Source organism: Nelumbo lutea, chromosome 7, assembly GCF_056320005.1.
Source record: "Nelumbo lutea isolate HS-2025 chromosome 7, American lotus-T2T, whole genome shotgun sequence".
NCBI classification, from domain to species: domain Eukaryota; kingdom Viridiplantae; phylum Streptophyta; class Magnoliopsida; order Proteales; family Nelumbonaceae; genus Nelumbo; species Nelumbo lutea.
The window spans coordinates 59,241,708-59,313,796 of record NC_142690.1 but is presented as its reverse complement, the minus strand read 5'-3'; the positions used below and the strand labels follow the sequence as shown (position 1 = coordinate 59,313,796).

The 72,089-nt window shown below is 39.0% G+C and overlaps 1 protein-coding gene across 1 annotated transcript; it reads left to right on the top strand.

Annotated features, from left to right (window-relative positions):
* The first annotated feature begins 41,408 nt into the window (after nucleotides 1–41,408).
* LOC148846585 (uncharacterized) lies at nucleotides 41,409–71,732 on the top strand. Its single transcript, XM_088955645.1, has 3 exons — nucleotides 41,409–41,659; nucleotides 44,473–44,576; nucleotides 71,224–71,732. Exons 2-3 carry the CDS (start codon nucleotides 44,480–44,482, stop codon nucleotides 71,445–71,447), a joined length of 321 nt encoding a protein of 106 aa, XP_088811771.1. The 5' UTR covers nucleotides 41,409–41,659; nucleotides 44,473–44,479; the 3' UTR covers nucleotides 71,448–71,732.
* The last annotated feature ends 357 nt before the right edge of the window (nucleotides 71,733–72,089 follow it).

Genomic DNA, 72,089 nt, shown 5'->3' with positions numbered 1-72,089 from the left:
ACAGAGAAAGATTGGAAGTAGGGAGATTATTTTCACGGGTTAGGATGCTAGGTAGGGCAAAGAGTCCAAGGCAAAGGGTGCTCGAGTTGCTAAGTGAGTTTCAATACGACGAGGATCTCTATTTATGGAGGAGATCCTGAGATGCTAAAAGGTAGGAGATAGAGATGCTCGTCTCCCATTTGGAAAGGGAATATTTTGTTTGTTGTCAATCGTTGGGCGCACCACTAGGCTTCACCACGTGTTCGTGGGGATCTTCCTGAGGATCAGGTTTCCTTTCACTCAGGAGCCCTTACTACTCATGTGTGCTACTACCTCTTGTGTGTCATACTTAATTGATGTGGTGCTCGTGACGTCATCGCCTGGCGGGTGATATCTTGTTAGTCACACGTGGCGCTTTGCCACATTTGTTCCTTTGGAGTTACGCACGTAGGTGTCATTTGGGCGCGATTCTTTAATGGACCATGGGTTTATCACATGTCCGAACAAGTGTGGGGCCCTATCACGGGTTTGACAATGGTTTCCTTTGGCTTGGGTTGCGAGTGGGCTCGTCGAGGGTGTGCAATGAATCGTGGGTTTATAGCGGTTATGTGATGTGCGTTGTGAGTTCACCGTAAGACCTGTGGTGCATCGCGGGTTCATTGCAGTAGGAAAATTGACTATTGGTTGTTCACATGCAACCTCGTGGTGTTGATTTAGTGTTTGATGTTCTCTGATGGTCTGAATGAACACTATATACCGATAGGAAGGATCTCCTTTCATATGAGGTGGCCATTTAACGTACTCTATCATCTTGATCTGCATCAATATTTTTCCCCTTCTTCATGTTTAGTTCGGCGTAGTTATGGTTCTAGAAAGGGGGGGGGGGGAATGCGAGAACGTTGTCCCAAGGATCCGCTGCCTCCATACAAAAACCTGCTTCTCCTCCTCGACAACCTGCTACAACGGTTGCGGTTGGACCTGCTTCTTCTTGGAAACTTTCTCTTGCCCCGTAGTTTGCTACTATCTGACTCATCTTCCAACCTCTTTCATTTTTTGCTTAGCTCCAACTGGGATCTAATTGCTTCCTCGGCCTTTGTGAAATTGGCTGCTTGGTTGAGGAACTCCTCCATGGAGGTCGACCTCCTAGCACTAATCAGGGTACTGAACGCCATTGACTGCTGCAGTGAGCTAGACGACTGGGTCGAGGTTGGGAATTTGAAGTCGCTCCAGGTTGAACCATTCGATGTAGTCTTGGAGCTTCTCCTCGGGTCACTAGACAACGTTGAACAGGTAGGTTGTAGACTTCGAGCATCACTTGTTTGTGGCAAAATGGGTAGTGAACAGGTCGGTGAACTAGTTCCAACGCTTAATGAAGCTCGCAACCAATCCTGAATACCATATCTTTGTTGTACCCTAGAAAATGTTTGGGAAGGCCATGTTGAGGCTTGCGTTGTCTGCCTTGTGTTGCTGCATCAGGGCCTGGAAGCTGTCAAGTTGGTTGACCGGGTCAGTTGTCCCTTCGTAGGATTCCAAGCTAGGGGCCTTGAAGTCTTTTGGCCATAGGGCCATGATGATCTCGACAGCCAATACCGAAGTTTGGGACACTGATTGGGCTGACGAGGTTCCTTCCTTCTCTTCTTTCTTTTTCGCCTCCTCATAGTCATTTGGAGCGAGATGAATCCTTCTTGCAATGCAGCGTGTATGTTTACAGTGCCTTTTCTGGGACCCTCTGTCGAGCTGGTGGCCCCGACCCCAATTGGTGATGTGGCCCAACTCAGTTTCTCTACCAGGACCTGGTTCTAGTCGTCAAAGCGACGAGGTGGGTCAGGCATCGAGTTATGATTCTAGCTGTCGGACTATTGGTTCTGGTTCTAGCTGACATTCTACCCGGTGGAAAGACCTCGCAAGTATTGTTGTTGTTGTTGCATCCTTTCTAGGGCGGCAAAGCATCATTCCCATGTCCTCATGTACAGATTTATTCCTCGGACATACTACACCAACTTGTTGAACTGGTGCACATTGATCCCAACAAGAATCGCTGAGGGCTCGAGTGGAGGGAGAGGCACGTTCATGTTGGGCAGAGGGAAGTTAGGTTCTTGAATGGCAAGGACACCCGGTAAGATCAAGGGGATAGAAAACTGCCTGATAGTCACAAAGGGGATCTCTAGGTGTATTACGAGTTGGTCCTACACCCTTGTGACTAAGTTATTGTTGACGGGAGTGTTGTTGGATGATGCCATTAAAGATATGCTTAAGAAGTAGGTGTGAGAATATGACTTTTTGTATTGTAATTCCCATAGATGACGCCAGATGATGTACGATGTGGTGCTCCCTGTTGGTGGGCAGCTTAGACATCAGATTGAGTAGGTCGCCTGGTTGAGCTGCAAGAGAGAGATCAGAGTGTCCGGGTAAACCTGGGGTGGGCACTCTGATGCATAAGTTAGTGAACTAGAGATGTGATTGCAAGAGTGCAAGTGTGCTAGAGTGCTTGAGAGCTAAATCATACGTACCTTTTGAGGTTGGAGGTGAGGCCTTTATATAGGTGGGTTGCCGTAAGCCTCATGAAACATGTCCGAGATCTCCGACCTGTCTGATCTGGAGGTGGTTTCATACATGGAGGTGGAATTTGTGTAAGCGAATAAGGCTTATTCAGTTGGGCCCAAAGCGGGTATGGTGATAACCGGCTCTTCCGATGTGGCATCATGATCCTAGGGAAGTTAGGAATGATAACCCATTTAAGGAGGAGGTCACCTAGCAGGTCACTAGTTGAACTTAGGTCAGGATGGTAGAAGTAGGTCACCTTTCATGCCAACCTAATGTCTTGTCGGGGCTAGGGTAGTTCGGTGGGAGCAAGTTGCCTCTTACACCGACTTGAGGTCCCGCCTAGCTGTTCGTAATTTGGTCTACTTGGGTGGTGCCGAGGTGTCATCAAGTTGTTCTATGATGCCACGTGTCATGATGTCATTGGAGGGCCAAATTACCCCTCATCAATACTATATTTACATGCATTAATGGTTTACACATACTATATCAAAAAGAGATAATAGTTGTAAAACTTGCTACTTTATAAACTGGATAAGCCAGCCATCTTCATCATTCTTGTAGAAATTGTTGACTTGGCTTTGGGAATCAGAAAGTATGGAGAGAGACTTTAGTCTCAACCGGTGAGCATATTGTATGCCGTGAAGGAGAGCCCACCATTCAGTTTGGAGAGGGTTTGTTGCTGCAGCTCTGTTACTTCCTATGAATACTGTACCTTCATTTGTTGAGAATATTGCAACTCTTGTTCCTGCCAATGAACAATTTATATTCTCTTGAGGCATTTATATGTGAGTGTATAATGCTTGGGTGAGAGTCTTGAACAGATGTGCTCAAAGGTAAGAAGTAGTGCATATCTTCTAGTAGTTGAAGTGGATTCAGTACAAACTTATTATGCAGAGCTGAATTCATCACATTCCAGATTAGTCTAAAACGGATAAAAAAAAATTAGCCGTAAAGAGCTGCCTTTCATCCTTATTTATTACATTCAGCTTTGATTCAGTCCACTCAGATATAAATTCATGATGCACTTTATTCTGAAGTCTACTAGAATTGATGCCCAAAGAAGCTGAGATCCAAAGAGCACGAGAATGGTTACATTCAAAGAGAACATGTTGCCATGTCTCCATATTCATGTGACGCGGAGAACATTTCTTTTCTTCCTCATCAAGGAAATGTAGTCCGTCTTTTGTTTTAATGCCATTCCCCCAAGATTTCCACATAAAGGTTTGGAATCTCATAGGAACTTTACACTTCCATATGTGACTCCACTTTCTTTGCTGTCCAGAAGATGATGCTTGTGTAGCCATGAAGAATTTGTACCCTGATTTTACATCATATTCCCCAGATTTGGAGGAATTCCACAAGAGCTTGTCTGATGGGAGATTATGCAAAATCAATGTTTGTAGAATGTACAATCTGTAGTTTTCTGTAAATAAAGATGCAATTTTCTGTACCTCCCATGTACTGGAATCGGAAATTAGGTCTTCGATAGTCATGCCAATATTCTGGTTCTAAGCTTCTCTTTGAAATTCAGGAGTTCCATTTGGAAGAGACAGAACCCAAGGATCTGATATATGTATATTGAGGAGCCATCTTTTATTTGCCAAATAGTTTTTGCTTTTATTTTGTCCCATAAAGATAATAATTATTTCCACCATTTAGAGTCTATCTGTCTTTTTTAAGGAGAATAGGGATTTATTCCTGAAATACTTTTTCTTTTATTGCTTTCCTCCATAAACCATGTTCTCCAGTAAACAACCTCCAAATTTGTTTGGAAAATAGAGCTTGGTTGAACTCTTTCATCCCCCTAAAACCTAGGCCATCCATACTTTTTGGTTTACATAGTTGATTCCATGCTATTGTAATGAACAGATCTGTTATTAATAAAGTCATTCCACCAGAAATTCCTCTGCGTTTGCTCTACCTTTTGTAGAGTGGAGTTTGGGAGGATAGGCGCTCCCATGATGTATGTAGGCATGGCTTGGAGTGTAGACTTTATTATAGTGGTCCTGCCCACCTGGGAAAGCATTTTTTTCTTTTCATAGACCTAGCCTTGAGCTCTTTTTTTCTAAAATATATGACTGATTATTTCGACTATCATTTCCAAGGTTAAGATGTACTCCCAGGTATTTCTCCACTTGTTTCAGTTGTTTCATGTGAAGAAGTGACAGAAACATTCTCTTTTTTCTTATGTGAACCACAGAGTTAAAGTGAACACCGGATTTTGTTTTGTTTATTTTTTTACCAAGACATCTCCTCAAATTGCTTCAGTACATTCAGCATCATTTGAACTTGACTGATGTCTGCTTTGCAAATCAGTAGGCAATTATCTGCAAATAAAAGGTGTGTAATTTGTGATCCACCCCTACTGAGTTTTATGCCTTGAATTCTGTTACTTGATTCAGCTTTTGAGAGTAAACATGTTAGGATTTGCATCCCGATTATGAACAAATAAGGGGATAATGGATCCCCTTGCCTTAAACCATTTATGAGGGAGAAGATTTCTTTTTGTGTTCCATTTATTTTAACTAAGAATCTTGGAGTTTCTATACACCATTTGATCATCCCACACCATTTCTCAAGAAAACCTATCTCCTTAATAATTTGGAGAATTAAATCTCCTCATTCTATCATATGGATTGGACATATCAATTTTCAAAAGAACCCACCCTTTCCTTTTTTTTTTTTTTTGCTTTTCCATTTTATGTACAATATCTTGAGTTAGAATGACATTGTCCACACAATGTCGTCCTTTTACGAATGTTACTTGATTTGGAGCAATGAGTCTGTCTAAGTATTTTTGCATTCTAAACACCAGACATTTGGACAAAATCTTATGTATTACATTGCAAACACTAATTAGCATAAATTGATTAACTGCTTTTGGGATCTCCACTTTTGGAATATATACCAAGTTCGTAGAATTTATTTCTGGGGGAAATTGGACAGTCTCAAAAAATTATCGAACCAATCTACAAACATTATGTTTGAGTAAACTCTCGTATCTCTGGTAGAAAAATGGAGTGAATCCATCTAGACCTAGGGCTGAATGAGCCCTCATGGATTTTACAACTATCTCAACTTCCTCTTCTGAAGGTGGACTCAAGAATTCTTGTACTTCTTCCTCCGAAAGTTTTACAAAGATCAAGTTGTGTATTGGAGGAGTTTTCGAGTAATCAGATTTACTAACATTCTTAGCTTGATTTTTGAAAGCTTCTACAACTTCAAGGGACATCATATCCCCTCCAGAGGATTTCAGGAACTCGAGAGCATTTCTTCTTATATTAAAATTGGTGATTTGATGAACATACCTAGTGTTACGATCACCTTCTTGGAGCCACAATTCCCAGGACTACACTTTCCACAACATTTCTTCTCTCATCAACCATTTCTCATATTCTCTCCTAACTTGTAATTTCATCCGTTAAGAGCTTGAGGTCCCTTCCTCCTCTATTTTGACTAGTTGGAGCTCTATTTGTCTCTGTTTCGATTCAATTTTCCCGAATCTTAGGGAATCCCAAGCTTTGAGGTCGTGTTTGCACTGTCGAAGCTTAGTTGGGATTGTTTCAGAATCTGGTGGAAAATACCATTGTGTTTCTAAAATTTCCTTGCACTCTTCTTCTTCTACTCACATAGGTAAAAAGTGAAATTGTTTAGGACCTGAGATAGTTTGGGGGTTTGTGTCTAAGACCAACAATGCATGGTCTGAATAAATAGTTTGGAGGGAGGTAATACGGGCTGAAAGGAATTGAGAGTGCCATTGCGGTGTTGCCATTCCGGATCCAGCTTTTCTTTTACCCTTTTTGGACCCAATTTTTTATTGGACCATGTAAACTTCGACCCAATTAGTTCAATCTCTAGGAGAGAGTAATCAGCTATCAAAGCATTTAGTGAGTTGGACATTCTCGTGGTCACCACTCTAGAAGCACTGTATTCAGCTAGGTGGATTATGCCATTCAAATCTCCAAATAACAACCAATTATTGGTACTCTTCATCTCCTCATTTAGTATATTCCAACATTGGGGTGGGTCTTTTGTGTTTCACAGGGCGACCATAGGCTAAGCAAATGTCCCATGTAGGATATGTTTGGGTGAGATTCGTATGCAAAACAATCCATCTTTCAGAAATTTCTATGCAATGTTTGGGTGAGATTTGTATGCAATGTTCGCTCAAACCCTCAGAGAATGCTGGGCATCAAAACTAACACCACAAGATTGTATGTGAACAACCCATAGTCAATCCTCTTGTTGCGATGAACCCACAACACACTAAAGCCCTGCGATGAACTCACAATGCATATTGTAAAACCGCAATAAACTCGTGGTTCACCAAGTCCACTCGGTGCCTGGACCAAAAGAGACCACAATCAAACCCATCCAAGGGCCCCAAGCCTACCCAAACGTGCGATGAACTCATGCCTACCCAAACATGCAATTAACCCATGCCTACCCAAACATGCGATGAACCCACGCCTGCGAGCCCATTCACGACCCGAGCCAAGAAACTCGGGTTGAGCCTATGGCGAGGCCCACACATGCCTAAACCCGTAGTAGACCCACAACCCATCAAGAGGGCGTGGCAAAACACCATGTGGAATCAACAAGATACTGCCCGTCGGGTGGTGACGTCATTAAACGCCACGTTAATTAAAATAAAGTGCATGAGAGGTAGTAATGCACGCAAGTAATGAGGGATCTTGAGGAGAAGGAAAGTCGATCCTCGAGAAAATCCTCATGAGACATGTGGTGAAACCCTAGTGGTGCACTTAATGATTGACAATAAATCAAATATTCCCTTTCCCGATAGAATACAAGCACCTTTATCTCTTATCTTTTAGGATCTCGGGATCTCCCCCCATAAATAAAGATCATCCTCATATTGAAATTCATTCGATACTTGGCATTTGGCATCTAGTACCTAAACACTCTCTCATTTTGATCCCTTGCCCCAACATCCTTAGCCCCAAAAAATCACACTCAGAGGCCTCTCTCTGTCTTTCAAAGAAATCGTTTCCACCCAAGCCTTACCCCCACCTACATGTAGAAAGGGAGATAAGCTTTCCAACAACAGTAAAGACCCCAGATCGACCTTGGGCTGGGAAATAGCAGTTTTGGGTATAACCTAGTACTTTCCCTAGGTGTAAGGTACACATGGAACTGAAAATGGAAAGCTGTAAGGAAGCGACAAAGTATATTCAACATTTACTGAAAGGAAGATTTTTTCCTAATTTCAAGTCACAAGGGAAGCGATCAAAAAGCATGCAAGAATGATGTAGAACCTCCATCACGAGGTTCTTATTAACTTTATTGAAGGAAGTCAGATGGAAATATTCTAGAGAGAAGGTGCCGAATGGATGGCCCCGGCTCTATAAATCGAGTTGGTTAATGGTAGGCCCATGGATTAACTCTGGAGATGGCACTGTGGAGAAACTTTACACCTAAAAAGTGTGGCTCCAGCTGCATTTAATGCCCAGATCAATTGTAGAAGACACGAGAGTCAACGCATTGGGATTAATGGCTGATTGACTTGGAGCCGAGGTCCTTACTGCAAGTGAATGAAAATATTTGGAGATAATAGCAGTCGATGGTACTATAACGCGCATTCCCTTAACAAGCCAAGAAAGCAATGGAGTGGATGAAAACTCAGTAGTAAACATGTATACCTGCTTCCTAGAAATGTTTACAAAATGGGAGGAGATATTGGCTCTAGCTCAATCCTTACTGATAAATTAGAGTGGCTCTTCAATTGATGATTCAGAATTTCCAGGGATGGGACTAGAGGAGCTAGATGGAGACCTGACACTGCTATCACTACTACCAGTAAATTCTTTTGATGACCTACAATTCCCTCCTAAGGTACAACACACGAACCCATGTTCTTATAATAGACAAAAACTCAAATAATGGAATCAGAACTCGGAATACAACAATTGCGTTCTAACGGAGTCCTGAACTACTCCTTACAGCATGTCCATCCGCACATCAGGAATATCTCCTGTACTTGTAAATTATTATTCATGAGAGATATTTCCAATGCACGGTATGATATGGTTGTGAAGTCGGTGTGATGATTGTTACGTAAGAAGCAAATCCCAATTGGTTCTAATGTCATATAGCTATTAGAAGGGTTTTTTCATTCATCTTAGATCTTTTGATATGTTAAAAGCTTTTGAACAATCTATTAAGAAATACTTTTCCAGATTTAATTGTGGGCATACCACTACAAGAAAAGTGGTTTTTAGCGGCATTAAAAACGTTTTAGTGTTGTTTATCCGATTTTTAGTGGCACTTAAATAAATGTCAATAAAACTTACTTTCAATGGCATTTATCCAAATTTTAGGGTTATATGAGAAACCTTAAATTCAAGATTAGATATAGTGCAATTAGTCAAACCAAGCTGAACTACCACAATTCTTGACTTGGTTCAATTAAAATATTTTTAATTTTTTATATTCTATTTCAAGTTTAATTCAAACTCTAATTTTTTGTTTGAGCTCGATTTAATTAAATATTTGATAAATTCAAGTTTTAACTCAAAACGTTAAAAAACCTAATACATTTTTATATTCTTATATTCTGTAATATATATATATATATATATATATATATATATATATATATATATATATATATAACATACATACACACACACACACACACACATATATATATATATATTGGCCACTTAATGGCATTTATCCAAACAATTTTCTCAATTCCTAATTAATCTTTTTCCCTTATTATTTTTTGCTTCACGCGACTACAATACTAGAGGGGGTAATCCGTCCCCTAAACATGGTTTGATATCATGTCTCCACTACAAATAGCCAATGAGCATACCAATTGATCCAAGTTGGCTACTTGATGGCCTTTTTATAGCACACCTCCCATGTACACCAAGCCTCCTATACTATTTTTGTTAACACTAGTATAAGGGCGCACGCTATTAGTAAAGGTATAAGTATTAATCTTATGGTAAGAATAAGAATTAAAAAGCTCATTTTTGGTAGGAAGAAACCTTGAGATAAGATACTCTCATTTGAGTTTTGTGACATTCACCAAAACCAAGGCAAATATTCATGTTATATAGTAAGCATATAATAGATAAATTGACCATCTTTTCTTCAACATCTTCCTTGGACACGATACCATTGAGAGTTACTTTGATATCTTGGTTGACTAGAGAATGACCTCATACTAAGTAATGAGCAATTAGACCTATATATCATTTTGTGTTTTAGATTTACTATTTAAATGATTATTTAATTTGAATTTCTTATTTTAAAAATAAAATTGGCTTAATCTGCAATAGATAACCTATTTCATATAAAGGAACGGGACCCACACCATTGAAAATTTTATACCGAGTCTTCTGTTTGAATTGGGAAATTGAATCAAACACATTAATACGAGTCCCATGTCATTTTAAGTGGGTTTTTTTTTTTTTTTTTTTTTTTTTTATGGGTACCCATATGTTTGAATAAGTTTGCACTTCTTTCTTACTTGAAATTGAAAGTGGTGTTAACTATTCTCACTTTTTTTTAGAGTGGGTAAACATGAGTTTAAAGAAAAATGCTTTAATTTGAGAATAGGTAGACTTTTGTTTGGCATAGAGAACAATCCACTTCTTAGATGCTCTTTGGTCTAAGGGTTTTGTTTTAAACAACCCGTAACACACACCCACCAAGTTCGATTAATCTAGACTCTAGTGCCCGAGTGGGAGGGCTAAAGATGTTGGTGAAAATTCTAGAGAGCTCAAATCAGTTATTGGGTAGCCATTTTTGGGTTGTGTGCTTTCAACCTATTTAGATAGCTCATAGTTATCTGAAGGGCATCAAAGCAACTAAACAAGCTTAGATGAATGTTCAACTCAATACATAGTGGAGTATTTTAGTGCCCATTTGGGAAGGCTATGTGAGCGTCGAAACACAACTCACTTAGGGCTGATCTATAGTTGCCACCAAGGATTTAAATAACAACACAATACACCCGATATTGGGAGTATCGAACCCACATATCGCATAGAAAATTGCTTCACGAGAAAAAGGGATTAATATGATTCAATCCCTAAAACCAGGATAGCCTAGCGTCCAAGAGCATAAGGATCTTAACCATCAATCCACCATCCATTTCATAATAAGCGAAATAAATTATTTTTATTAAAATTAATTCTTACATTTAATCTAAACAAATAGTATATTCAATAACTCCAAGTACAAATTAACAAGAATAATATTCAAAATTATTATTTTATAAACCAATAAAATAAATAATTTATCAAATCCACATATATATAAATGATTTTTAATATCAATAAATTTATACAAATAAAAATATTATTAATAGAATAATCATTTTAGTACTTAGAATTGTTTATGTAGACTTGATAAATTATAATAATTATTTTATAAATTATTAATTAATATTTTAATTTTCATTAAATAACAATGTATTTATTATTACAAAGAAAAACATTATTTATAAAATATTTAGGAATATAATATAAATTGAATATATCAAATCCACTAATCTACATTTAAATAAAAAATTAATTTTTATTGTAAAAAATCATAAAAATAAAAATATTAGTAGTGGAACAATTATTTTAGTAATTAAAATTTATGAATTTTCATATGATATGCATCTTCAAAATTTTAATAGATTTGATATATTTTAAGTTAAGATTATATATTTTTATAAACTATTAATTGATATTTTCATTTACATTTTATATAAACATATTTATTGTTTACAAAAATGAAAGTATTATTTACTGAACATTTGCAAATTAATTTTTAGTTTATTTTTTTGTTGATGTCAAAAATCGAAAATAGTAAAATAAAAATAATTTATATAATAATTCAAATATAATGGTTGCATCTATTTTGTGCCTTGGATTTTTTTAAAAATAACAATTGATGCATTCTCAATAAAATTGTACAATATCTATGCATCCCGTTATATCAATAGTAATATATATCTTCAAATATACCATTAAAATATACAATTCCTATATATTTATACATTTTTTATAGTTATTTTGATATTAAACTTGAAGTTATTAATATAATTATTGAAATTGTATGCATTTCCTTAACATATCCAAGCATTTTCATATTTTTTTTGTTCGTATCCATGCGTTTCTCAAGCGTATCCATATCTTTATTTGTATCTGTATCCAAGTTGTATGATACGACACCCAATACTGATACTTTAATCCTTGGTTGCCACCCATGAGTTAAAAAAAATGGAAGTGATGGGACCTCCAAGAATGGCAACAAAATCATTTTTATTAAACAGTGGGTCCAAACCCTGAGGCACCAACTAACCACTAGTGATAAGACTTAGATGGAAGATGGAAGGGGTTAGGCACCCCTCTCCCAGGTCCAATTGGTGGGGCCCACATGGTATACCAACAGCACAAATAAGCAAATATTCAATTGATTAAAAGCATAATAAGCAAAACAAATGAGGAATGAAACATCAAAAGAGAATTTCCCTAGTTATTTTTATTTATTTTATTTTTCATTTTTCATTTATTTTTATTTTTTGTTTCTTTTCTATTTTATGTTTTTTATACTATTTTTTGAATTTATTTAATCAATTATTTGCGTTATTTTCTTATGGAACCTCATTTGACTTTAATTGTTTGTTTTATGGAAGTATTTTTATGTTTTTTTTTTTTACTTTTTTATTATTTATTATTTTTCAGAAATTTTCTTTGTCTTTTACTTTTTCTCTCTTCTTCTATTTTTTACTTTTCATTTATTTATTTATTTTAATCATACGATGACATATTCTCCCCTTTGCTTAATTTTATGATTTTATTTACTATTATATATTTTCTTTAATTTTCATTTTTATTTCTATTAGTTCACTCTCCCCTACCTATCATCCTTCTCATCCTGGATATGCAAATGGTGGGAACCGTGGGATCATCTCTCATCCGCTACTGTTTCTTACCATTAATCCCTACTTTCCTCCCCTCTCTTATTATTATTTCTTATTACTAATTATTTTTACTTCTTATTCAACCATTAATCCCTACTTTCCCATCTCAGTACATCAAAGCTATGTTAATCAAGTTCTTCGGTTCAAACATGCTCCTCCCAAGCTTTAGACACACCCATCCGAACAATTTGCAACAGTCATAAAGAATTAAACATATCACCAACTTAGAAAATGAAGTAGATCCTAAACCAGGTAAGCTTTAAAAACAGCAAATATGGAGATCAATGAGCAATGAAATAGTTGAGCAAAGGGAAAAACACTCTGATTGGAATTGTGGCAGCAATATCGAATAAAATGAAAGCAAAGATAGTTTATATGAAGAGGTGGACAATCCAGTTATTGCAATTGTCATCGGTTAGAAAGATTTTACAGAAAATGGCTCTGCTAAACTTCATTGCCGTCTCTGTTGGTCGATGGCCGAATTCAATAAAAAAAAAAAAAGAAAAGAAAGCAATAACAAAATTAAAAGAAAGAAAAGAAGGGAGTTACGGGTAGACAAAAACTTGCCTGAGTTGGGATGTTGGTCGGAATTCAAACGATGCAATGGGAGATACCGTAGTCCGATTCGGTTTGCTACTGCGGATCCTCTAACCTGAGAATGAAATGGAACAGATGATTAGGGAGGTGAGAGCCAGAGGAGCTTAGTCAGAATGGGGCAGAGATGCCTCACTACTGCAACTGTTCGAGCTTCTCAGTCGCAGCCTCTTTATTTTTGTTGAAGGTTGAAGAGGTGAACAGCGAAGTCTTCTTCGGTAACTAGGCAAAATTTCGATGATTGTGGTCATCCTGCAATGGTTCTGCTCACCCAACGAACGGAAGGAGCTTTTATGGGACCGAAATGCTAAAGGAAACTGATGCGGATGACGAACAATCGGTAGGGTCCTAGAAAAAAGGGTGGGAACGGAAAGAGAAATCAAGTAGATTCCGTAGATGTGTGGTCTCTATGGCGATGGGATAACAGAGGTGAACGGTGGTCTGCAACGACGCTAATGACAAGAGCCAGGAGAGGAAGAGGAAGAGAAGGAAGAAAAGGGGAGAAAGAGAAATAGAGGCCGGAGGAAAGGGGATTATTGTCGCCGCTGTTTGGTATGTCGATGGGAAGAAGATGATCTACAGTGTTTCTTCAGGTGGTATCTACGATTGGGATAAACTTAAATCTTGTCTAGGGGGTAATGACATTTTGGTAAATTTAGTGAAGTCTATGGGTATTTTCGTAATTTTAGGAAAGTTTGGTCAAATTGGTCAATGACCATGATTCTGAATGAATGGCTGTGATTTTGGGTCAAAATGTGAAGGGTTGATATGGGTCTAGGGTGCACAGGGTGGTTTTGCATGTGCGGGATAACAAGATTAGCTAAAACTGAATATTTTTGGTAAAGGGGTAAACAAGCGTACTTTTGATTGAAATTTTGCAAGGGGGTTGATTGGTAGGGTAAGATTTTCCCTACGTCACCAAGAGTAGGGGCTAAAGAAGGTAGTTTTTTGTGAAATTTTATAAGTAGGGATTTTAGGATGTCCGGAGTGTAATGGTGGTGTCGAATCGGCTATTAAGGGTCTCAATTGTGGAAATTTGGGTCAATGTGAGGGTCCAAAATGGAATCTTGACTCAATTAAGGGGTAAATTGGAGATTTTTGGGTTGAAACTTTGTGGGTGGATGTTTTGGTGTGCCTGGGTCTCAATCGTATGGTCTGATTGGCTTAGATGTGTTTGGAGCAATGAAGATCTGGGTTGCGAGTGTTTAAGCTAATGATAGGGCTCGAAAGGAAACCTTAGTTTGATGGATGGATAAATAGAGGAATCTTGGGCTGAAATTTGATGAAAAGGTATTTTGGGAAGTCTTGAGTTTAATTGTGGTGTCTGATCTAATGGTTGAGGCATAAATGAGGGTTGGTCAGGGCCATTGGATTGGTATCAAATATGTTTAACAATGGATTTGAATGCTTTTGGACTAAAAGTTAGGTTTTTTGGGTATTTGGGTGTTTTTAAGAGATTGGAAGGGTTTGATCGGATGTTCAAACTGAATTGGGGGTTCAAGCAGTGGGCCAAGCAAAAATCAAGTGCTGACAAACTATCACTTACACGGGTAGCCTTTAAGTTATGTCTAATGAAAACTTTGAAGAGCCCATGTTGGATATTAGTCGGTTATATTTTGAGTTATCTGCTTCAGCCTCTATAGATAGCTTATTTTTGGTGCTTCAAAGGAGCTGAACCAACTTAGCTGAATGCTCAACTTAGCCCTTCCAAAGGGGTCAATTTTTACATCAACAATTGAGGAAAAGTTAACAATGGTTTTGTTGATGTAAAAATATTCCCTTTCTTCTCCACTGAGGTAAAACATCTATCATTGAGGTAAAAATGAGCTTTCATCCTTCTCTGATTTCCATTGAAGACATTGCAACGGTCAATTTGCATCTCCCACCCCCTGTTGGCTGCTACCAAGGTATGAAAACCATTCAAACTTAAGACACCTTGATTTATAGGCTTCTATATCGAATTTGAGCAAAGTATGTCCATTGATCTAAGATCTGGTGAAAAACCTTGTATATAGACACCATCTCATAACTAACCAAAAACACCAATTTCCTTTTGATCTAGTAATGTAGATGTTGGAATGACATTTTCTTGTTTGTTTGTTTTTGTTTTTTTGTTTATATATATATATATATTTTTTTTTCTATTTTTTGGTCCTGCAAATCACTAGTGAAGGTATTAGTCAATAGGGTTATCAATGGGTCAGGTTTAGTTCAGAACATGGTAAAACCATCCCGAACTGATTATAAAATCCCTCCACCCATAACTGAACTAGACCCTAATGGATCCATGATATCAGAATTAGTCACATCCTAATTATTAATTAGGATAATTGGATCTAACCAAATAAACATCGATTACATGGTTACATATTGCAATCTCTAACTTTTCGATCATCTCATTATGCTTAGTTTGCACCACCAACATTTGCCTAACCTTGTTAGGTTGAGTCTACAAAACTAAACCAGCCAGAGTTTGGAGACCTTTGTTTGGAGCATGCAAATCACATATATATGGCAATAGATCATGTGAAAATTTAGGGAAAAAACTAAAAGGGGTAAGGAATTAGGGTTTCAAATAAATAAATAATAATGTTTAAGTAGAGTTTGCATATAGAACGTTACTTGGGTTTTAATAGCTTTTTTTTAGCTTTTGATGAAGAGAGGAAAGCTTTGATCTCCTTCCTTCTCTCTCCCCACACATGCTTAGGTATCGTTAGGGGTGGATTCGAGCCAAGTCGGGCTGAATAGTACCAGGCTCGAGCTTGAGTCACCAAAGAACTACAAGGCTCGAGCTCGAGCTCAGTTCGAGCTAGAACATTGAGCTCGTGCTCGACTCGAGTAAAAAATTCGTAAGCTCAAGTTTAGTTCGGCTCGAGCTTGATTTGAGAAAAAAATGTTTATAAAAATAAAATTTATATAATAAAAAATATTTTTATTTGATATTTAAAAAATTAAGAATTATAATACTTTTATTATATATATTATTTATTTAATCATTATCTATTAATTCATTAATTACTTAGTTAGTGAATTATTAACTATTATGTTGTTAATAATAATTTTTAATTATTTAGTATTTTATTATTAATTAGATATTAATTATTATCATTAATTATCATTCTAATTTTTATTAGTTTATATTTTATTGTTAATATTATTTTTATTGATACCTATAGTTTAATTAATATTTTAATATTTTAAAAGTAATTATTGAATTATTTTATTAATTGTTTCTTTTAATTTAGTTATCATTTTGTTTTAATATTTTTTTAATTATTAATTAATTAATTAATAACTAATTTTCAATTATTAATTAATTAATACTATTTTTATGATTTAGTATTTATTATTAGTTATTAATTTGATACTAATTATTAACATTAATTAATATTTTAATTTTTATTATTTATATTATATTTTGTTAATACTTATAAATTTCTAAATAGTTTGAATATTTTATCTTGAATAATTAGTGAATTATTAATTTATTTTAATTGATTAATATTTGTTATTAACTAATTACTTTATTAATATGTTATGAAATAATTAATCTATGAGTTATGGGTCTAAATGTCTAATATTATCTCTTAAGTAGTACAAGGAAGGTGTGCTTTTTTTTATATTGCATACAAGGAAGGTGCTTTTTGTTAAACAAGTTCCCCTACATTTTTCGCTTGTTTTTTACCAAAATGGTGGGGTTATACTTCTTAAGAATTGTGATCTATAATCCCACTTTTTTTGCATCCAATCTTAGGAGTCTGGATCTGCTCTTTATAGAGCGTTCACACCAACTTCACAACACGTAACAACCGCACATCGGAAAATCTCCCACACTTATATGTTATTATTTATGGGAGATGTTTCCAATACATGGTGGGATGTGGCCAAGGTTTTAAAAGGCTAAAGATGGAGGCAAGGCGACTGGGTGCTAAAGAGGTAAGGCATAAGCCTCAAACTAAAAACTTAAAAATTATGGAAAATAAATAGTTGAAATTTCATATAATTATTTGTGACTTATTTAATGTATCAATGGTTCAATGATTGCTGATTATTCAAATATTTTCAAGATTACTTCCATGGAGTCTAAGCTAACTAGTAACTAGTATTATATAAAATTTATTTCTACAATAAAATCTCTAAAGTTTAAACTGTAGAAGAAAAGTTAAATAAGAAGATGGGATCATATGAATGCACCTTATCTCTTAGAGAACGCATGTGATGCAATCCAATAGTGAGATTACAAAATATGAATCCTTGCAGTTCAAAATTGCAAATTCCTATAAAGAAGAACAAATTGAGATTTAGAATTATTCTTTATTTCATATTTCCTATTTAACTTAAAAGATGAACTGATAAGAACTTTCAATCATTCAAAAAGGAAAGAAACTAAGAAAACATAATTCCTTTTCAACTTAAAGAATAATTCTACATTTTACATTTCACACTTTAAGGGGTCATTTCAAAATCTAACTAACAAAACACAATTCTAATAAAACTTCAAATCCAAACAACAAAATATAGTTCCAAAATCCAAATAACACACTTTTAAAGGTCAAAATTTAAGGTAAAGAACCACTCAAATGTTTTCATGCTAATAAAATTTCAATTTACAACAAGCCATATAGTCCTTAAAAGCATCTTCATCAACATCATTTGAATATTCATCCATGAAATTTATCGTCTCATCATAGTTTTCATCTTCATCTCCATCTAATAATTCTTCGTTTATCAATAACTCTTCATCTTCTGCATCTATTTACTTCATTGGTCCTTTATCTTTGCCTAAATATGCAAGTGAGAAAGTAAAATTAGAATATTTTAAAATTCTAAAGTTTAGGTTTTAGAAAACAAAATAAGAGACTCACCTTTTGAAAATTTTGAAATCTTTTTTTCATTTTGGTTGAGATGGTCCTTCTTGACTATTTTCCATTATTTCCAACATTATCTCATCACCAACACCAGCATCTACAAGTCATGACTCAAATGGAGGAAGTACTTCTATGATTGGATCATTTGAATTTTCATTTGCAATCCATTCATCATTTGAATTTATATCATCAAGCTTCTTACTAATTGGATCCTCTAAAGTTTAATTTGTTTCTCACTTGTTTCTGTGACAACTTCAAACATGACATACACCAAGGAATTCAATATTTTTTGTGCTAAATGATTCCTCCTCTTGGTATGAATCTAAAAATCACCACAACTGTTCAAAGATAGAGATCTATTATTATATCAAACATTAAATTATGAACATTAAATTGTATGAGGAATTTTATCCGATTGAATGAATTCAAATTTCGCCCACAAGCAGAAACACTACAAGTAAGACTTAATATTTTTGCTACAAATTTCGTTAAGTGTGGAGTATTTTCACCATATAGTAGCCACCATTTAATTATTACAAAGATCAAATATAAAACAACACAAACAAATTAATGCAAGAAATCATATAACCTTGAATATATAATATTAAAACTATAAAAATTCAAAAATTAATTTACTAGGAGTCATTTTAAATATTGTAGATTGTGCTAATGTTCTTCCAAAATATCCCTTTTTGAATAAAAAATCATTAAGTTGCACCTCTATCTCCTCTTGTTTTTGCGGAAACATCCTATCTAGGACATTATAGTAACAATTTTTATTGATGGATGTTGGGAGAAATTTGATCCATACCGCATTTGTGGGTTCAAGTAAGAAGCACATGCATGTAAGCCTTGTTGAAGCTCAAATTTCCACCTTTTATCTATAATATCCTAAATCAATTTGTATTTTGCCTCATCCCAATTCTCTCTCTCTCTCTCTCTCTCTCTCTCTCTCTCTCTCTTGCAATTTCATTCTTAGCCTTATTCATTGCATCATACAAGAATCTCATTATTGGTTCTCTATCAAAATCCACTTTTCTTAACATAATCACCAATGGTTCAGTGGTTCTAATAGCTATAAGCTATAGATATCCAAAAATTCTTATATGTCAAAACAATTGCCTTAATTGCTTTTCCTTTAGGCTTTTTTTGCATAAAAACTTTGTGCCCACTTATTTGATGTAAACATACTTTGTAAAGCTCTTATTGAACCCATCAAACTCTATAGTCTAAGAAAAATAGTAGCAAAATGAGTCATAGCTGGACATATAATATCTTTCTTTAGTAACTTTTCATCAATGCCAACACCCATCCATGATTGTATAAAAGAGTCAATATTCTTTTTGAATTTTTGAAACTGGACTCATGAATTGGAAGTTTAAAAATATCCTCCAACATCAAGTCCATACAATGGGCAGCACATGAAATCTAATACAATTTCTTCATTTTTCCATCAACATCTCACCAACTTTTACATAATTAGATGCATTATCTGTTATCACTTGCACAACATTCTTCTCACCAATTTACTTTACAACTTCTTCCAAAAGCTTAAACAACAAATTTCCATCCTTTATAGTATATGATGCATCTACAAACTTTAAGAATCATGTACCCTTAGAACAGTTAACCAAAAAGTTTATTAGACTCCATCCCGATATATCTTTCCACCCATTAGGAACATCCATGTTCTTCCCATAACTTATTGAAATATGCCATATTCTCATTGATTATTTGAACTTCTTCATTTAAGATCCAAGAGTGCACTTCATGCATAGTAGGAAGTTTTAATCCTCTTCCATATGCACATGCAACTTGAAATGCACTTTTTTAATGAAGGAGAATTACACAAATTAAATGGCAAACCATTTTCATATATCATCCCATTTCTTGACAAACTCTATTTCTTTCTTCCTTTTCTTAATGAGCATCCAATGTGGTTTGTTTCACAAATTGGTCGCTTGCATTTTGATCAGCAACTATAAATTGGTCCATAGGGCCCTGTATTCCTCATGATGTAACACCACCAGTAGATGTATTTCCGGATGTCCTTGTACAATTAAATTTTGTAGGTATCTCACAAATAGATTCTTTGGAAATAGCACATACTTAATGAACCTCTTTCATTTTCTCAATAGTTTTTTCTTGATGATCTCTAAATTTCTTCAAAAATTCTTTAATTTCCTCAATAACTCTAGGAGGAGCTTTTTTGCATGGGGCTATATTTTCATGAGTCCCTGCAAGATGTGCTTTCATCTTTTTACGCCCCCCGAAACTTGCTTTCCACAAAAATTACACTTTAAATACACATATGACTTTCCACTATGTTTCGGTTCTTCCATTTCTGTTCCATACTTTCATGCATTTTTTCTATTTCCTTCTCCTCATTGACGACTTCTTTTTGGCATTTCTTGATAAATTTAAAATATATAACCCTACAACAAAGAATGGTTAACAAATATAATAAGAGGATTTTATGTAAAATATAGAAACTAATAGCAATTAAATTAAGTTATAACTTATAACAAAAAAAGAATTAAGTAGCATTTTATCAACTAGCAAAGACAAAGCAAGTGGCATTTCATCAACTAGCAAGTATGAAGTACTGAATTAAAAGGAATCTAATCTGGACATTTGAACATGTAAATGACAATAACAAAATTTACTTCAGCCTATTTAATAACTTGTTCAATGAAAGCCATTTAAGCACTAAGCTCTTATCAATTTGATAACTTATTCAATGACAAAGCAATAAACCATTCAGTTCGGCCACTTAAGAATTAAACATTTATCAATTTGGGGAATTGACAAATTAATTCAGCATTAAGCTCCTATCAATATGTTTTTAACAAATTAATTCAGTTCAGCCACTCTGTGAATATTGTATATATGTTTCAATGTATCATAAAGTCTAATATCAAATCATTAGAGAAATTCAAAGTGTGTCAAAAAAAACTTGAGATTAGGAACACATTTCTCTAGGAAATATTATAAAAAAAGTATGTATGTTTTTAATTTAGGATTTAGGAATCAGGAATGCATTTCAGACATTCAGAGAGAGTGTGAGAGGGAGATGGAGGGAGGGAGGGAGGGAGGGAGAGAGAGAGAGAGAGAGAGAGAGAGAGAGAGAGAGAGATTACCTTTGACTTTGAGATTGAGACCCAAGTACCCAATGGTTATGATTTATGAACTATGAAAGCAATCAGCAATTCAACACCTCCACAAAAAATAAGACAAAACTACAAAAGTGAAAAACTAAAACAAAAAATGAGAAGTGACTTGTAAGTCCTATACGCACGACTTCGTGAGAATTGGGAAATAAGACAAAAGTGAAGAAGAAGAAGAAGAAGAAGAAGATGATGATGATGACTGACCTTTATGAACAAATTTTGTGAGAACTGAGAACTGAAAAAGTGAAAATTTCCTTGAGCTATTGATGTGAACCGAGATCTGAGAAAAGTTAGAACTTAGAACTGAGATTGAGAGCTTCTTGAGTTCGACTAAAGGTTGATGGAAAGAGGTGGTCGTTGACTCAATGAAACCCTATATTTTGGAGCTTTTACTTTTTTTCTATTTTTTTTCCAAAATTACCCATGTTGAAACCACTTTTTCCCCACCTAAAACCCTGTTTACTTAAGGCTATCGCCTCACAAAATCTAAGGCACAAGGCTAAAGGCCTATGTCTCTCTAAACCTAAGGCTTACGACCCTTGGCCTAAAACAAATGTTACCAAGGACAGGCGAAATTTTGTCACCTTGCCTCATGCCTTTTAAAAGCATGGATGTGGTTATGAAGTTGGTGAGGAGAGTTCTAAGAGGAGCATATCCCAATTCCCATCTTATGACATCCTCCTACAAATCAAACATGGAAAGGGAAGAATATTCCATATTTTCTCTTCCCATCCCACAAACCAAATGGAGGAAAAGTCTAAGATATCCAAATTATCGCTCACCCTTCTTCGTTACCAGCATTCCCCCAATCTCACTTTTATTTGGACAATTATATCCTTATAAAATTATAAAATACCCAAATTATCTCTCACTAAAATACCTTTACTTTTACCATTAATTCTTGGACTCTCCTAGCCTCAAACTTTTTTATAATATCTAAACTACCCCTACACTAAGTCTATAAATAGGGGGGTGGGTGGAAGGGGTGATCCAAATGATTTAAGAAGTCTATGAGCTGAGTATCCAACTCCTTTCAAGAAGACACAATTCTTGCCACCTCAGCAAGATTTCTTTCATATCTTTTCAAGTTCTTCTTTCCCACACCGGATCCAATTCATTTGAACTCGAATGAATTTCCTCTTCGAGTCCACTTATTTTGTGACACGTTAGTGGGGCTTAAACCTTTAACCAAATATTCCTTTCCTTTGAAAATTCCCAATCAGTACCTTGTACTTTGGCTCAAGTGACAATTTGGTCCCTGAACTTTACAATGTGACAATCCAATACCCGAACTTTCAAAATGCGTCAATCTAGTACCTGCCATTAACGAGCCGTTAAGTGGCATGTGAAAAGACAAAAATGCCCTTCAAGTGCCATCTAATTTTCTTTACCAAATATCCACTAAAATCACAACCAACCGTCAAATTTTTTAATCCCTTTTAATTTTTCCCTCCAAGAGATAATCAACCAAATAGCAAACTAAACAAGAATGATTTGTTAAGAGAGGGGGGGGGGGAGAGGACTGAAACACTATAGTACTATGCATTTTGGAACTTGGAAGGGCCAAGCGTGGAATTCTTTATTTTCATTTGTGACCTATTTTTTTGGTTTCATTTGTGACCCAACACAATGATACACCAATGCAAAGCAATTTACATTTCTTAATTGGGTACCAGTTAGGCAGTCAACTAGATTTTCCACATAATCCAACGGTCTTTAACCCCACAACTCATTTCCTCTCATCTACCCATCTGAAAGAAGAGAAGAAAGGAAACCCTAGAATTAGTTCCCATGAAGGGGAGAGAGAGAGAGAGAGATGGCTTGGTTAACTCGATTTATAGCGGCAGTAGCATTCCTCACAATCGAGGTTCTTTTCTCTCCCGAAATCTTCAGATCAAAATCAGATGGTGGATATTCATCAATGCTATACATCTCTCTGAAGCTCGCTCATCTCTTGTGTTTCTTAGTCGCTTTTGGTTTAGCTCTTTGGGTTACCTTTATCGATAGAATTATCATGTTCAAGTATGTTAACCCCCACCCCTCTCGTCTCCCACTCTATCTCTTATTTAACCCCCAAATTTCCATCCTTCTAGTAATTATAGACCGTGGTATGAATTCTGATAAGAAATCTAAAACTTGTTCGTCAATTTATCAATTTGTTGTTTCTTTCTGGTTCTAAGAATCTTCCGAGGCACTAGCTCAAGAACCTATAGAGAAAGATGTTTCCGGCATATTTCTCATTGGTTGGGGTTTGTTGTGAAATACTCGTGGCATCCTTCGGGCACCTCCATCTGTGGCGGTCATCGTCCTCTACGGAAAGATATCAACTTGGGTTTCTAATATCTTCCTTTCACCTTCAATCTCACCAATTTGTTCATATTCACGCCCATGACCATTGAGGTAAATCATTAGTGATAACAATGTGAATTCAATTCATCAATCAAGGGTGTTTTTGTCATGAAACGATAGTTTGGACTGTGGAGAGCTTGGGCTCTGTTTCATCTTCTTGAGGAAGAAGATGATGAACAGTATGTAATTTCAAAGGGTAATTTTGACATTTTCAAAAGTCTTAAATCGCACATGAGGTCACGTGATATACATAACTGATAGTCCATTAATGGTAGGTACTAGATTGTCGCATTAGTTTGGGGACCAAATTGTAACTCGAGCCAAAGTAAAGGGTAACGATCGAGAATTTTTCCCAAAAATAAAATATTGTAACTTTTTATTTTTATTTTTATGAAGAATCCAACATTACACAAATCCTTCAAAACCCTTTCATTGAACATTCTTCCTCACTGCTAACTCCTCTTTCTTTCTATCCTCCGGCCAAACCTTTCCTGATTGTTCAATTCCATCCTAGAAATAGAAGCCTCTTTTGAGGTTCTCAACCTTCAATCATTTTGTTCAGTCCTTTGCTCAAATCCTTTTCCAATCATCAATGAACTCAATCTTGAGTGCTTCCTCAACCAAAACCCTAATAAGATTTTATATCAGAAGCCAATAGAAATGATGCAAACCATAACAAATATAACCTAAAACTCAATTACAACTCAATATCTTTGACCATGAAACAAGTTTTTTTTGGCAAAAAAAAGAAGAGAAGAGTAGGTTAACAAAAGGAAAACAAGTTAGCCTCAAGCTCAAGTGGAAGAATCAGAGATAAAAGAGCAAGTTTAATATCATGAACAACATCCTCACTGAGCCCTTCAATCAATGCATGAGAATAAGACGAACTAAGATAAAAAGGATGTTGAAGCTCAATGGAATTGAACTAGCAAAGTCAATAGAAAATTTGAAACATCTGGTTCAAACCTTTCGGTGCCTCTAAAATGATTTGTTCACTACTGTGGTAGTTCTTATAAACCAAGATGACCTGCATAGATCCTATACATAGATGAAAGAAGTGATGAATACAAGTTATGACGTCTAGAATATGGTGGAACACGACACAACAACGATGGGGAAGAGTCCTCCCTTCTTTCTCATTTAATCCCACTCTTTGATTTTTATTTTTTCTGTTTAATGGTAAAGACCCCCTTTACTTTTTTTGTGATAAAAACTCCCCTAAACTTTGGTTGTTAGACAAAGACCCCCTTAACCATTAAATTAGATAATATAATACATTAAATTACCAAAATACCCATAAAAACTTTCTATATTTTCTCTTCATTGCCCTTTTCTCTTAAAAAACCCTTGGGCCTTCCCTGGCTTAGAGAACAAATCAATGTCATAAGAAGGAAGATTGAATGCACCGATTGCGACAACAAGTTCTCAAAGCAATGGGTTGATCCCTCCCGTGAATATGACTGAAAAGACAGCTCCGATCCAACGTAAGCACCATCTATTGTCATAAAAATTTGCCTAGAGCTTACTGATTGTGCTTGCATTTACTCATATTAGATTTGGCCTTTTACATTTAGGTTTCTGGTTGCATTTGTCCTAAACTCGGTCCAATCCACCCAAGTTGATAGTTGAAAAACCTGGCACAATAAAAAACCAATAAAGAAGCCATTGTAAAGAGGAAGGTAAAGAATACAATCAGTCAGCCTTTCGATCACAACGAATGTGTGAACCATGTTTTTGAGGATTAAAGAACTTGATAATCTTCATATTTAGAAAGCTTTTGTTCCTGTTGATGAGGGGTGATTTGGCCTGACCTAGTAAGTAAAGGACACGTGGACACGACCTGCCAACAGGATGACAACTTAGCAAGGGGAACCTTGTCAGCAGTTCGAGAGCCCGGGTGTTTGAGCACCTCAGCACCAAAGCCACCTCAGCATCGAAGCCACTTCAGCACCCGAGTACTGAAGTGATACATAATAAACTCCAGAAACTTCTCAGCAGACTCCAAATCTCTAGGGATCATGACGCGTAATGGAATGCCTTATCCTCTCCCTACCCGGATTGAATCATAATGATAGAATTCATTGACTGGTACGCTACTCTCCTTATAAAGCGGAACAGATCCCATCTACACGGGACTAGGATCCCGAAGCCATTTTGTGAGACCCCCAGCAACTCAACTATATAAGGGCATAAACCCCCTAGGACCTAGGTATGTGCGATTAAGTGCATTCTAGCTCTCCTATTTCTCAAACTCTCAGCCCGCGTATTACTATTACTGACTTAAGCATCGGAGTGACCTCACCAGGTTAGTCACCCCGAGTTCTCTGATTCCTCATTTTCTTTACAATTCGAGTGACCTACTTGGCGATAGGCGTTCGAGCTTCCCTACAGCTAGGAGCATCTAGATTGTGCACCATCAATTGGCGTCGTTTGTGGGAAACGATCGAAAGGCCATCTTGATCTCAACTTCAATCACACTCTCAATGGAATCTTTGAGCAATACCAGAAAGGGTCTCGACATGAACGTCACTGGGGGGCAAGAGCAACAAACGAGCATCCCCCAAGGTCTCTCGGTGACCATTGGCCAGTTCACTTTCCCCCTGATAGTTTTGGGGGTCCCATCACTGTTTGTGCCACAGACCATCCAACAGGTGAATGTCCTGCTCCCCTAAGTGAGCACCACATTTTCGGAGCTCTCCATGATCCCCCTAGGGGCAGGCATTCCCAATTTAATGACTTGTCCAGAGCGTCCAATCCAAATGCAACAAATTCACCAATTCCAGCAGTTCCAGCAATATTATTTCTACCAGCAGTACCAGCAGTAGTTCCCACCACTACAGCTGAACCAATCAACAAGTCAATATCAAGGATAGACTTAGAACCAGAACCAGCACCAGGCCCATCAGAGCGTTCGCCAGTCTCCCCCTCGGGGTGAGAGAACTTCATAGGTATCGGTCCCTCCCACGGGATGAACCCCGCCATGGGGTAGAGTAGATGAAAGGCATACTCCCCCAATCTCTCCAGGGGTAACCAAAAGGACGGACCCAAGATCAGCCAGCTTGAGAAGAACAACCAACAACTTCCACAATAGGAGAATGTAGATCGTCTTCTCAAGGCCAGAGGTGCAGGCACAAGAGGAGACCCCTTGGCAGCCCGCGACAGCCAACACTGGTCTCGCGATGAAGAAGTGGCGAGAAGGACCACTGATCCACCTCGCCCCCATCATTCGGAGCAAAATCAAGATACCTGACAACACTGAAATCGGCAACACAAATGCAGTGCCAACAAAGAAGCAGCAACGGCGGCGGCGCAATACTTGTCGTTCTTCATCTAGGAATAGCCTACTAGCGAAGCCCAACCAACCGGTGGCTATGAGAACCACACCTACTATGTTGAGTCAGCCACCCCTTGTAACCTGAGCTCCTAGCGGCCCCAATGCCGAAGGATTTCAAAGTACCACCATTGGACAAGTACGATGGGTCTTTCGACCCCAATGATCATGTAGATGCCTTCCAGTCCCAGATGCATCTTGCTGGAGCCGATGAAGCTTGTATGTGTGTGGCTTTCTCCACCACATTCAGGGGTGTAGTTTGGACCTAGTATAGGAACCTCACGCCGGGTTCTATCAAAAGTTGGGCGCAGTTTGCAGACATGTTCACAACCCACTTCATCAATAGTAAGAAGTGTCCGACGTCATAGGAGAGCCTTCTGAACGTGGTGCAAAGGGAAGAAGAATCAATCTAGAACTACATCAAGCGCTTCAACAAAACCTGTTTGTAGATACCGGGCCTTGATCCAATAGTACTCCTCATCGCAGCTCAAAAGGGAATTTACTCACAAGGAATTCAAGTGGCATGTCATAGCAAGCAAGCCAAAGAACACCACTGAGTTCCTCAGGCTGGTCGATCAGTTCATAAGCACTGAAGAGGAGATTAACTAGAAGACAGAAAACCAGCAAGGCGAAAAGAGGAAGAGAGAAGAAGAAGGAATGAGCAACAGTAAGCAGAAAATAAAAAAGAGTAAGTCATCGAGGAGAAGAAGCAAATCACCGCGCTCGAGGAGTAAGTCCCCCTCCCAAAGCTACAGGTTGGGTCAACGTTCTAGGACCCCTCCAATAAAGAGAACCAACTACACTCCCCTTAACGCGAAGCGAGGAGAGATCTTAATGGCCACCAAGAACTCCTCCATTGTCAGATGGCCACCCATGCTACGGGGAGACCCAGCGACCAAGAACCCAAATGTTTAACTACTACTTTCATTGGAGCCATGGTCACAACACGGAGAACTACAAAAACCTCCACGACGAGATCGAGGAACTCATCCACCGTGGGTATTTGAACCACCATATTCTGTGCGAGGAGAAAGGGCAGGGGGGACCAACATGGAGATCGAAAGAATGATGGCCCAGAGACTAGCAGACAAAACAAGCAACAACCTCGCCAGCTACCGAAAGAAATACCGATCTGCAGAGTGATCAACATGATCATTGGTGGATCCATTGTAACGGGGAGCATAGTAGTAACAAGGAAGACTTCGGTTTGAGAACTGGAGCATGAGGCAGAGAACCCACCAAAGCGACCTCAAATAGAAGAACCCATTTACTTCATTGAGGATGATGCTTGTGGGATTCAGTATCCCCATGATGACACCCTTGTCGTAAAGCTCATCATCAATGATTTCAAAGTGAAGCAGATCCTGGTGGACTCAGGCAGTTCGGTCGACATCCTCTTCAAAGGGACCTTTGACAAGTTACAACTGCAGCAAAGCGATTTAAAATCGGTGGATACCCCCCTAATAGGGTTCATCGGAGAAGAAGTCAAGCCTATCGATCGGGTCACAATACCGGTGGAGTCAGGCACGTAGCTGAACATCGTGTGGTTCAAACATACCTTCCTAGTGGTCGCAACTAGTATTAACCTACTATCTAGCGATGGGCTGACCTATGTCCCCCGACAATGCGAACATAGGTCAGCTCATCACGCACGTTTTACGTGCTATAGTATTAACCTACTATCTAGCGATGAAGTTTTCGACCAATTACGGAGTAGGGGTCATACAAGGTGATCAGCTTGAGTCACGTAAGTGCTACGTGGTTGCCCTCAAGGGAAAAGCCAAGTTGGCAGAAGACATCAAACTAGAGCAACCAACAGACTACACTTAGGAGCGAGCTGCTCCGATGGAAGAGATAGTCCGCATACCGGTTTTCGAGACCGAGCCGACCAAGACTCTCCAGATCGGTGCCCTGATAAGTGAACCGCTCTGAACACAACTAGTAAGTTTCTTACTCAATAATTTAATTATTTTCACTTGGTCTGCGGTAGAAATGCCCAAAATCGACCCTAATGTGATAACTCACAAACTAAATGTGGACCCTTTAGTTAGGCCAGTTAGACAAAGAAAATGCAACCTCACCTCGAAGTGGTGGAGGGTAGTCGATGAAGAGGTCGGGAAGCTCCCTGCCATGGACTTCGTCAGGGAGGTCCATTACCCAAGCTAGGTCGCCAACCTCGTGTTGGTGAAGAAGACCAACGACAAGTGGCGCATGTGCATCGACTACACCAACCTTAATAGAGCCTGCCCAAATGATTGTTTCCCCTGCCCAGAATATACTGTCTGGTAGACGCAACCTCAGGGCATGAGTTGCTGAGTTTCATGGATGCCTACTTCGACTACCACCAGATTAGGATGGACATAGCCGACCAGGATAAAATTGCCTTTGTAATTGAAGTCGGGTTTTACTGTTATAAAGTCATGCCCTTCGGTTTGAAAAACGCTAGAGCAATTTTCTAGTGACTCGTAAACAAAAGTTTTGAGCCTTTGATTGGCAATAAAGTGGTGTTATGTTGATGACATGGTTTTGAAGACCAAGTTTTGTAGATCTTTAATTGGTGATTTAAATGCTATTTTTCAAATTTTAAGGAAGTATAATATGAAATTAAACCCAAACAAGTGTATCTTCGGGGTTACGTCGGGCAAGTTCCTCAGTTACATAAGGAACCGATGTGGCATCGAAGCTAATTCGGATAAAATAAGGCTATTTTAGATATGCGACCGCCCCAAAAAATCAAGGAAGTCTAACGAATAACTGGTCGGGTAACTGCCCTAAACCGGTTTATGTCTAAATCGGCAGGTATGCCTACCCTTTTTTAAGACAATAAAAAAGAACAAAAATTTTGAATGGACCGAAGAGTGTCAGCTCACATTTGATGAGCTGAAAAAGGTACCTAAGTACCACCCCAGTTTTAACCCGACCTGAGGAAGGAGATGAATTGAAGTTGTACCTCTTTGCGAGTAATGAAGTGGTCAGCTCGCTACTGATAAAAAAAGTTGAGTAGGTCCAACGACCGATCTACTACGTAAGTAAAGTTTTGCAAGATGTAGAAACCAGATATCCTAACACCCGGAAGCTAGCGTACACGCTAGTAGTAGTAACTTGGAAACTATGCCCATTCTTCCAAGCCCATACCATTATCGTCCTTACTAATAAGCCTCTAATGCACATTTTGCTTAAGCCCGAGGTGTCAAGGAGGTTGATGAAGTGGTCCACTGAGTTGAGCGAGTATGGCATCCAGTTCGAGCCACGCCCAACGATCAAAATCCAGGTCTTGGCGGACTTCATAGTAGAATGCACATTCAACACACTGGCCCCTGAACCAAATGAGCCCGCTAACGTGTTAGAGGCGACAACCAGTGTGGCACCGGTCCCGATCAGAGCAGTACCGACCTAGGATGAGGAGCCATGTATCCTCCACATAGATGGCTCATCCAACCAACGAGGAAGTGGTGTTGGACTGATACTGTACGGCCCGAACGAGGTGAAGCTGGAGTATGCTCTCTGGTTCAGATTCGAAGCATCGAAAAACGAGGCAGAGTATGAGGCACTAATTTATGGGCTAAACTTAGCAAGGAAAATGAGTGCAAAGCACCTCGTCATGTGCAGTGAATCTCGGGTGGTAGTTAACTAAGTCAATGGTGACTACGAAGCCCGTTATTCAACTATGGCAGCTTACATAGCCAAAGTCAAAGAAATTCTACCAGGCTTTCGCTCCTGTTTCATCAAGTAAATACTAAGGTCCAAGAACGCTGAGGCCGACACCCTATCAGGATTAGCAAGTATCGGCGACAACACCATACGAACTGTGTATATAAAGGACCTGCCTTGGCCCAGCATTCTCGGGGATGGGGCAGAAGAGGTCGCTCCCATGTTGCAAGCAGAATCGAGCTGGACTGAGCCGCTCATCGATTATTTGTCCATGGCCTACCTGTAGAACGCAATGCAGCTCGGAGGGTAGAGCATCAATCAGCTCGGTATGTCCTTATAGACGGATGGCTGTATAGGAGGTCCTTCACACTTACCTACGTTGCTTGCGACCCTTAGAAGTCAAGCTCGTACTTCGCGACATCCTTGATGGATTACGCGAAGGACACTTGGGGGGCAGAGCGCTCGCCCAAAAGGCACTAAGGCAAAGCTACTATTGGCCTACTATGAAGGTAGACACACTCAAGCTTGTCAAGAAATGTGACAGATGTCAGGGGCATGCCAACATCCTCCATCAACTTGCCATCGATCTGAAGTACCTGACCAGCCCATGGCCCTTCACGTAGTGGGGAATTGACATCATTGGCTCATTTCTACTAACAACAAGGCAGAGGAAGTTCCTGGTTATGGAAATGGATTACTTCATGAAGTGGGTAGAGGTTGACCGTTGGTAAGCATCACAGTTCAGAACGTGCCAAATTTCTTTTGGAAAAATATCATGTGTCACTTTGGACTGCCCAGAGTTTTGATATCAGATATCAGGAAGCAATTCGAGGACATCAAATTCTATAATTGGTGTGCCGAGATGGGGATTTAGCAAAGTTTCACTTCGGTAGCACATCCGCAAGCAAGTGGATAGGCCAAAGTGGCGAACAGAGCTATTCTCCTCAGAATGAAAGCTCACCTTGCGCGAGATAAGTGGTTGTGGGTGGACGAACTGCCCAGTGTCCTTTGGGCCTACCGGACTACCATCAAGACCACGACCGACGAAACACCCTTCAACCTCACATATGGGATGGAAGTTGTGATTCCGACAGAGATTGAAGTACCAACGTTGCAGCTCGAAGCATATGATGAAGAAGCAAACAATGATGAGCTCAGAACCAACTTAGACCTGGTTGAAGAGGTACGTGACCTGGCCCACATTCGAACTGTGGCTTACCAACAACGAGTAGCTCAATATTATAATGCCCGGGTCAGGAAGCGACTATTCCGAGTCGACGACCTAGTCCTTCGTAAGGTAATGGTACTTGAGCTCGGCGTGGGTAAGCTCAGTCCGAACTAGGAAGGTCCATACCGAGTGAGACGGGTGTTCGGAGAAGGGACCTACAAGCTTGAGACCATCAAAGGAAAGCAGATACCCCGATCTTGGAACGTTGACAACCTAAGGAGATACTATTTGTAAAACTCCAATGCAACTGAAAAATTACTAAGTCCACAAGATCACCGAACTAATCCTAAGGACAACAAACTAAAGAGAGGACCTTGAGTCACGGCCAAATGCCTAAGGGTTATGGTGCCGAGCTGATAGGAGATCTCAGCATAATATAAGACCCACTCGCCTCTTCGGCATGGGCAGAGAAGTCCTAGTCGCCTCTTCGGCATAGGTAGCCTAAGACCCAATCGCCTCTTTGGCATGGGCATGCTAAGACCTAGTCGCTTCAGAATGGGCAACCAAAAACCTCAGTCGCTTTGGCATGGGTAAGGCAAAAGTAGCCCAGGCATAGATAGGTCAGGCATATACCCTACAATGTTTGTTCACCTCGGCATACAACGACGTTGGATTATTCCTATTCGAGTCTAGCTCGCCAGCTTGGGAGTAATCTATACTTGGAAATTTTTTGCACGCAAGAAATTTTTGAACTATTACATTTCATTAATGAGGCATGAGTACATAGCAAGAAAAAAGTGAAGAACAAGAGCAAGAAGATTACAACTATATAACCGAGCTCGGAGGCTCAGGACATTGAGTATATACGAGGGGGTCCAAGAAAAAAGGCAAGTTACATCAGTCAACTCGGGGTTCCTCATCCCCAATGGAAGCATTGGCAGATTGGTCGGTCTCCATACAATCCTCGGTGGCTCCATCTCCTTCTCCCTCTTCTACCGCCTCATCACCGAGGAGGTCATTGTCGCTCTCCGCTTTGGAGTCCGGTTCATTAGTAGCCTCGGTGGCCATCTCCTTGGTGATCTTCGACGTCGTGATGGAACTAAGGTCAAGATGGGGGAATTCACGCTAGGTCAACCATCTGAGCTTGAAGCCCTTGTTGTAGCCCGTTGTTCCAGCTTCGACCAACAACCTGCGTTGCTCTGCCGAAGACTTGTACTCCTCAACGGCCTTGACCTTGGCCTCCTCTATTGCTCCGAGCAGAATATTAGTCTGCTCCTTCACTAGCGCCTCAAGGTTCTCATTCTCTCTTTTAAGAGTCTCCTCACACTCCTCCAGCTCCTTCTTCTCCGCCATTAGTAGAGTCAACAATTCCTTCTTAACTCGCACATCCTTTTGCAGCTTGTTTATTTCGCTACATGCTAGGTTCAGTTCGGAGTGAGCATTTCAGGAGGGCTCCTCGGCCTCCAGAGCTCACTTTAGGTACATCTTGGACTAGTAGGTCAGGGCATGGATCACAGAGTTCACCTGCCAAGAGAAGAAACAAAATCTAAGTATGAAGAATATAGTCCAAGGGTCAGGTACGTACCACCATGCAATGAGTTTCCACTCCGGCCTCGTGTTGAGCTACTGGTAGATCAGCCCAATGAGCAACCTCCTCCATGAAGACCGCATCCTTGCTCTTGAGGAGACCGAACTTCGGAGTCAAGATGCTCTAAGTTGAGGTGTCACCACTCGAGGGGGTGGTCGCCTGAGCGTGCTGAGGCTCGAAAGATGTGGTCCCTTCGAGCAAGTGGGGCGGGGAAGTTTCACCTTGGTCCTCATCGACCAAGTCGATGACTGGCGGCTCTCGGCAATCGGAGGATGCCCGGGGATGGTGGTGTCGATGCTGGAAGTGGTGGTGTCTTCATCTAGATGAGTCTTCTTAGAGGCCCTCTTCTTCATCCCTTTCTTCATGCTCCCGAAGAGCTCATCAGCCGGGATGTCGACCATGGCAGCTACCAAAGATGACGAATAGGGTAAGTTACAAGATCGAAATAAAACAAGATGAAGAAAACAAGTACAACAGTTGTGATGATGACCTACTAGGAGGACTTAGCCCGGCTTGTATGAGCTTCTCTTCGGTCACGAAGTTCTTGAACTTCAGCCCGAGCTTCACCCAATATCGGGCTTCCTCCCGTGTCTTTTGGTCCAATCTGACGCTGGGGTCCTTGATGGCAATCCTCCAGTGAGTTGGAAATGACCACCCCTCAATGTTACGTACTACAAAATAACGCCTCTTCCAGGCTGAGACTTTGTTTGGGAGCTCATGCAATAGTTTGTACCTGGGGCGAGGAGACATTTAATAGCTCCGCCTTTGCTCAAGGAGAACACATACTGAATTTTTCTTTATGGATAAGATCGAGGAAAAGGTGTCGAGGTCTAAGGGTCGGTTATAATTGTGAAAAAGAGAAATGGTACCTACAATACGGATCGAGTTGGGATGGAGATGGTCTATGGTGATGTCAAAGAATTTGATGATCTCGACTATGAAGGGATGAAATGGGAAACACAACCCAACTACGAGCTACTCCTCGAAGACCATGATTTCGTCATGGCCATGATCCCAAGGAAAATTGCCCAAGGGAATGTTGTACACTAGGTTATTAGGTAGCCTATATTGAGCTACCAGGGATAAGAGCCTATCAGCTATCGTTGAAGATGGGCCAAAGCGGTCCGATAACCGACCTCGATGCGAAGTGGAGGTTGACCTGCCAGAAACCTCGCGTTCTTGCCGAGGTGAGTTTGCCTCGGAAGGGTTTGAGTCAACATCCTGCGCTGAGGTACCTACCTCGGCAGGATGACACTCCGCAGCTTGTGCCAAGGTGCCCACCTCGGCCCCAGCAGACTCGCCACTCCCATCTAAAAGGCTATCTAAACTAACACTAGACATGCTAAGCTAAAGGAATAGGACAACGAAATTGGAAACAAGGAAAGGCAAACTCACCAAGATGACCGAAGAAAGCTGGATGACCTCGGACACGGGGATAATTGTCACCGAGCTAGGATAATTGTCACTGACCTCGGCCCCTATTTATAGCCACCATATCCGAGAATCAATGGCCAAGGTCTGCATGATCCAACGGTTCCTATGAAAACCAACTACACACCACCCAAGGTTGAAATCAGTTGAGCGCACGTTTTGACATCCGCGAAGTTTATAATCGGCGTTACGTCTGCGCATACTTGATACGTGATATGGGTCATTTTCTGGTCGAGCCTAGTGGTCATACAGGTCCGACCGACGATCCGCCCTCTGTACCACCTAGACATCGTGCCAAATCCACCTGGGCTTGTCATGAACTCCCCGTGTCAGGTCAGGACCCCTGGCACGAGGAATGGGGGGAAATTGATGAGGGGTTATTTGGTCTGACCTAGTAAGTAAAGGACACGTGGACATGACCTGCCAGCAGGATGACAACTCAGCAGGGGAGCTTTGTTAACAGTTCGAGAGCCCGGGTGTTCGGGCACCTCAGCACCAAAGCCACTTCGGCACCCGAGTACCGAAGTGACATGTAATCGACTCCAGAAGCTTCTCAGCGGACTCCAAATCTCCCAGGATCACGTCGAGTAACAGCAGGCCTTATCCTCTCCCCACCTAGATCGGACAATAATGATAGACTTCATTGACTGGTATGTTACTTTCCTTCTAAAGTGGAACTAATCCCATCTACCTGGGCCGAGGATCTCGAAGCCGTTTTGTGAGACCCACGGCAGCTCAACTATATAAGGGCATCAACCCCCTAGGACCCGGGTATGCGCGATTAAGTGCATTCTAACTCTCATATTTCTTAAACTCTCAGCTCGCGTATTACTATTACTGACTTAAGCATTGGAGCGATCCCGCCGGGTTAGCCACCTTGGGTTCTCTGGTTCCTCCTTTTCTTTACAGTTTGAGAGACCTACTTGGCGACAGGCATCTGAGCTACCATACATCTAGGAGCATCTAGATCGCGCACCATCACCTGCAATTTCAACTCAACAGAATAATAACATGGCATTGGGTATTATTGGTCGATTCAAGGGCTGGAATTTCATTCTAAATTTATTCTAAAACCTTATGAAATGGTGTTTGTGTATTATATTCACTGTCCCATTCCCAAAAATCATTCCGCCACTCCACTAGAACAAAACATCACCATTTTGTTTGCCAATAGCTTTGTCATGCCAATCGCCAAAACATCGCAGAGCTTTTGGGTATTAGCAGTAAGGCGCCATTTTGGGTCTTCCCAAGCACCAGATGCTCCATAGTCTGCATCATGGTAGCATCTTGTGGTGCTATGGGCTTGTTCACAAGTTTGCTGGAGATGAGAAACACATCATCGTACTTGATCAACTCTTGCTTACCATGACACCCCTGTTCTTGAGACAACAAATATTGCATGTAAAAGGTGAATGAATATTTGGTGCTTTTGAGCTGAATGAGGGTGTATTAGGGGTTCTCACGGTTCGGTTAACCGAATAGTGGCGTATTTTTTCAAACTGAACCAACTGATAACTCTGCATTTTGATGCCTTATGGGCATCATTTCAAGGGTATTTTCGGCCTTAGAGTAGTCAAAGTATGCCATTTTCCCAGTTAAATTCAATGTTATGACCTTTGAGGGTCTCTGTGCAAATTCTGTGGAAAACTGGGGAAGTTACATGGCTGAAATGCAGTTTTTGGGAATCTGGTGTGAAGTCTAGTTGAGAGAGGGGGTGTTTTTGTGAAAAATTGAGAACATGGCATTTTTGTGAAAAACTAAGAATAGGAGGGGCCACAAGGGCAGAACCAATTCCAGCATATGTATCCTAGGAACCAATCGGCCCAATCTTATCAGGCTTACCTACAACCTCCTCAGACCCGTACAGTAGATGATCAATTCATGCAGATTCAGCAGCTGATTCTATATCAACAACAGTCCATCGATAGATTAGAGAGCCAAATAGGACAGCTAGATGAAGCCAAGGTGAGAAGAAGAGTAAGGCTACTACCGAGTCAATCGGTTGTGAACCCTAGAAATCATCCACTGGGTTTTCCTTCATAGCAGATTCAACCACCTCCTTAGAACCCTCAGTTTGAAAATACCAAGGCTATTACAACCTTAAGGAATGGAAGGATTTTAGATGGCTCGTATGAGAAAAAGAGAGTTAATGAAGAAGAAAATGAGCAAGAAGATCATAAGTTGGGGGGGATGAAAAAGGAAAGGAAAATTTAGAAGAAGAGCCTATAGTGAACCAACCCGTAGTTCCCTTTCCAACTGCACTCACAGCCGGGCCGGTGCAAAAGAACAAAGAGACTCGCACTAAGGAGAGCCGGGAAGTCCATATTAACTTCCCTCTCCTTGACACGATCCAACATATCCCAGCCTATGCCAAGTTCTTGAAAGAGTTGTGTATTCAAATGATGGAGCCACGATCGTCCCCATAAAAAAATGATGCTCTCAGCAGATGTTAGTGCAACTCTCCTAAACCAACTTCCAAAAAAAATGAAAAACCCTGGTGCTCCCCTCATAAGCTGTGTCATCTCTGGAATCACCTTCGATCGGACCCTATTGGATTTTGGGGCCAATACAAATCTGCTTCCATCCATTTATGACAGGTTCAGGATCGGCGAGTTAGAACCTACCCAGATAATTCTGCAACTCGCTAATTGGTCAGTCAAGACTCCTTGAAGTGTTATTGAGGACGTCATTGTCAGGGTAGGGGGTTGTCACTTCCCAGTGGATTTTATCATCCTAGACATGACCTCAACCGAGAAACCGAACCATATCCTGATGATCTTAAGATGTTCGTTTCTAGCAACGGCTAATACAAACTATAAACCGGGAGAAATGGACATTTCATTAGGGGAGCAGAAAGTCCAGTTAAACGTTTTTAGTGCCTCTAAGTATCCAAACCTAGGGGAAGATGAGTGCAAGGTGGATATAGTGGACGATCTTTTAGATGCCTTGCCTACCCCTTGGGTAGCCCAATCTGAACCCTATATGTCGGAAGATGAAAGTGAGTCGAAGAGTTTAGATGAAGAAAGTGTGTGAATGTGTCCGACTGAAGACGTTAAACTTAGCGCTGGTTGGGAGGCAACCCAACGTCATTTTCAATTACTTTTAGGATTAAAGTTTTTCTTTTCTTGATTCGAGATTAGGTGGCAAACCTTGAACCCCTCAAGAAAATCCTATTGATTGTTCCCTTTGACCCAAGTCCTTTTTGCATCAATCTAATCATGCCATTGGGGACAATGACATTTAAGTTAGAGGGTGAGGAAAGAGAGAAAAAGAAAAATTGAAATTGAGAAGCTAAGCCTTTAAATATGTAGAATTAAAATTTCACTAAAAATTTTAAAAATTCTTTCATTAAAAGAGATTCTCAAACAAAAAAATTTGAGGAAATTGATAAAAGAATATTGAATTTTGTAGAAATTGGTAGCAAGTGATAGGAGTGAAAATTTGTCTTATTTGAATATTGTCGAAGCTGTTTAGAAATTAGAAAATACTCCCAAGTTTGCCCCTAACAGGATAAGAAGAGAAAGATTGAGAAATTAGACAAAAATTCTTCAAATTGTTAAAAATAGTGGACTACCATGAATAGTATTGCAAAAATAAAAAGAGAGAGAGAGAGAGAGAGAGAAGAAAAGGTCAATGGACACCCTATACTTAGTAACTGGTTCTCTCCACCTAAGTTAAGTGTCGAGATTCACATCAAACGGGAAAGGGAATGCCAAAGACAATCACCTGACACTTAGTAACCGGGTCTTTTCACCTAAGGCAAGTGTCAAGATTCTCGTCAAACGGTGGAAGGCAATAATAGAAATAAGTGTGCAAACCAAGTTCAGGGATAGAAATCCACTGTAAAAAATTATAAGAAGAATACATGTTTAATTTTAAAATTCAATCTCAGCTTATCAAGACAGTCTACAAATGGATGGGTATATAAGATTTTTATGCCAAGTTTCTGTAATATTCAAAGTAAGACAGTTTTACCCTAAAGCCCATACCGATTCATACAGAGTTTGAGAATGCTGGAATCAGGATGCTTGACTAATTATGTCAAGGATGATCTTGAGGTGGGAAGGATCTCTATGCTCAGTGTAATTTTAAGGCTGCATCGCAAAGGGACTAGCAATGGGGGTGTGATAACTCTGCATTTTGATGCCTTAAGGGCATCATTTCAAGGGTATTTTCAGCCTTAGAATAGTCAAAGTATGTCATTTTCCCAGTTAAATTCAATGTTGTGACCTCTGAGGGTCTCTGTGCAAAATTTGTGGAAAACTAGGGAAATTACATGGTTGAAATGTAGTTTTTGGGAAGTTGGTGTGAAGTCTAGCTGAGAGAGGAGGTATTTTTGTGAAAAACTGAGAACAGGAGGGCGTATCTGCTAAACCCAGAATGGTGCCCCTCCTACTGTATTAGCATGCTCCCCTCTCCTTAGCAAACCCTAGGGCGCCTTTTAACCCATTCTTTTCATCCTTAGCAAACCGCAGCCGCCCCTACCTGTTTAATCTCTGCCCTCCACCTCTTCTAATTTCCACCATTCATTATAGGGCACTCTTTTTGTAGCTTTTAAACCCTAGGGCGCCACTTAATTGCTAATCCTCACCATTCAGCCCCTAACCACCAGATCTTAACCCTCCCTTCCATCTTCTATCTCAGCCATCCACTCTAGGGCGCCACCCACCTCTTTTAATGTCCACCTTTCAGCCCTGGGAGCCTCAATCTCCACCATCTATTTATGGGCGCCCAAATCTCAGCCCTACATTGTATTGGGCGTCCTCTGCTTCTATTCTTAGCCTTAGAATCACCCCAAAACCATCATAACCCTCCATTAGAAATCCTAGGGTGCCCATATCTTAGCTAAAACCCAGGTCCCACCCCCTTCTTTCTCTCTAATCCTAATTGTATCCACCATTCTCTATAAAAAGGACCCAAGAGCTCCTAAAAAAGGGTTGGATTCTGCCCCCAGGTAAGATGGGAGGCTGATATTGAGAAGTTCAAGGGTAGAGGAAGAGGATGACGCCCAAGCAAGATGAGGGGTTCCTACTTGCAGTTTGCTAAAGCCACTACTGCCACTTTTGGATTCGAATCCCATCCATTAGTCTTAGGTTTTATTTTTGTTCTTTCAATTCTAGTTTCATTATTTCTTTTCTACAATTTATTTTTATTTTGTTTGATCTTTGTTTTCTTTTCTATAGATTTGGAATTTGGCCAGGTAAGACGGAAGGCCTAGCTCGAGAAGTTCGAGGGTCGAAGGAGAGATCCAGAGACTGCTACCTCTGATCATATTACAGACATTTAATTAGTTTCTTTTATTTATTTATTGTTGTATTTATTTATTTTTCTGCAATGTCCAAATTATATCTTTTTTCAGTTTAATTAATTAATTTTTATATTTTTGCACTTACATCTTGTGTTCACTTGTCCGGATTTGAGTACGTATTAATTTTTCCCTCGCTTCATTGTGGATACAACCTGTTCTCATCATTTTACTGCGTTTGTAATTGTTTGAGAATCGGATAAAATTTTATAAATATTAAACTGGTGTTTCGAAGTGCTTAATGGCACGCTCCAGACACACCACCAATCTGATCGGTTTTTTAAATATCCAAACCAAAGCTGAACCAATGCAATCGGTTGGTTGCCGTTGAGTCTCGCCTGAATGAGAGCCTAAGAAGTGGCACGACTGGCGCTTGGTGGAGACGCAGAGAGGAGAGGTGAGAGAGAGACGAGAGAATTGAGAGAGTGAGAGGGACCGGCGTTGGTGCTTGCTTTCCAGACTGGTTAGATTATTGGTGCTTACTTGCTGGCGAGGCGGTGACCAGCGTTGTCGCTTGGTGCTGCTGTGTTTGTGGTTGGCGCGGGCCGTGTGGCCGTCTAGATTCTAGAGTGAGGAATACGAAGAGAACTGAGAAGGTGAGAGAAGAAAACTGAGAGAACTAAGTTGAAGAAGAAGAGAAAAATGAGAGAGTGAAAGAGACAAAAGAGAAAATTGGGACTTTGGCAATCTGGGGAAAAGACAAAAGAGAATTGGCAATTTGGCACCCTAGTAGAGGTATTGCCGAACTTTCAATTGAAAGGTTCAAACTTGAAGTTTGAACCGCTGAAAGTCTCTCAGGCTGCTGCTTTTCAAAAAAAAAAAAAAATCAATAGGTGAATAGGCCCCGAATAAATCAAAATATTTTATTTGATTTTCAATATATATATAATATTATATTATTTATATAAATATATATTACTGTATATATCAGTCAGTTCAGTTAATTGCTGGTTTTTTTAAATGGTGAACCGAAACTCTAAGTTTTTTAAGAATATCGAACTGAAACTGAATCGACCGGTTTGATTAATTGATTTTTTGGTTCGATTTTAGTCAATTTTTTTTGATCGGTTTAGTTTTTTGATTTTTTCTGCTCACCCTAAAGTGAAGAATATTTGGGGTTAATTTATCTAGAAGGGGCTCTGATGGCGAGCAGTCACAAGGGGATGCGACCGAGCTTCTTGGGTTGTGAGCCAGGTTTATGGTTGCATTTAACATGGAAAGTGAAAGGTGGGTATCCAATGAGGATAGAAGAAAGAGGAGGCAGGTCTTGTAAGCATTAAATTGTGAGGTGTGAATCAGAACGGTAATAAAAGGGTCTTTGTTTAACGGATAAAATTTAGAGGGTTTTTATCGCAAAAAGATATAGGGGGTCTTTGTCACTAACTCCATAGTACAAGGGGTCTTTTAATTTACTCCTTTCTTTCTTCAATTTGGTAAGGGAAGGAAGAGAGTTTGTATTTTAAAGGCAGGAAAAAACTGCCATTGCTGGTCTGGAACGAACTTGAACGAGGATCCACACCATCACCTTTTTCGAGCCTGCATTTGCTAACCCCTTTTCTCTAGTGTTTATCCCCTCCGTGGTCAGTTCTAACGACGGAAAAGGATTGAATTGGAATCACTCCGAGACCAGAAAACGGCGTCTCCCACCTCCCTCCGGTTGCAGTAGCAGCTATTTAGGATCCAAGCGAAACAGAGCTTAAGGAAGCATCTCTGCAATCTACTTCAAGCACATGTAAGCTTCTCCAACGCTAGATTTTGATCCTGTTCCATGCTCTGTTTAAAACTTGCGTCTTTGACTCTGTGTCTCCCCCTTCATTAGTATAAACTGGTTCCAAGAGAGGTAATAAAACTACCCTCATTGGTTTCCAGTCAGAAGAAGGGAGGTATGGATTGAACAAATTGACGATTCCCAAATCTCTCTCTCCATGTTCAGTTAGGTTTTTATTCATTGCTGGGTTGTTTTTAAGTAATGTGAAAATGGAGGGATGGAGAGTCCAGCTCAAGCTCTATACCATGGGGGAACCCCGGTACCACCACCCTCGTTGGACTCCAATCCCAAGCATTTCTGGAAATTATGAATCATGCAGCATCCTTGACTGTGAGATGTTTGTTGGTTTGCCTAACCCAATGACATGAGGGCTCTATTTATCAGGTGTATGTTCTCTTTGATATTCAGCTTTTTTTTCCGTTCTCATATCCAATTTTTGTGCAATAGAGATAAGTCAAGTCATTAAGGGTTCATCAAGTATGAGAGAGGGGTGCCTCACCCCTTCCCTCTCTCAGGCTAGAACCCCAGAGTCTGGTTTGAGCAAACCAGGTATTTGGACTCACTATAAAGAAATTTCGAAATAAAATCATATAAAAACCTGTTTTTTAGGGACTTACCACCCTCATGTTCATGGCGATTGGCAACCCCATGAGGTTCAAGCCAAATTTTGGGCCTCACAATATGGGTTAACCCATTTGACTTGGATGGTTGAATTACTTAGCCAACCCACCACCAGAATGGAAGAATGATGTCATTTTGGGTTGGTTTTAAACATGGGTTTTGTATTGCTAAAAGTATTGGATATAGATTTAATTGACATAATTTATTTGAAGAAAAATGATAGAGTTTATTAGTGAAGAAAAGCTTAAATATAGGATTTAATATGAGAGAATGAGAATTAGTACCTTAAATGTAAGACTTAATGAGAGGGAACTGAGTGGGGTAAAAAGAATTAATTGAAATTACATTTTCTGCTCTCACAATTAGAGAGGGGCCAAATAAAAAAAATAAGGGCATTTTAGTCAAGAAGAGGATTCAAAGAAAGATGATGGGAGTTAATACCTTAAATATAGAATTCAATGAGAGGAAATTAAATAAGTTGAAAAGTAGTAGTTCAAATTACATTTCCTGCCTCATAATTAGAGAGGGGCCAAATTAAAAGATAAAGGGCATTTTAGTCAAGAATAGGATTCAATGAAAGATGATGGGAGTTAATACCTTAAATATAAGACTTAATGAGAGTGAATTAAATAAGATGAAAAGTAGTAGTTCAAATTACATTTTCTGCCCTCACAATTAAAGAGGGACCAAATTCAAAAATAGGGTATTTTAGTCAAACAAAAGTTCCATACTTTCATTCGTACTTTTAATAGTAGTATAGATATAGGTATAGATTTTAGGGTAAGTTGCTGAAACCTCTCTTTGAGTTTCTGACTATTGTTGAAACCTTCCCTAAAGTTTGGTAATGGTAATCACCTCCCTTGTACTTTCTAAAACAGTTGCAAGTAGACCCCCCTCTGCTAGAATCCTCTAACAAGAGGCACGAAAATGTCCAAAATTGATTTATTTTTCAAAGTTTCTCTTCATATCAATCATCCAAAGGTAAACCTGCAACTTTAAACTCTCTTTTTTTTGTTGTTCATAAAGGTTGTATTGTTTTTTATGTAAAAATCAGCCTCAATGGTAACAACATGGGTATTTTGGACGTTTTGTACCTCTTGTCAGAGGATTTTAACAGAAGGGGTCTACTTGCAACTGTATGCATGAGAAAGCTCAAGGGAGGTGATTGCAATTATCAAACTTAGCAACGGTCAAAAACTTTTCTGGGGAGGTTTCAGCAATTTACCCTAGATTTTATGTTTGGTAACATCATGAGCTATGAATTTCGGTTTGGTGTAATACAAACTGATTAAACTGACTGTCATGTGAATTTAATTTTTCAGTTGGTTTTGATTTTAATCGGTTGGTTTTGGGTTGACCAAAACTCAAACTGATAGTTTTTGTTTGGTTGATAAAATTTATGTAAAACCAAACCAAATCGAAACGTGTATGGCCCTAGCCCGTTTTACCCATCATAACACTTTTCTTGATATGGGCTTATTCTAGGCTAATGATTTAAGAAATTTCCTTGCATATACCTGGAAATTTTGCGGAGTTGAGCTCAGAGTCAAATGGATGGTTGGATGGTTGCTAATCTCATTAGTGTGAAAGCAAAGACAAAAGGATCATTCTGAAATCCCCAAACAATCGTCAGCTAGAACACCTATACCTCTTAAAGCAAGAGCGGTACTTCACTTTAGTCTTAGACTTCCATTGTAAACAATCGCAAACCTATGATTCTTTTACTTCATTTCTTTTTTTTTTCCTCCTCATTTTGCACATAAAGATTTATTGCTGGATACTGAATTATAGATGCTCAGTAATTGTTCGATAAATTTCCCAGAATAAATATGCTATCAATAAATTGCTGGATCTCTATTTGCTTCTTCTTTTCCTCTATTCGAATAATATGCCATATTTTTTTGTTGAAGCAGTCTTTCTAGATGTCAAAGTTACTTTCTCGGCAATGATTGAGAGGATAGTTTTAATACATCATATTAATGGTTACTCACCTTGTCTTAAGCTTGTGCAAACCTTTATTACTTATTTATTTTTTGTCCTTTTTCAAGCAAGAACAGTTAACATTACATAATTTGGATTGCCCGTCTATTAATGACCAAGCCAATTTGATGTTTGACCTTAAATTTGTTATGATGCTGCTGTTTGATTATTTTCAGAATCCCAATGGCGGGCGTAGTAAAGAAATTCTTCATTGCATCAATGTTTATGTGGATAGTTCCAATTGGCATTTTATATGGGTTTAACCATCACATATTTCCTGGTAAGTTTGGTTTTGCTCATTCATATTAGTAATTATTTATATGCATGCACCAATATATCCAGTGACAGCTTATCTTGTTCTTGGAAGCTAAACTTTAATGGTCAGGGCATCCCTTTACAGATTTCTCTCATTTTGTACTATTTTCTTAAGCCAAACAATGCCCAGAAAAGTTTTGATTACATGTATTTGGAGAGCCCATTTCACCATATAGCTCTTTTGTGTGGTTTCGCTTTCTATTACCTATAATGCATATGCCTTTTGGGAGCCCATTTCACCTCATAAAAAGAAGACTGAATTCACACCTCATTGCCATCACCCATCTCCTAATTGTGTCAAAGATTATATGTCTTTTGGGACCCCATTTCACCGTAGAGCTCTTTTGTGGGTTTTCAGTTTCTGTTACCTACAGTGATATACCTAACTTTATCATCAAATGGAGACCCAAGTTACACCTCATTGCCAGCACTAATCTCCTAATTGTTTCAAGATTCAACTTTAGTTTGAAGATCTTCCCCAGGGCTAGGGTGAATTCGAGCTAAGCCGAGCCAAATATCTGGTTATTTGAGTTTGTCTTGGTAGAAAAACATGAGTCTCGAGTTTGGGCTCGAGCTCGATTCAAGCTAGAAACATGAGCTCAAATTTGGCTCGACTCAAGCCCATATGTTCGAGCTTGGCTTGGCTTGAGCTCGACAGTGAGCCAAGTTTCATATAAAAAGTTAAAAATATATATGTAAAAATTATACATATAAAAATTAGAAAATATACATATAAAAGATTATATATAAGGAAATTACACATATAAACAATATTTCTTATTATACATATAAAAATGATATGTTTGCTATATATATAAAAATTCAAAATATTATATGTAATATTTTTTATATAAGTAATAAGATTGATTAAGCTTGTGATCTTCACAAGCCGAGCTTCATTGGACTCAAGCTTGGCTCAAAGCTCAGTTTAGACTGAGCCGAATCAAGCTTTTCATGAGCTGAGCTCGAATAGCTCGTGAAAAGCTTGGTTCATGTCCACCCCTACCCAGACTTAACTATAAATCAGAAATTTATGTGGCACAACTACACAAAGTTGAACCTGTAACCCTTACTCATTTTATTTATTTTATTTTATTTTACTCTTTTCTCTTTGATCCAGAGTATACTTGAGATTCAGATCTCTTTTTTTTTTTTTTTTTTTCGGTGTAGTGGTGCTCTAAGGTTCTATTTTTTTAATAATTAATAAAAATCATTAAATAAAAAGAGAAAAACCTTGTAGCCTAGCAGACACAACACAATCAGCATACAGTTGTCATGTTACAATATGATTAGAGATAAAAAGAAAGCCAGATACAAATCTCCATTGTTTAGAAAATTGGATTGGACTGGCTGGTTGGACCGGTTGAATGGTGACCTGGGCCCCTTGCCGGTTCGGTCATACCCTGAAAACTATTATTCATGAAAAACCAGACAAAACTGGCTGACTGGCTGGTATAACTGGAAAACCGGTGAACCACTCCTGGTTTTGTGAAACTGCCTGGGTCACAACATGAATAGAAACTTCAAGATGGTAATGACAAGACTTGAACGCAAGACCTCTTATTTATGTGTATTGTCTTGTTACCATTAATCCATTTCTTTATTTGCATTTATTTGTGCCTCTTTAATGTATATATTGCTTTAATACAAACATATTTTAAAGAAAATGAGTCAAGAGACTTGAACCCTGGCCATTTATTTTAAAAACTTAAAAACTAGCCATCTATCCACCACATACAAATGTAATAATATTTGTAAAATATATTATATGTAGTATCTATGTGATCTACAAAATATATATTCATATGCCATGCCATCATGGTTCTACCTCTGGTTTGACCGTGGTTGAACCTCTGACCCATGAACATCCCTTTTTTGGTTTTATGCCCGGTCTGGTTCTCTGAAGTCTGAATATTGCAAATCCCTTCCCTAGTCTGGACAATCCCATTCTAAAGACTCTTTTATAACCTCTGTCTTAGCCAATTCTTCAGCCAATTCATTTGCACTTATTGGAATCCAATTGAACGGGCAGTTCAATTGATTCCATGGAATATAATTCTCTGACATAACACCTGAGCTTCTAAGGCACCTCTCTCCTGAGTAGGGATGGCAACAGGGCCCACCCCAAAAACCCGTAGTGGGTTGGATTTTGAGAATCCAAATCCTCCCCGTATATGAAAATGCAAAACCCTCCCTGACCCTACCCTCCCTGCATTCAAGGGTAGGTGCGGGTTGGGTTTAGAACCCGCATCTAACTTTCTATTATTTCCTGTCATATATAAGCAATGAATAAGTAAAATAACACAAATGAACAACAAAATTTTCAATTATTTGATTAAGGCATGAAGAAAACACAAACTATCAGTTATCCTTCACATAAAATTCAAAATACTATTAAATTCAACACCTAGTACATAAAGCTTATATGCTTTCCAACAATATACGGGTCGGGGAGGGTCAGGTTTAATACTGTACCTGTACAGGTTGTAGAATCCCAAAACCTGTCCTTAAAGCAAAAAACCCCTTCCTGTCGGGGAGGGTAGGGGCGGGTAGCCACTGGGTAGGGTAGAAATTGCCATCCCTACTCTTGAGCAAAACCAAACAAAAATATCTTGACAGTCCCCTTTCCATCTGAACATTGTTGAAACATACAAGTAGTTATTAATCTCAAGTCTTGCACAATTTACAATGGTTCTGCCCTTAAAAGAATTACCATACTCCACACGTCTAGATAATCTTACTCTGATTCTCCCTGCTCTCACTGCCACTCGGCCCACTCCTATACACAAAAGCTCCAGGGTTGCCTAAAATACAACCATCAAAGTTTAACTTTATTTTTCCCCCTTCTAGTGGTTGCCACACATCAATTTGGGTATGTTCTCTTCTCCTACCAGTCACCATGTATTGCCAACTCCTTAGCAAGTCAAGCATGGAAATTTCTTTAAACTCTTGTGAAGTTATCACCCAATATGCTACTTTTATCTTGATGAGATCAATTAATTGATGAATCTCCATGTGCTTCTCTTAAAAAAATTTTACATTTCTTTCACCCCATATACTCGACAGAATTGCATCCTGCATGCATTTCCACAATATCTTCATTTTTCTTGTTTGTGAAGCAAAGGGAAACTAAGAAAAGAGTTCTAAAATGGATGAAGGAGCCCTCCAATCAATCCCAGACTGAGCTAAAGAAGTGAGTCCAAATAAAAGAAGAGAATGAGCAACTTAGCAACAGATGAAATACCGTTTAGAGATTTTCTGTTCTTTTTATTTTTGATGTAGTCAGGACTTTGCATCTGGTCTTTCACTTTTCTTATGCTTTCTTTTCTTTCTTTTTAATTTGAATGGGAGTTACAGTTTGGTTTTCAAAGTTTTTGTTTTTTGTTTTTTCTTTTTCAACTGCATGTAGTACTAGCCCATCCAAACCCAAGGTGTTGAACCCCCAATTGTAACCTAAAGCTGAAGTAATCATGCCTAATCCAACCCCATATACTACATGCAGTAGAGATGCCTGCTGGAGTTCCTCTCTAATTACAGTAAAATAAGAAACTTGAAAAAAAAAACTTTGAAAACCAAACTGTTGACATCCTTGTTGGATGTGTTCCCAAAAAAACTGATCACTTGGAAGAGAAATTACATTTCTTGGGGGGGATTGCTCTTATTAAGAGACATTTGGTGGGAGTCTGGTGAGTCAAAGGACTGCCTTATTAATTGGAAAACTATGATTGGGAGTAAGGTGGATGGGGGTTTGGGTTTGGGGGGAGTGTTGGATAAGAACACCTCACTTTTTGGGAAGTGGTTGACAGCTTCCCTTGATACAAGCAAATTATGGCATGTTGTAAAGCATTAATGGAATGGTAGGAAATGGCTTGGATGATGTATTAGCCATATGAGAAAAACTTGTTCCTCCCTAGAAGTCAAGACATGCTCTACTTTGGTATCCTTAGAGAACACAAGGTTTGACACATCTTTAGGGGCTAAAATAAGAACTTGGGAAGATCTGTGGTGGGGTGAAATCCCTTTAAAAGACTTGTTCCTTACTCTTTACTCTTTTTTTTTTTTTTTGATTGATAACTGAAAGTTCATTAAAATTAGAAACAAATTACATGAGTACAATAAAGAAATAAAAGCTGAGAGAGGTAAACCCTCTTATCTCTTCCCGACCCAACATAACTTCTTTTTACAACTGATCTCTACCCTCCCCTTGTTTAGCAAGAGCATCAGCAAAAAAATTTGCACTCCTTTTGACTCATCGAACTCTCACTTCCATATTTTGTGCGAACCATTTGAATTTCTTTCTTTCATTGTTAAAGCTCCTCAGATTTGCCTCCTCACTTAGCAGCCATCCATCCCACAACCAATTTGGAATCCTCTTCAATAATTAATTTCCCAATGTTCAAAGATTTTGCCCTCTTTACCCCTTCAATTAATGCCAAAATTTCAGCTCTCAAGGAATCTCCTACTCCAATTGGGCCAAAATAAAATGCCTATCTTTTGCCCTCTTCGTCTCTAAACACTCCTCCAATTCCTGACAGTCCCAGGTTACCCAAACTACTTCCATCAAAGTTAAGCTTAACAATGGAGACAAAAATCTAGACGTCAATGGCTCAAGGAAGGGGATGGAAACAGCGTTTTTTCCATATGTTGGCAAATGGGAGAAATAGGAAAAACTCAGTACTGAAATTGGAATGGGTGGGAAGGGAGGCTAATGCATTTGCTGACTATCTAGGCAAGCAAGGAGTAACTAGGGATCAGTTGTATTGGGCCCAATTGTAATTTTGTGCTTTTTTTTTTTTCTCTTTTGAAGAGTGAGGCTGCACTTTGCGCCTCCCCTTGGGATGCTTGTAATAGAGGTTTATCTTTTTGCTGATAATGCATTTTTAATGAACTTTTACCTATAAAATAAGGATATAGCTCAAGCCTTTGTGAACCATTTCAAGACACTCTATGAGGGCTCGAGGAGTTCAAGAGAAGATTAGAGGGTTTGGAATGGAGGGCTGGAAATGGAGAGTTGAAATCCTTGGAAAAGAAATTTGAGGTTTAGGAAGTGAAAAATGTAGTCTTCTCAATGGAGAGATCTAAAGCCCTGGGGTCTAATGGTTTTACAGTGGCATCTTATCAGATTGTTGGGAGATAATTAGGGGTGATTTGATGAATTCTATGAGAGGGGCAAATTTAACTCAGGTGCAAATGCAACTTTCATTGCTTTGATACCTAAGAAAGTGGATGCAACCTAGTTGGAAGACTTTAGGCCCATAAGTTTGATAGGAAGCATGTACAAAATCATTTCTAAGGTATTAGCCCTAAGAATAAAAAACGTCCTTCCCTCGATGGTTTCTCCAAATCAAGGGGCCTTTGCTTTTGGAAGGCAAATAATTGATCAACTTTCCATTGCCAATGAATGTATGGAATTTAGAAGAAGGGAGAAGAAAAAGGGGCTGGTCTGTAAGTTGGATTTAGAAAAGGCTTATGACATGGTAGATTGGGGGTTTCTGATGGACATTCTTAAGCGTAGGGGTTTCGGATCAAGATGGTATGGTGGATCGGTGAATGGTTGCACTTCTTCAAGTCATTGTCAATTTTGGTAAATGGAGTAGCAAGAATTTTTTTTTTCCTGCCAAAAGGGGCCTTAGACAAGGAGATCCTCTATCTCCCTTCCTTCCACCTTGGTAGCTGATGTTCTAAGTGAATTGATCGTAAGGGCATATACTAATAATATGATTAGAGGCTGAAGAGTTGGAAGGGAGGAAGTGGTGGTTACACATCTACAGTTTGCAGATGATATTATCTTGCTCTGTGAGGGGAAAACAAAAGAACTTATGAACCTAACAAGGATAGTACATAAATTTGAGAGGATCTCTGACCTTAAAGTAAATTGGGGCAAGAGCTGCGTGGTAGGAGTAAAGTTAGGGAGTGAAGAGGTGGATTTGCTAGTTGGACTGATGGGGTGTGAATTAGGGGATTGGCCATTACAATATTTGGGACTATTGTTGGGAGGAAATCCAAATACCGATAGCTTTTGGTATCCAGTGATTGAGAGATTTACAAAGCGACTGATGAGTTGGAAGAGATGAAGGAGGCTTAGGAATAGGAAATATTAGACTAAGAAACACAACATTTTTGGGGAAATGGTTATGGAGATTGCTGTTGGACATGATAGACTTTGGCATAGAGTGGTTGTTAGCGTTCATGGATTGGTAGACAATGGTTGGGATGCGGGAGTCAATCCTAGGGCTTCTTGATATTCTCCCTAGAAAGCTATTTATGGTATACTACCTTCCATCTTTCCTTCAAATTTGATGCTTGTGCAGGAAGTAAAGTGTTGCATTGGGAAGATGTTTGGGTTGGAGAGATTCCCCTTAATGATAGGTTTCCTACTATTTATTCACTGTCAGAAAATAAAAGAAGAACGAGCTCTTTAGTTTTTAATGATATTTCTTGGGACTTGGGATTGAGGAGAGGTCTAAGGGATTTAGAAATAACAATGGTGGATGAATTAGTTACTCTTTTAAGGCCGACCTATCTGGATCAGTCTTGTTTGGACAGTAGAATTCAATAACATTCTTCATCTGGTGTGTTCCCTTGTTCCTCTTTCTTTGATGTCCTCCTTTAGTTTGCCAAACCTGCAACTGCAAGTAACTTTCCTTCAAAGGAGTCCAAAAATTCGGGCTTTTTGTTGGGATGCCGTTCTCCAAAAAATCAATACTTTGGATGTGTTACAAAGAAAAAGGCCAAATGTTTGCTTGTCACCCCATGTTTGTGGTCTATGCTTAAGTTTTGGTGAGACGATCACACATGTATTAATTTCTTGTCCATTTGTTTGCTTTATTTGGACCTGGTTCTCTTCTATTTATGGTTGCAGGTGGAGACCTCCTTCGGATGTGGTAAGCCTTTTTGACCCAAGCTTTTTTAAGGAACCGAAGAGGTTTGGAAGATTAATGTGGAGAGCCACTAGAGCAACTATCCTATGGTCAGTCTGGAAAGAATGAAACAATAGGATCTTTGAAGGAGTGGAGAAATCCAAGGAGGAAATTGTAGAATGAATAACCATTATGACTATTCAATGGTTGAAAACATATGATTTGTTTAAAGATTTCTCAATTGAGGACATTTACAAGAATTAGGGAGTGGTGGCATCTACAACTTCCGTAAAACCTATTGTGCAGGAATTGTGGTCCCCGCCAACACAGAAAAGAATGAAACAAAACTTTGGTGGGGGCTCTAGAGTTTACCCGGTCCCTTCAGGTATAGGGGGAGTATTCAGAGATGGAAATGGCAGAACTGTAGCTATATTTTTGGGCCAATAGGAGTGAGGGACTCATTGAGAGCAGAGGTGATGGTTTTGCTTCAAGGTGTAAGATATGCCAAACAATTGGGGTTACACCAAGTCACCAAGTTGGGAGCCTGGATTTATAGACAACCCATAAGGGAAATCCTCAATATAGCAAGGGAGATTGGTGCTTTCTTCAAATGGACAAGGAGATTAGCTAATGGTTTGGCAGATATGTTGGCTAAACGAGGGATTGTGAGGGAGAGTATGTTTTGGGCAGTTTCGTAATAAGGATTACTTAGGGCTCAACACCCTTTTTAGGGGTTGACAGTTGTATTTAATTTTGTATTAATGAAGTTGCTGTTTCCAATAAAAAAGTTAAGCTTAACAAATCCTCTTTTTGGAGGAGACGAAGTAGGAACCACTTCAATAGGGCAGAATTTTCCACTTCTTTTCAAATTGAAATGATATCATTCACTAAGATAGTAGAAAAGGAATTCAAAGACTACAGCCAATGGGGCACCCTAATTGTAATAGTCTCAATGATGGCTTCTTTGCCTCTCTCCTTATCCATGAAGATTCTTGCATTGCAGCCCTCATGCACCTCCACATGCTCCTTTTCCCCTTTTCTTTTTCCCACCAAAGAAGGAAGGGTCAAACATGCTTCACACATCAGTTGGGGGATTCCACCTACACCCAAATAAAGAGAAGAACCATTCCCAAAAATATAAAACAAAAGGACATGAGATTAATAAGTGGTAGCAAATCTCACCATTAGCTTTGCATAATACACACTAGTGAGGGGATAAGCACCAATTAGTTCTTTTTCTTTGGAGTAAGTCATAGGTGTTAATTCTTCCATGGAAAGCTTTCTAATGAAAAGCACCAATCTCTGGAGGAATAGGTTTACACTATGCCTCCTTAATGGGAAATGGTTGACCACTGCTGTGAAGATTCAAGCCCTTGAAAAAAGAAAAGAAGAGAAGAGAATAGAGAGTTTCAAAGAGAGAAATGGGTGGCAGATTCCTCTCCCAGCTTCGTATTGATATTTAAATGAGGGTTTTACAGTAATACATACATGGACAAGTATGCCCCTACTGAGGTGATAGCATTATACATAAGAACAATGCATAAACAGACCAATATAAGCCCGAGCCCATTACACTCAAATAAAGACTAGTACATAACAGAAAATAACAGGCCTAAACCCATATGGTTATGTTAGACAGTTATGCCCTTAGCTCCAATCAGATTGATGTATCTTTTGACATTTATTGTAAATGAATAAAGTACATAATTGATTCATGTCATTGTGATGTGTTTCTGTGTAATACCCATAAATTGGACACTTATGAGACTCGTGTTAGTTTAGAATCTTCACAGCTGTTGGATAGATCTGGGGAGATTTATCTTGCCAAGGCTGACACTGATGTACCGCCAAGTTGGTTGGGGTGGCTTGTCTCAGCTGCCAGGGTGAACCTGAGGTACATGCAATGTGAGTTTTCTTGAAACCCTGAACCAGACCAAAATTCCAGTATTGCCTTGGACCTTGGAGATAGATGGGCAAAACTGGAATGTTACACCCGACCCCTAGACTCGATTATGGTACTGCACTAGGTGTCGGATTGGGCTGTCTTTGATATGCCAATCAGTGAGATCCTTAGAGGGGGTCAAAACCTGGGTATGTTGGGACAGTCCGAGAATTCACCTGAGTGAATGATCATAGTGACAGGATCAACCCCTTTGTCAGACAAAGTGAATGATCGGGGAATGCACTCTCTTTGATGGAAACTTAAACTGCCGGCAGTTGATTTCAACCGTTGAGATTTGTTTTTGCAAAATATATTTATATAGAGATATACTTATATATATTATGGTTTCAAAATGTTTGCAAAAGGTTTTAATTCCCGAGATTCATGTGAGTAGAGTGCAACACTGTTCCTTGCAGCCGAGGGAGAGGTCCTCTCTTGTCGGGCAGTGTTTGATCATTATGGGCTGAGAGGTTAAGTGTAAGACCATTGAGGGTAATACCTGATGGGCTAATCTTGCATCTGCCCACAGTCTTTGGGTTTTCATAAGGTGGTTGGACCCAATGACCATTTAGTGTAAATGTTGGGCCCATTAAGAGCCCATGGTGGACTCAGGGGTTCACTGTCTCCTACAGTGAATTTGGCTAGACCTTGTAACAAAGGCTGGGTTCAACCCATGTGGCTAATGTGTAGATCAATGTTTGGGTCCCATGCCATACAAAGAGAGCCAACTGGGCAACAGGTTAAGGGGTAAGTGAGCACATAAGCTTAATGGGCCTAAAGCCCAATTCGAACTGGGCTTAAGTTAGTTAATTAAAATGAGGCAAGATAGGATTTATAATCTGATTAGGATTAGATGAAGGATAAGATAAGTCTTATCCATTCAAGCGTCCAGATCCAAATATCAGATTTGGATTAAGGAACTCTCTCCTAATTAGATTAGGAGACTGATCCTGAGAAGGCTATAAATAAAGGGGGTGAATTCCTTAGTTACACAACACAACCACCTGTAGAATTCTCACATATTCTTGCCATCCCTACCCAGCTCGATCTCCTCTTGAGGAATTGATCAAGAAAGGTTCTTGATATTGTTTCTTGGCTAAAGAAACAATCTAAAGTCATGCTCACCAGCCCCTGTTTGATTCTTGCTGAAGGATCCTGGTTCTTGCTAAAGAGCCATCCTGCTGATCCTGCTTCATTGCACACTGTGTCATTTCTGGTGGAAGCAGGTTTTGGTATTCTCCTTGGGCGTGAACATCTTCATTGGGAGTTACTACTACTTCGTATCAGATATATTCCACTCCTCTCTTTTGGTTTCAGATCTGGTCCGGTTTTGGATTCAAGAACGATCATTGAAAATGCAGTTTTCTAAAATAGGGAATGCGATTCCCAGATGGGAGAGAGAGAAATTTTTGAAATTTTGCCCAACCTTCCTGTAGGGTTTGGGCCATCCATATGATGGATCTCACATCCCTTCAGGTTAAGTCTCACACATGTTGGAATCAGACAATGCTAAAGCCTTGAAAAAAGCATAAGAGAAGGATCATAGGAAGAAATAGTCCAAATTCTAGTGTCATGTTTAGAAGGGTCCAAACACACCCCATCAAGGATTTCAAGGTCAGAACACTCTTAAGCTCACTATCCCCTTATACCTCTTTTCAAACCTTAATTCCAGTCAACCCCAAAACCTGAATTTGAAGGAAAAATGGAGGAAATTGACTCATTTTTGAGGTCAGAAAGTGCATACAAAGATGGGAATTGCTGTTTTAGAGGGGAGTTCCCAACCCAAATATGTTCCCAAAATTTAATGTGTTCCCTAGAACAAGGGTCATATCTCACATGAGTGAGGAAGGATGGTAAGATCATGAATGGCCTTTCAAGGAGAAGCTTGGGTTGCTCTTGTTGATAGACCAGCATCCCAACCATTTGTCAATAGTTCAATGTATGCTTAACACTAGTTTTGCCCACAACTTATCCCTATCTAGGGGCAATCTTCATAACCATTTCCCTAAAAGAGCCACATTCCTTTTCTGAATATTCCCAATGCCAAGCCCACCAAAACTTTTACTTTTGCACACTAAATCCCATTTAACCCTATGATCCCTCTTACTTTCCCCTTTCTCCCACAAAAAATCCCTCATCATCTTCTCCAACCTCTTAACCACACTACCAAGGGCCTTGAACACCGAAATTGGGAGATTTGCTAAAGTAGATCTGATTTTCCCCTGTCTCCCACGAAAAAATCCCTCATCATCTTCTCCAACCTCTTAACCACACTACCAAGGGCCTTGAACACCAAAATTGGGAGATTTGCTAAAGTAGATCTGATTAGCATAATCTTGCCACCAAAAGAGAGAACTTTTTTTCCAATAGGCTAGCCGTTTAGAGAATCTCCCCAACACTGGGTTCTAAAAGCTCAGATTTTTTGGGTTGTCTCCGAGGGTAGACCTAAATATTTCATGGGAAAATGAAAAACAACACACCACAAAATAGTTGTAGACTTTGGTAACTCACTTTCCATCAAGTTAATCCTTGCCACACAATTCTTATCAAAATTCACCTTGAGATTGGACATCTTTACTGTATTTCTACTTATAAATGTAGAGATATGGGCTGTCCCCATTTCTTATTATTTTTCCTTGTAATATGGGGCTTGGGAGTATCTTTGTATGGTGTATCATATGTACATTATCTTCTTTTTATATACTTCTATTTATTCTTGTAAGAGATGGCATAATGATCCTTTCTCATTTTTATAACACTAATATATAAGTTTCTTTTTGGGCATGTGACACATTGAACACACCCTACTCATATCTCTTTCTTATTTGGTTCGGACTGTGTTATCATGGTATCAAGGCAGGTTGCTCAAACCTTTCTTTGATTGAAGTTTGAATTGTGGGACTAAAAGGACTTTCAAGGACTGTTAGATCATTTTTTCTGCAGCCCTTTTGGAATCCACAGGAAGCTGTTTCAATCAACACCAGGTGTACCTTTTTTTAGATAAATTCAATCAGATTTGAGTTTTGCCCTTTTCTTTCAATTAGCTGATCCAATCGGGCTAGAACTCTAGACTTCGTGTCACCTAGTATACTTTCACTGCCTATAAAGTTATTTTTTCTGATCGAATTTTCAAAGGGTTTTGATCCATCTTTTCAAGTTGGCAGACCTGCAACTTGCTTTCTCTGAACCATTACCGTTTTTATTTGGTCTTTGGAAGCCATACCTTGGAAAGTTCTCTTCTATAGTGCTGTGGTTTATTGGAACACTAGCTGTTCTTCAGTTATTTTGTCTTTTGGTGATTTTATTCTGCTGAAATGGCTCTAGAGAAGAGAGACATACTGCTGATTAAGTTTGATGGGACTATGTCTTTTGGAATTTCCATTTTCAATTTCTTATTGAGGGAAATAGTCTTTGGGGCTATATTGATGGCATGACAAAGAAACTTGATGAATTTGATACAAAGGGGCTGGACTGAAGCAATGGAAGATTGATGATGCAAAGTTGTTTCATGGCTTATCTATTCTATTAAAACTAATACTGCCATTCCTATGAGAGGATTCAGGACTTCTTGTGAGATGTTTGCCCATATAGAAGAGGTATACCAGCAGTCTAATATGTTTTGCCAATATCGGATCGAGACTGAGATATTCTTTAAAGGAGAAAACAAAATCTAAGAATATTATGCAGGTTTTGTGAACTTGTAGGCGGAATATGAGTTGGTTCATATGGATGAATCTACTTCCTATTTTTGCTTACTGTATTAAAGCCTTGAAAGAGCATTTTGATAGGAGAAAGATCATGCATTTTGTAATGCATTCGAGACTAGAATATGAAGGGATAGGGTCCAACATCCTTAGCAGGAATACAACACCTACCCTTGATTCAGTCTTGGGTGAGCTTTTTAGAGAAGAAACAAGGTTGACCACTCATTCTACCATTAGTGTGAAAGTAGAATATGGAGTTGAGGTAGTTTTCCTAGCAAACAAGTCCAAGAAAAAAAGACTTATCTCGAATATAGTGTTATGACTTATGAGTGCAAAGAGTATGGGCATGTTGTCTCTTGTTGTAGAAAGAAGAATTTCTGTACTCACTATAAGCAATAGGGACATTGACATGATAAGTGAGTGTCCCACAGCCAACAAAGGAGAACACTTTAGGTGCTAAGAAGAATTAGTGTAAGGCTTACTGGATTACCATGGAAGGATCGGACAATACTACTGTGTTCGCCACCTCCATTACAAGAAAGATTGATAGTTTAGGTTCTCCTATAGAAGAGAAGATACGGCAACTGATGCCCTCAACCATCTCCTTTGTGTTTTCAGCCATTGGTCTATTTGGTGAGTCATCTTATTATTGTTCCTCTCCTAGTCACCTATGGATTATTGATTCTGGTGCCTCTAACCGCATGACAAGGGCATACATTGGTTAGTCCTTTAAACCTCATTCATTGAGTAAGCATATTATTACTATTAATGGTGAAAAACTAGACATTGTTGGTTGCAATGATTTGTCTTTATCCACTTCTACCACTTTCCATTTTCACCTTCCCAAAACTCCTTTTGTTCCTAAACTTACAACAAACTTAATTCTGTTGGTTAGGTAGTTGAGAATGGTAATATTGTTTCCTTTCCTCATGATAGTTGTTTGATATAAGATCAACACATTGGGATGGTGAATAGGAAGGGACGTAGGCTGGGTTGGTTATTTGTCTTGGAATTTGAGAACACATAGGCTACCTCATCTTTAGCTTGCTTACTTTCTATCACTCCTAATTTTGGAATTGTTTGTAGAAATAATATGTGGCACTTGTGGCATCAGCATTTTGGTGATTCTTATGCTAATGAACTAGAGTCTTTATTTTAAACTGGATGTTTATCTCCTAAAGTTACTTTTTTTTTTTGCAAATGTTAATAAATCTTGCATTTCATGTTGCTTGAGTAGGAATCATATTTTACCTTTTACCTCTTCTGATGAGCATGCTACTGTTCCCTTTAAATTGATACATAGTGACTTTTTTTTTGTATTAATAACCAGAATTTCATTAATTAAGATATAAAAGTAAATACAGCATCCAAGGGAAGGGATAAACTCTCTTAGCCCTCCCCAAGGTCAGAAAAATATAATCAAAGATTGCAAATATGCCCACAATGATTGAGCCCTTCCCACCCCTTGTTTAGCTAATGCATCAGCAAATTAGTTAGCACTCCTTTTAACCCACTGAAACCTTACAACCATACCCCTTGACAGCCACTTAAATTCCTCTTTTTCATTTGCATATTCCCAAAGTTCATTCTCTTCCTTGTTCAGCCATCCAATAACTACCTTGGAGTTGCCTTCAATGATTAAATCTTGAACATTTAATTCTTTTGCTCTTCTTACCCCTTCCAACACAGCCAAGACCTCTTCCCTGAGAGAGTCTCCTCCACCCATTGACTCAGAAAAAAGTGCCAAAACCTGTCCTGCATTCCTGAAAACACCTCCAATACCTGAAGGTCCTGGGTTACCTCCATTGCTTTCGTCAAAATTTAATACATAGCAATGTTTGGTTATCTCCTGTGACTTCAAGTTTGGGATATAAGTATTTTGTTCTGTTTATTGATGATTGCACTCATTATACTTGGATATATTTCTTGAGAAATATATTTGATGTCTTTCCCACCTTTAAAATTTTCTTGACTATGATAAAAAAATCAGTTTAATGCTACCATTGGCACCATTTGCTCAGCCTTTAGGGGCAAAGACTTTGATGGAGAATTTGGGGAGTTTCAAATCTAGTTGAGAGACCATGAAATCCAAAGAGTGTAGCATCAAGGAGGATCTCACCATCATCCTTACAAAGTTTCAGATTCATCTCAAGGGAAGCATCCATGCGTTTATTGTTAGTTAGATTAGCAGACTTCACAAGATCAAGAGCATATTTGTGTTGATCAACAAAATACCCACAAGAAGAATGAGTAGATTCTAACCCCAAGAACTGGTTTAGATGTCTAATGTTCTTCATCTTGAAGGACTGACTTAGAAGATGTTTCAATGAGGTAATACCAGCACTGTCATCCCTGATGACAAGGATTTCATCCACATACAAAAAGCAACAAGTGATTCCTTGAGGTCTCCTCAAGATGAACGATTAATAATCAGTAGACCTTTGGATAAAATTTGCATCTGTGAGTATAGTATGAAACTTCTCAAACCATGCCTGGGAGCTTGCTTGAGACCTATAGGAATTTCTTAATCCGACATGCCATAGAGGGGTTGTCACAATAGCCTAGAGATGGTTTCATAATAATTATCTCCTTGAGGTTTCTGTGCAAGAGCATTCTTGACATCCATCTAATGGATGGCCCATTGTTTGAATGTAGATATTAGCCAAAATCATACTAGCAATAGTCATTTTGGCCACAAGGACAAAAGTCTCCTCATAATCAATGTCGTACTCCTGTTTATACCCTTGTGTCACTTTGTGAGCCTTATATCTGTAAAGGCTCCCATCAGAGTTGAGATTCACTGAGTACACCCGTCTATTGTCAATGAGAGAAATACTTGTGGGGGTAAGTACTAATTCCCATATTCTCATGTGCCATTTGATGCAAGATCTTTGTGATTCAACACTATTCTTGCAACCTAACTGCATAATTGATATCTGGCCGATTAAGGCATAGATATAGGAGCTTTTCCACTAACCGATGGAACATAACTTTGTCTTCAAGCAACTCCCCACTCTCTGCACTAATCCTGTGGTTCTGTTCAATGGGTGTATCTGTAGGTTTGAGACCCAGCTTTCCAGTTTTATCCAACAGATCTAGAACATATTTCCTCTGAGAGACAAAGATCCCCTGTTTAGATCTAGCAACCTCAATACCCAAAAAGTACCGTAGTGCACCCAGATCTTTTACCTCAAACTCTTGATGAAGGAGCTGTTTGAGGGACTCAATCTCATGGCTGTCATTTCCTGTCACCACAATATCATCAACATATACTGCAAGTAGTGTCAGTGAGGACTCCACCCTCTTGATGAACAGTATGATCTGACCGGGCCTGTACATAACCGAACTTCCCAAGGGCTAGTCTGAATCTGTTGAACCAAACTCTAGGTGACTGCTTCAAACCATACAATGCCTTATTGAGCCGGCAGACCTTCTTACCTGCCTCTGTATCATAGAATCCATGAGGCAACTGCATGTAAACCTCTTCCTGCAAGTCCCCATTCAGGAAGGCATTTTTAACATCCATTTGGAACAAAGGCCAAGTGTGGCTTGCTGCAAGAGATAATAGAATCCGAATGGTGGTCATCTTGGCTACAGGGGCAAATGTCTCCAAGTAATCTATTACCATAAGTCTGAGTGAACCCTTTTGCAACTAGCCGAGCTTTGTACCTCTCAATGGAACCATCCACATTGTGCTTCACAGTAAATACCCATCTGCATCCAACTGGTTTCTTTCCTTTGGGCAAGTCAACTAGCTCCCAGGTATTATTTTTCAACAGGGTATCCATTTCAACTTGCACTGCACCTCTCCACTCCGGGACTGATAGGGCTTCTTGCACTGTTCTTGGAATAGGGGCATTAGCAACGGAAGTGAGATAGGACCTGTAGGAGGGAGATAGGCGATCATTGGACAAAAACTGGGAGATGCAGTGGGCTGTAGATGTGGTGCAATGCCGTTTTCCTTTACAGATGGCAATGGAAAGGTCAAGGTCATCTGCAGGGGGTGAGGTAGCAACAATGGAAGAAGTCTCTGTGGGCCCTGGGACTGGGACTGTAATATATGGACTTGGAGCCGCAGAAGAGGTTGGAACTGGCTGGGACTGCTAATGACCGGGATCAACCTGCCTGCATTACCTGTGATAGACTCTCAACTCCCGATCCCCCTGACCACCCTCGCTAATGCAGCTCTCATCACCCACTGGAATAGGTAAGGGTACAACCCCAAAAGTATTAACCCTGCCTTCACTGCACTCCCCCTGAAGAAAAGGACCCAAATCTCCACGCTCACTACTCTCCCCCTGAGGAGAGACCCGAGAATAGTAGGGTGTTTTCTCAAAGAAAGTGACATCCATGGATACAAACTTCTTCCCTGAGACAGAATCATAGCAGCAATAACCCTTTTGAGTTTGTGCATAACCAAGAAAGATGCATTTGGAGGCCTTGGGTTCGAACTTGGAGTGATGGGGACCGAGAAGCTGAACAAAACAGGTACAACCAAATGTTTTGAGGGGAATAGTAAACAACTCCTCATTGGGGTATAGAAGGGAAAAAGGAGGTTTCATATCAAGAACCCAGGAAGGAACCCGATTAATAAGATATACCGCCGTAAGGATAGCATCACCCCAGAAGCGAATAGGGACATTGGAGGTAAACATAATACTTCTAGCCACCTCCAAGATGTGCCTATTCTTCATTTCTGCAACCCCATTCTGCTGAGGTGTATGAGGGCAAGTGCTCTGGTGGATAACCCCATGATTAAGGAGGTACGGTGCCAATGGCTTAGCAAAGTATTCCTTTGCATTATTAGATCTAAGAACTTTGATCCTGGCATCAAACTGGGTGAGGATCATTTGGTGGAAGTTTTGGGTTAGGGCAGGCACCTCATCTCGTGAATGCATAAGATAAACCCAAGAAAACCGGGTGTGGTCATCAACAAATAACAAAAAATATCTATACCCACCCATAGAAGGAATGTGATATGGCCACCAAACATCAATATGCACAATATCAAAATAACTATTACTCATTTTATTATTCAATGAATAAGAGTTTCTACAATGTTTAGCAAACTCACAACTTTCACATTTCAACTGAGATGACTCAACAGACTCAAACAAAGTAGGAAACAGACTCTTTAAGGACCGAAAAGACAAATGACCCAATTGGTTATGCCAAAGCATAACCGGACTCACAACCTGAGAAACAAGTAACTTCTTATCCACTGACTCTTCCCGACGAGAACTCTCCCCGAGCAAGTAGATCCCATTCGTTTCACGGCCAGTCCCAATCACCTTCTTCGTCTCCAGGTCCTAAAAAACACATCGGTCAGGGAAGAAAGTTACTGAGCAGTTCATATGTTTGGTAATACTACTAACGGAAAGGAGGTTAGTATCAAGTTTAGGAACATGCAAGACAGAAGACAAGGAGATAGTATCTGACAGTTTGATGTCACCCTTGCCAGAAATAGGGACAAGAGAGCCATCAACTATAGATACTTTATCCCTATCAGAAGATAAGTGATAAGTAGTAAACAAAGAGGGCAAGCTAGTCATATGGTCAGATGCACCTGAATCTATTACCCAATAGGGTTCAGTAGTACCTGGAGCGGAGGCATGGTAGGCTGAGGCTCGAGTACATGAGTGTGCAAAGGCCGATGTGGCAAGGGTTGATGATGACTGCGGTGACTGAGCCGAACTGCCAACTTCCTTTTCCAACTGTATTAGAGTAGCCCAAACTGCAGCTAAGGTCTCTAATGGTGTGCCTCTTGTGCCAGATGAGGATGCTGAATCAGTAGTCATAGCCACATGAGCATTACCCTTTTTATTCCAAAATTTTGCCGGGACCAAATGTGGATGCAACTTCCAACATGTTACTTTTGTGTGTTTAGGTTTCTTGCAATGCTCACACACCACATCCCTTTTATCTTCCTTCTTTCTGTCCCTCTCTGAATCACCCCCTGTTTTGGGTTTGATAGCTACCAAGGCAGGTGTAAGCGGCTGAGGTTTGCATCATGACTTTCCTCCTGGTCTCTTCACTGTGCACTAAGGAGTATGCCTGAGAGAGGGTCACACTATCTCTGGTCAAAATCTGCTGCCTCACAATATCATATTCTGAATTCAGTCCTGCTAGAAACTCAAACACTCTGTTTGTCTTGATGTGCTTTTTATGGGTCTGAGCATCTTTGGGACTCTCCCACTCAAGAGTCTCTAAGTGATCAATCTCATGCCACAGGGACTTCAAGGTAGAGAAGTAGACCGGCACCGGTTTCTCTCCTTGTTTAAGGGTATTCACCTCACATTTCAATTCATATGCTTTGGCAACATTAAGGGGTTGGGAGTAAGTCTCTTTCATCACATCCCATATCTTCTTGGTTGTCTTTGCCCGTAAGTAATTTCGGCTGATGTGAGGCTGCATAGAATTACACAGCCATGTCATAACCAAGTAGTTTTCTTGGACCCACTTGGTATACATAGGGTCTCCCTTCGAAGGTTCTGCCACATCTCCCAAGAGATACCCTACTTTTCCCCTTCCCCCAATAGCCATCATGGCTGATTGGGCCCATTCCAAATAGTTTGATCCATCAAACCTTACGGTTATAATCTGAAAACCTGTCTCAGAACTACCACCATAACTGCTGTTTCCAAAACTGCCTTTTGCTTGATTCTTAAACTCCATTTCGGTCAAGAACCAGAAGTCTCAAAATTAGGGTTACTACAGTCAAAACAGCACTTGGACTATCAACCACAATCACAAAATCTGTATAGAACCAATCTGTACTCACAGTAAATGTGCATGAAACAGGTATAAAACTGATCTGAAATCAATAACCACACACAACAGCAACAGTTCAAACTGTTTTCACCCCCTTAGAAGAGTTCGAAACCCCAACAGAAAACTGAAAAACAGTTTGAAGAACAATCTGATATGCTGAAGCCAAATTGGGGTTTTAATCAGTCCTGAAAGCAAATTCTCAGCTGTACACTCCAGACAGTACCGTACGGATAAGGCTTGTAGTAGGGTTAATATGAAACCCTAAAAAACTGATCAATGTTGAGAGAACTATTAGGGTTTTCCGCAGTATTAGATCACAAGTTTCAGTCCAGTACTAGGGTTTGCCGCAGGGTTAAGAAAAAACCCTAGAGTGGTTCGGCCGCCCTTGCTAGATAGGTCCAACCTATCTTCTCTGATAGTACTTCTCTCAGAAAATAAAAAACTTACAATAGGATGTTGCTCGCTGCCTTCCAAGGTTACCCGAACCCTAGCCTTCTCTGATTCTTCCTGATCACCAACTCGCTGCAACTGTGGCAATTCTTCAAACAACTACTAATCATCTGGAGATCTCCAAGAACCAGTCAACGAACTCTAATTTCTCAACTTCCAACCTTAGATGGTTCTCATGTGGTCGGCTGGACTAGACTCACATGAGAAACCCTAGCTCTGATACCAAGTAGAAGTTCAGGACTGTTATCAGTCTTGAACCCTAATGAATTTCAGGTTCGAAAATAAGAAGAAAGGTAAAGAGAAAAGAGGAGGAAGAGGGAGGAGAAGCAGTAGAACACAAGAGTTGAAAAGGAGGAGCAGAAGCTTAATATTTTGCTGCCGCCACTTTAATTAATATTTATGGGTTATGCTCATTACATGGAAAGGACAGATCTGCCCTTAGTCTTTACATAACAAATAGAGCAAAATAAGACTGAAATAAATAACAACTGAAACAACTAAATGACCAATGGCTAACCCTAGGAAGACTAGAACACCTTCTACCCTATGGACACAGTGGGACCGTAGCTGTGGGGCCCACATCAGTGTTCTCTACATATATTAACGATGTAAAAAGGTGAGAAAGGATAATTGTGACTTGTGCCCTTCTCTTACAAGAACAAGTAAGCTGTACAAAGAAATGATAATGTGAATATAATACACCATATAATGCTTCCAAGCTCCATGATACAAGAAAAATAAGAATAGGGATCAGCCTGTAAAATCTCTACAAGCTACACACAATTGGAGGGGGGGGGGCTCTTCCCCTATAATCCATAAACAAGTTTACTTACTCTGATGATGAAACATTGTCAGCTTGATCATAGATACTATCATGACCTAAATGAGCTATTGGTCCACTGCTTGGTTCTCCCTGTGGGTATGATTGTATTTAACTTCCTAGTTCCACCTTCCTTGAAATTTTGATGCAGTCTTGGATGATGTTGTAAAACCTCCATACTAGCTTGTTTCTCTGTATCCACATCTTATGGCTAGTAAATAGGCCTCCCTTGCCACCCAATACACCCTTCACTGTTTCTGGAATAACAGTAAATTTCTTAATACAAATATTAAAAAATAAATTTTTGGAGAACTTTTTTTTTGTACTTTCATTGCAAAAACAGAGGGGAAGGGATCTACATGAGCCAGATATACAAGAGCAACCAGCCAAAGAAAAACCACAGAAAACAAGAAAATGCATCCCTCAGGATTTACAAAGGCATTGTAGAGTCTCTATACAAAGCATCTCTTCCCACTTTAGATTTGGCTAACCCATCAGCCACACTGTTGAGCTCCCTTGGAAACCACCTGAAATGGCAATTCAGGAAAGAGGTGATTTCCTTAATCTCATTGAAAAAACTGTTGAATCTCCAAGTGCAATCTTGCCAGTTGTTCATCCACAGAATCACCAATCTCGAATCTACTTCCACCACCACCAAGGCTATATTAAGAGGCATCACAGTCCTTGATCCCATCACCTCAATAAGGCACAAGTCTCAGCTTCAACAGCATCTGCCTCACCAATCGGCTCACTAAACACCTAGATTAGATTACCATTAGACTTAAGAATACAGTCCCCAATCCCAGCCTGTCTCCTATGGGCTATGGCTTAATGTACCTCTGCAGATGCCATCAAATTGCAGAATAAAATCTGAAGGTGGCCTTGGACATATGCTGGGCCTATTGGTTGCTGACACACAGGAAGAATTCAAGACTTCCTTCAAGGTCCTCTCCAAGTCTCCAAAATAAATACCTCTTAACTGCTTGTCAACTTTCATCCATGAGTTAATAAGGAACTGGTTTCTCCCTTTCAACTCTTCTAAGGACAAGCATTTTCCCTAAAAAATTCTCTTATTATGATCCTCCCAAGCACACCACATCACAGCATTAACCACAACTTTCCCAAAAATAATGCTTTCTTTCCTAGATTACAGCCTGCCCACTAGTTAAGGAGATCCTCAACCAAGCCAGGAAGGACCCACTGAAAAATGCTATTATGGAAGAGGTCAAGATAGAATTGCCAAAGGGTGTGAGCTACCTCATAGTTAATTAAAACATGGCCACAGGATTCCCCAACCTTCATGAACATGATACAAAAATAATGCTTTTCTTTCCTAGATTACAGCCTGGCTACTAGTTAAGGAGATCCTCAACCAAGTCAGGAAGGACCCAATGAAAAATGCTATAATTGGAAGAGGTCAATATAGAATTTCCAAAGGGTGAGAGCTACCTCATAGTTAATTAAAAAATGGCCACAGGATTCCCCATCCTTCATGAACATGATGCAAACATGAGGAGCAAATAACATTGGCCCTTTCTCTTCCTCAGGATCCTGTCACAAGTATTAATGCCACCACAGGAAGCCTCTCACACAAAGAAGCAACATCTAAGAGGGATCATGGAGAACCCTCTTAGAGAAGAGGAGTTAAAGTCAAATCTTCCTATCATATTGTTTCTGCTGGGATGAATCTTAGGACCGAAACAAATCTAAGAATGGACAAGCAGTCAGTGGATATAGGGCTGGTAATCTTGACCCCAACCCACCCACCTTGAAACGCATCCATACCCACCCATTCTATTGGCGGGTCAATATGGGTCGAGAAACCCATTAGGGTCAGTGAAAAAGGGTTAGGGTGGGTTGGGTTGAGGGTACCCATTAGGGTCAAGAAGGGTTGGGTTGATGGTTTCGCCAAGTCTCATAAAAAACGCATTTGAATTGACTCGAACTCAGGGCCACCTAGTGCGTCCATATCTTGCTCCAAATCTTCAATTCCAAGCCACTAAGCCACATCTCATTTTGTGATTAATATTGAAATAAAATAGATTTTATTAACTTTTGTGTTCACAAGCAATTTAAACAAAAAGCACATATTTATATTTAACAACACTAACTTAAAGCTAAAAAATAATATTAAAAAATAGTATTTTATAAACTAATAGAATAAATTATCTATCAAATCTACATTTATATAAAAAATGATTTTTAATATAAAAAATTTATACAAATAGAATATTAATAATAGAATAATTATTTTAATACTTAAAATTTATAAATTCACACATGATATGAATCTTAATATTAAATTGAATCTATCAAATCCATTAATCTACATTTATTTCAAAAAACGATTTTTATTTCATAAAATTTATAGAAATAAAAATATTAATAATGGAATAATTATTTTAGTAATTAAAAACTATAAATTTGTATATGATATGTATCTTGGAAATTTTAACAAATTTGATATACTCTAAGTTAAGATTATATTTTTATAAATTATTAATTGATATTTTAATTTGAGTTGATTTTTTGTTAATTTTAAAAATTAAAATAGTAAAATAAAATAATAATTGATATAATAATTAAAATATAATAGGTGCATATGTTTAGTGGCTTGGACTCTTGATTGATCCATTATAAATAAAATTATATGATATCTATGCATCCCAACATATTAATTGTAATATACTTCTTCATATATATCATTAAAATTTATATTTTATATGTATTTATATACTATCTTGTGATTGTTTTGATCTTAAATTTCGTGTTATTAATGTATTTATAAAATTTGTATGTATTTCCGTACCGTATCCATACGTTTCCATATTTTTTGTCCAGTACGATACCCGATACTGATGCTTTAATCCTTGGTTTTAGTAATTCGAAAGTCTCTATTCAGGTCGAGACTTCCTTCTACCATTTTTTGACATGTTTTTATGGTATGTTTTCATGTTTTCTGGTGTTTTCATGCATTTTCTACCAATTTTTTGGTATCTTTTTTGCAATTTTCTAAATTTTTCTGCAAATGTTATGCATTTTTTTTTTTGCATTTTCTGCAATTGTTTTTCTATTTCTGCATTTTCTATAATGTTTTGGTATTTTCTGCATTTTTGCAATTTTCTGGTATTTTTCTGCATATCTTTTGCAATTTTCTGCAATTTCTGGTATTATCTATAATTTCTGCATTTTCTGTAATTTTCTGGTGTTTTTTTGCACAATTTATGCATTTTTTCTAGCGTTTTCATGTAATTTTCTGTATATTTTTTTTTGAAATTTCTGCATAATTTCTGCATTTTTCTGGTGTTTTCATGCATTTCTGCAATTTTTTGGTATTTTCTGAAATTTCTGCAATATTTCTGCCTTCTTTTCATTTTTCGCAAATTTTCCGTTTTTTTTTTTTTGCATTTTCTGCCAAGTTTTTGGTTTTTTTTTGCATAATTTTTGCATTTTCAGGTATACGGGTTGGCCTGACCTGTTTCTGCCACATAGTACCTTGGTAGGGATTATTCTCTCAAAAATGTTATTTTCAGGTATATGGGTCCGGCCCGACCTGTTTCCGCCACATGACAGTCTTAAGATATGATTCCCTCAAAAATGTTATTTTTGGGTATATGGGCCGACTCGACCTGTTTATAGCACATGACTGCCTCGAGAAAGTTGGTTCTCTCAAAAGTTGTTATTTTGGGTATACGGGGGTTGGTTTGACCAATTTCTGCCATGTGGCAGCCTTGAGAGATGTTCTCTCAAAAACTGTTTATTTTTGGGTATATGGGCCGACCCGACTTGTTTTTGCCACATGGCAGCCTCGAGAGAGTTGGTTCTCTCAAAAGTTGTTATTTTGGGTATACGGGTCGGCCCAACCTGTTTCTGTATTTATAAGTGAGGGTAGGTGGGTGTTAGTATGGGTGAGGGTGGGTAAGGGGTCAATATGGGTGGGTCAAGGTTAGGGTGGGTTATGACCCTTTAACAAGCATTGATGAGGGGTCATGGTGGGTTGGTGGGTCAATATGGGTGGGTTGATATTCCCATTGAGCAGCTTGAGACTAGAATTGGAATAGAGGAAGATGAAAGGGAGGTTGGAGGAGATGTTGAAAAGAGGATGGTGAGAATCCATTGGAGAAGAAAGAAAGAAGACTGGTAGTGTGGAAATTGAGAAATTGGCTGAAGGATGTTGAGGTTGGAAAATCTTTTGCTGAATTAGAGAGGAGATGCAGGGAGGAGAAATTGAAGAAGACTGTAATTGGAAAATGAGGAGAGGGCTGGGATGAGGAAGTTGAGGGAAGGAAGGATGAGTCCGTTGAGGAAGAATAATAGTAGCAGTTCTGATTAAAGGAGTTCTTCCAACTCTTGTCTTTTGAATGTGGTCGTTAGTGGTTTGGGGAGAGATTTCACAGAAGGTCCTGATTAGAGCAATTAGAATTTTTTTTTGTTGCTGTTTTGGTGTTGTCTCCTTTGTTTTGGGTTAAGGTGTTGCATTAGCATCTTATCGGTGGTTGTATTCAGTTTTTATTTTATCTAATAATTTATTTAGCTTAAAAAAAATAGAGGGATTATGGAGAGCCAAATACTTTTATAGGGGAAATAGGGGTTATGTGTACCTGCCACCAAGGTATAAAAGAAAGATTTAATTGTTAACAAACTATTTGAGGAAATGTCCTGGATCCTGGGATTCAGCATCTGTTAATGCTCTACAGAAATTGAAGGAAAGAAAAGACCTTATTCCCCTCTAATAATAACTGAGGAGGTTACAATCTCCTTACTCCTTACTCAAGGCAAGTCCAAAAAGGCTAGGGTAAGTGGAGTAGAGGGGCTGTTTCCCTAGCCAGAGGTCAGTCCAGAATTTGATTCTATTATCATTTCTTAAGCTAAATCTCAAAAATAGAATAGCAACCCAATTTTCAGTATGCTTGGGAAATTTGGAAAGAAAGAAACACAAGAACTTTTGAAGGAAAATTGAAGAGCAAGGGAGGTTAGGTGCAATCATTGGGGTGAAGCTTATGGATTGGGTGTGGATTCTTTTAGAATTTGAAGGCTTTAAAAGAGAAGATTTGGATGGAATTTTTGGAGTACTACGAATTTTTAATAGATGCAATCTGTTCTAAAGAGATGTATTTGTGCCTTCTGTTTTTTTGTAAGTTTGTGTCAATTGGGTGTCTTATCACTTGGAATTCTTGTAATTTGTTTTTCATTTAATGAATTTCTTTTTTATTTATCTTCAAAAAAAAAGGAACCTTCCCAGGGTTGATTGAGGAAACTCTGTTGAGGTACATACTAGAAAATAAATTAATAAAAAACTCAAATAATACTGATATCCTATCACCCAAAATTCTAAGATTGGTGTAGGAATTGGAAAACTGATTTATTTCCCAATGAGTTCTTTCCTTGATTTAGTTTTTGTATTATCAAGATTCCCCAAGGAACTCTCACTAAGAGTAAGATTTTGATGGTCTTATTATTTAGGGGACGTTTTGGTGCTCTTTACTGGTCTGGATGTAAGGGGAAGACCAAGAGTAACCAACCAAAGGTGTCTCAGTTGGCAAGTTATCTGGCTATTGCCACAGGTTTTTTTTTTTTTTGCGGGGGGGGGGGGGTGGCACTGGGTTTGGGGGAAAGGCTACCCCATCGTGTACCCCATGAAAAAAATTATTCATTAGAATATATGAAAAATTATCTGACCTGGAAAACTTTGGTCTCTTTTCATTTTTCTTTCAGGAAAAAAAAAAACTTTTTTTATGACGAGTCTGACTATATTGACCAGAAGGCATGATCCCTAAAAACTGATAACCAATCAACTAGTATCGTAGAAGTGGTAAACCAATGAACTAGGTACTTGTCAAAATTCACCACTGGGGGGGGGTGCTGATGGTGAAAGTTCTGGCATCATAGAAGTTGCCTTCTGTGATTAGAGGCTCCTTTATACCTCACGCATCACTCTCTCTTTTTACCTGACTACCTCTGTTCTTGTTCCGTTTTAATTCTATCCATTTACATTCTCATTTGTGAGTAAAAAATAGTTAATATATATGAAAAACTTACTTCTCTCTCAAACTCTTTTGGAACAGGTTCAACACGGTTGTCCTCTGAATCACAAACACTGCTAAGTGGATTTCTTGCTGTTATATCGGTTAATATGGTTATTGCATTCTACATATGTATGGCAATGAAGGAGCCTTTACATAAACATGAGCCAGATCCTGCATTTCTTGCCAAAGCCAAAGCCAGTGTTAGCCAATCTGCACCAGGTCAAACTGAAGATTCTTCACAAGGTCGTGAGAAAAAAGAGTAGGAGCTCGGGTGGTATCGGCTTTTCCCTTTCAAAGTCCTTGTCTAATGCAGCTGCCAAACCATGTGAACTGGACCCCAAGAATTGGGCTATTTTACCCTGCTTGATCCACATTGGCTCATTTTCGAAATTTGCCAAATATTGTATTTGAAGAAATTAGTTAAGTTTGACAAAGCATTTGCTAAATTGGTTTGTGATCAGTATGGTATTTAGGGAATTCGAAGTGCATCATTCATGGACTATACCAACTTGATTATCACTGCAATGAGTTTATACGTTTCTATCAAATTATCAAATATTCTCTTGTACTGCCAGGATTAAGAACAAATTAAAAAAAAAAGGATAAAAATTGTATACACAGATTGACTTTAATTCTGGATGAAGATGCCCAAATTGAGCGGTGGGACTCTCTTCATCCAATTTACTGGGGGGCAACCCCCCCGGAGTGAACAAGGGTTCCCTGAAGCCCTTTTACCATAAGACCCTGTTCGTTTTTCGGTAAGTTATTTACTCGGGTAAATGCAGTTATCTGGGTAAGTTTTTCTTGGGAAGCACTTACCCAGGTAAGTGTATTTATTCATGTTCTTTTATTTCCCAAGTAAAAAAGAAAATGACCATTTTAGCCATAAAAATCCATTATTAAAT

Excerpts from the sequence above, each read along its gene's own strand:
- LOC148846585 (XM_088955645.1), top strand. The coding sequence starts at position 44,480 with ATGGCGGGCGTAGTAAAGAAATTCTTCATTGCATCAATGTTTATGTGG. Across the intron at positions 44,577-71,223 it reads TAACCATCACATATTTCCTG|GTTCAACACGGTTGTCCTCT; the intron begins GTAAGTTTGGTT and ends CTTTTGGAACAG.